We start from the raw sequence: 72,089 nt of genomic DNA on the forward strand, positions 1-72,089 counted from the left end.
AAGCTCCCACCAGCAGCACTTAAACCCAGCCATCCACACACTGTAGAAAATACAGTGGGAGAGTGTTTTATCACCCGTGACTCAGCTTGGAGTGGACCCATATCTCCTGCAGTGCCCCTGAAGCAGGGGGCTCACTCATGCAAGACCAGGCTGAGGGAAAAGCAAGCACAGTCCTCATGTGCTCAAAGCACAGTCCTCATGTGTTCTAACTTCCCTTCCATCCATGGTGTTTCAGCGCAGTGCCTCCACTCCCTCCCCATGGTGCCATGAATATGGATGTGTCTCAGAAATGGCAGGCCCTGCAGGGCTGTGTGGGGCCACAGCAATGGCTCTGGCTGGGTGGGTGGTTAATGAGAACCAGGGTGATGGGGGGGGGGGGGGGGGGGGGGGGTGGCAGAGGGGCTAAACTAGATCTGCCACTTTCTTCCCCTCTGCTGTCAGTTTCCTGAAGGAAATAAAAACTCTGCTTGCAGTGATCAAACAGAGAACCCCGTACAACGTTTATCCTACTAATACATTCAGCTGTGTGGAGTGACATCAAAGGAGGAGGCTGAAGAAATGACAGAATTACTATGGGTCCAATAGCATGCTTGGAGCAGGAGTGGAACCGTCTATTGTCATGTGAATAGAATAGAAGTCCAAGACAGGAATAAAAACATTGCTCACTGTGCTGTTAATTTGGCAATTCAACACCATTAGGCTATCAACACTAGATTCAGGTGTAATTTGTGGAGAACGAAACTAGAACCCATGCTATTTTTCTTTCGCCCCCAGATTCCAATTCCCCAGTAGGTTGTGAGTGACACTGACCGTGTACACATGATGAATCCCATGGCCCAGCTGTACTACAAGAAAGCGAGCTACTCGCCGTACCGCGACCGCATCCCGCTGCAAATCGTGCGGGCGGAAGCGGAGCTGTCAGCGGAGGAGCGGGCGTACCTGACGGCGGTGGAGAAGGGCGACTATGCCGGGGTGAAGCTGGCCCTGCAGGAGGCGGAGATCTACTACAACATCAACGTGAACTGCCTGGACCCGCTGGGGCGCAGCGCGCTGCTCATCGCCATCGAGAACGAGAACCTGGAGGTGATGGAGCTGCTGCTCAACCACGGCGTGCACGTGGGCGACGCGCTGCTCTACGCCATCCGCAAGGAGGTGGTGGGCGCCGTGGAGCTGCTGCTGTCCCATCGCAGGCCCGGTGGAGAGAAACAGGTATGTAGGACCTTAGGTATAGCACAGGCATATTTCAGCTAGTGGGCCTACAAGGTCCTTATTGTAGCTAAATAAGCATGATTTGACAGACAGGTTTGACCGGTTATGTACGTTGTACAGGTTATGCTCTTCCCTGGGCCCATTCAGTAATCTCCCTCCTCCCCAAACCCCTGTTCTCTTCTCCAGGTGCCCAACCTGATGATGGATACTCAGTTCTCAGAGTTTACCCCTGATATCACACCCATCATGCTGGCAGCTCACACCAACAACTATGAGATCATCAAGCTGCTGGTCCAGCGCAAGGTGACCATCCCCCGGCCACACCAGATACGCTGCGACTGCGTGGCCTGTGTCTCCAGCTCCGAGGTGGACAGCCTGCGTCACTCACGCTCCCGCCTCAACGTCTACAAGACCCTGGCCAGCCCGTCCCTCATCGCCCTGTCCAGCGAAGACCCCATCCTGACTGCCTTCCGCCTGGGCTGGGAGCTGAAGGAGCTAAGCAAGGTGGAGAACGAGTTCCGTCAGGATTACCAGGAGCTGTCCCAGCAGGGTTTATAAAGGGCTTATAACAAGTTTATTGCTCTTCCAGGTGGAGAATGAGTTCCGTCAGGAGTACGAGGAGCTGTCCCAGCAGTGTAAGCTGTTTGCCAAGGACCTGCTGGACCAGGCCAGGAGCTCTAGAGAGCTGGAGACCATCCTCAACCACCGCGATGACCTCAGTGAGGAGCTAGACCCACAGGACTGCCGTGACCTGGCCAAGCTCAAACTAGCTATCAAGTACCACCAGAAAGAGGTGAGCTGAGAGGGCCGAGCAGAAGGGGTCTAGTATAGTGAACACGGGTAAACCCCCCCCCCCCCCCCCCCAGCCCCCCCTAGGCAGGTTGGCCCACGGGTCTCCAAAAATGAATAATAATAGCATTTTACAGCTAATAACCTGTCATTCCCCCCACTCCCCAGATAGCATATGAACACGGAGTAAGCCATGGCTAAAGGTTACTTATAGTTTTATCTGCAAAAGGTATTGCACAACTAACTTAATTTGTTTTTATCACTTTACACATTTATTTTGGGATCCCATCCCTGTAAACGTAATTTGCCTCTCCTCGCCGCCTCTTCTCGATTTCCTTTGAGCTTTTTCAAAAGGAGGCGAGAGAGGATGGAGGAGAGAGGACGCAGGATTTGAGCAAACCAATTGAGAAACTCCACTTTATTGACACTAAATGCTGCCTTCAGTTCACCTCTAACCCTCTCAGAAAAATCTCAACACCACTAAGACCAGTTGTGACTCACATCTGAACTGGGAGACAAGGGGTTAATTTGAGTCGTGGCTTGTGACGTTTCTATTGGTTTTGTTTGACCCAGAGACGAAAGAGGAATCGAGGCATCCTAATCCCTAATTTCTTCTAGTTCAATGGAAGTCTTTCCCTCAATTTTCCAGAGCATAGAAAATTCATAGAAAATTGTGAAAATTGAAAATTTGAAAATTGAGGGAAAGACTTCCATTGAACCAGAAGAAATTAGGGATTAGGATGCCTCGCTTCCTCTTTCGTCTCTGGGTCAAACAAAACCAATAGAAACGTCACAAGCCACGACTCAAATTATCCCCTTGTCTCCCAGTCCAGAAGTGAGTAACAACTGGTTAGTGGTGTTGAGATTTTTCTGAGAGGGTTAAAGGTGAACTGAGGGCAGCATTTAGTGTCAATGAAGTGCGAGACACAGGCAGGTCAAAGGCTTGGGTGATCAGGTGGCTTGTGTTCTCTCTCATTGCCACCTAAAAGGGGTTAATTCACAGTCTACTGTCCTACTGAGAATTCTTCCATTCCGTTGCTCCTTTTCGCTCATATAAAATACAGTTGGCATGTTTCTTGCTGTCTTTCTTTATTCTCTCCTTGTTCTCCCTCTGGAGAGGTCTGACGCATGCATGCACACTCTCACAAACACATACTCTGTACGTGTGCTCACGCACAATAGCGCACGCACACGCACACACACACACCTTTCATCTTCGTCTTGATTTGATTTGAATACTGGCATTCGGCTGCTCCTTTGTTGTGATCTGAAAACTCCATATTTTCCTGCACTGTAATTAACTCAAAGTCTTCTTCAGCTCTGCGGAGCTGTTCAGAGAACCTAACCAACCGAACTGGGGAAAAGGCCAGGTAGAATACTCATGGCTCGGTCAGCAAGTACAGACCTTTCATCCTTCATCCTCAGACCACTACAGTCAACAATCAGTTCAGTCAGCCTTCTGACGTTTTATGATTGGCTAAAGTTACCTTGTTCAAAACAGCAATCGTTCCAGAGATAGTAGGTTTGTAGAGATGCATAGAGATTCTGTGCAGAACAGGACAGCACAGTCACGTGGGAGTTGAGGGCCTGGTTGTCAGAGAGCGAACGGTGGACATGGGGCCCGGGGACATGGAGGCGGCGGACACGGGGGAGAGGACAGTAGGTTTAAACTAGTCTAATTCAGCATATGCATCAAATATTCACACATCAGGAAGGAGGGGGGACTACTGTTTGGGCTTTTATAATCAGCTTTTCTGCTGGGACTGATTACCTAATTGCATTCTACAGTAGGTAAAGTAATTAAAAGCCTGTTCTTGGTCCCTCATCCGTATGCATCCACAATCGCACAGGCATTTATGCATAGAACCACCTTTCATTTATTTATTTTCCGGAAAGTAAGAATAGAGCTCAAGTAATTTATTCATACCCTTTACCTTCAGAAATGGCAGGGGGGAAGCGCTCTTCACAAAGAGTTCCTGTGTTATCTTTTCAGTGGTCCCTCAGGATCCCCTCTCCAGGGATTTCAATGTCTATGTCAACCCTTTTTTTTGTTGGTGGTCTGACAGGTGACTCCATGGTAATATTCGATTATTTCATCCCGGGTGACTTTCAAGAATACATCTAGATAGAAAGAGGAACACAGAACAATGGAACAATAGGAGGAGTTAAACAAAACAGAAATCTTATTTTGTTAAAGAAATAGGGATATTTTCATACTTTCGAAGTAAGTTGAGGTTCTTCATTCTTAAATCTGACAGACAGAGGGGTTATAGGTCATATGGGTTATGATGGGTTATGAATGAGTTATATATGAGTTTATAGATGGTTTATGTAGATGGGTAATATTTTAGTTTATAGATGGTTTATAGATGGTTTATAGATGGTTTATAGATGGTTTATAGATGGTTTATAGATGGTTTATAGATGGTTTATAGATGGTTTATAGATGGTTTATAGATGGTTTATAGATGGTTTATAGATGGTTTATAGATGGTTTATAGATGGTTTATAGATGGTTTATAGATGAGTTATAGATGGTTATATGAGTTAATATAGATGGCTTATAAATTAATTTATAGATGTTTAATATGAGTTAATGTAGATGGGTTATAGATGAGTTTATATTTGTGCTATTGATGAGTTAATGTAGATGGGTTATAGATTAGTTTATACATGGGTTATAGATGGGTTATATATGAGTTTATATATGGTGTATAGATGGTTTATAGATTGGCATAGATGGGTTATATATGCATTTATAGATGGTTATAGATGGGTTGTATAAGAATTTATAGATGGTTATAGATGGAGAATATATGAGTTTATAAATGGGTTATATATATGAGTTTATAGATGGTTATATATGAGTTTATAGACGTTATAGGTGAGTTTACGGATGGTTATAGGTGAGTTTCTAGATGGTTATAGGTGAGTTTCTAGATGGTTATAGATGAGTTTCTAGATGGTTATAGATGAGTTTCTAGATGGTTATAGATGAGTTTATAGATGGTTATAGATGAGTTAATGTAGATGGTTATAGATGAGTTAATGTAGATGAGTTATAGATGAGTTTATATACGGTTATAGATGAGTTTATAGACGGTTATAGATGAGGTTATAGACGGTTATAGATGAGTTAATGTAGATGAGTTATAGATGAGTTTATAGATGTTATAGAGGGGTTCTAGATGAGTTTATAGAGGGGTTCTAGATGAGTTTATAGAGGGGTTATAGATGAGTTTATAGACGGTTATAGATGAGTTTATAGATGGTTATAGATGAGTTAATGTAGATGGTTATAGATGAGTTTATAGATGGTTATAGATGAGTTTATAGATGGTTATAGATGAGTTTATAGATGGTTATAGATGAGTTTATAGATGGTTATAGATGAGTTAATGTAGATGGGTTATATGAGTTTATAGATGGGTTTATAGAGGGTGTTTAGATGAGTTTATAGATGGTTATAGATGAGTTTATAGATGGGGTTATAGATGAGTTCATGTAGATGGGTTATATGAGTTTATAGATGTTATAGATGGGTTATTTATGAGTTTATAGAGGGGTTATAGATGAGTTTATAGACGGTTATAGATTAGTTTGTAGATTGTTATAGATGAGTTAATGTAGATGTCTTATGTTTATAGATGTTATAGATGAGTTTATAGAGGGGTTAAAGATGGGTTATAGATGAGTTAATGTAAATGGGTTATGAGTTTATAGATGTTATAGATTAGTTTAAAGATGGGTTATGGATGGGTTATAGATGAGTTTATATATGGGTTACAGATGAGTTAATGTAGATGAGTTATAGATGGGTTATAGATGAGTTAATGTAAATGGGTTATGAGTTTATAGATGTTATAGATGAGTTTAAAGATGGGTTATGGATGGGTTATAGATGAGTTTATAGATGGGTTACAGATGAGTTAATGTAGATGAGTTATAGATGAGTTTATAGATGGGGTTATAGATGAGTCAATGTAGATGGGTTATAGATGAGTATATAGATGGGTTATAGATGGGTTATAGATGAGTTATAGATTAGTTATAGAAGGGTTATAGTCGAGTTATAGATGGGTTATAGATGAGGTATAGATGGGTTATAGATGGTTTATAGATGGGTTATGGATAAGTTTATAGATGGGCTATATATGAGTTTATAGATGGGTTTTATGAGTTATAGATTAGTTATAGATGGGTTATAGATGGGGTTATAGATTAGTTAATGTAGATGGGTTATAGATGAGTTATAGATGAGGTATAGATGGGTTATAGATTAGGTATAGATGGTTATAGATGAGTTTATATATGGGGTTATAGATGAGTTAATGTAGATGGGTCATAGATTAGTTTATAGATGGGTTATGGATGAGTTTATAGATGGGTTATAGATGGGGTTATAGATGAGTTATAGATGGGTTATAGATGAGTTTATAGATGGGGTTATAGATGGGTTATAGATGAGGTATATATGGGTTATAGATTAGTTTATATATGGGGTTATAGATGAGTTAATGTAGATGGGTTGTAGAAGAGTTTATATATGGGTTATGGATGAGTTTATAGATTGGTTATAGATGAGTTTATAGATGGGGTTATAGATGAGTTAATGTAGATGGGTTATAGATGGGTTATAGATGAGTTATAGATTAGTTATAGAAGGGTTATAGTCGAGTTATAGATGGGTTATAGATGAGGTATAGATGGGTTATAGATGGTTTATAGATGGGTTATGGATAAGTTTATAGATGGGCTATATATGAGTTTATAGATGGGTTTTATGAGTTATAGATTAGTTATAGATGGGTTATAGATGGGGTTATAGATTAGTTAATGTAGATGGGTTATAGATGAGGCATAGATGGGTTATAGATGAGTTTATAGATGAGGTATAGATGGGTTATAGATGGGTTATAGATGAGGTATAGATGGGTTATAGATGAGGTATAGATGGGTTATAGATGAGGTATAGATGGGTTATAGATGAGGTATAGATGGGTTATAGATGAGGTATAGATGGGTTATAGATGGGTTATAGATGAGGTATAGATGGGTTATAGATGAGGTATAGATGGGTTATAGATGAGGTATAGATGGGTTATAGATGAGTTTATATATGGGGTTATAGATGAGTTAATGTAGATGGGTATTAGATTAGTTTATAGATGGGTTATGGATGAGTTTATAGATGAGTTATAGTTGAGTTTATAGATGGGGTTATAGATGAGTTATAGATGGGTTATAGATGAGGTATATATGGGTTATAGATTAGTTTATATATGGGGTTATAGATGAGTTATTGTAGATGGGTTGTAGAAGAGTTTATAGATGGGTTATAGATGAGTTTATAGATGGGTTATAGATGAGTTTATAGATGGGTTATAGATGAGTTTATAGATGGGTTATAGATGAGTTAATGTAGATGGGTTATAGATGAGTTTATAGATGAGTTATAGATGAGGTATAGATGGGTTATAGATGAGTTTATAGATGGGGTTATAGATGAGTCAATGTAGATGGGTTATAGATGAGTTATAGATGGGTTATAGATGAGGTATAGATGGGTTATAGATGAGTTTATAGATGGGGTTATAGATGGGGTTATAGATGAGTTAATGTAGATGGGTTATAGATGAGTTTATAGATGAGGTATAGATGGGTTATAGATGAGGTATAGATGGGTTATAGATGAGGTATAGATGGGTTATAGATGAGGTATAGATGGGTTATAGATGAGGTATAGATGGGTTATAGATGAGGTATAGATGGGTTATAGATGAGTTTATATATGGGGTTATAGATGAGTTTATATATGGGGTATTAGATGAGTTTATAGATGGGTTATGGATGAGTTTATAGATGAGTTATAGATGAGTTTATAGATGGGTTATAGATGAGTTTATAGATGAGTTATAGATTAGTTATAGATGGGTTATAGATGGGTTATAGATGGGTTATAGATGGGTTATAGATGAGGTATAGATGGGTTATAGATGAGTTTATAGATGAGTTTATAGATGGGGTTATAGATGAGTTTATAGATGAGTTATAGATAGGTTATAGATGAGTTTATAGATGAGTTAATGTAGATAAGTTATAGATGAGTTATAGATGAGTTATAGATGGGGTTATAGATGAGTTAATGTAGATGGGTTATAGATGAGTTATAGATGGGTTATAGATGAGTTATAGATGGGTTATAGATAAGGTATAGATGGGTTATAGATGGGTTATAGATGAGTTTATAGATGGGGTTATAGATGAGTTTATAGATGAGTTTATAGATGAGGTATAGATGGTTATAGATGAGTTTATAGATGGGGTTATAGATGAGTCAATGTAGATGGGTTATAGATGAGTTATAGATGGGTTATAGATGAGGTATAGATGGGTTATAGATGAGTTTATAGATGGGGTTATAGATGAGTTAATGTAGATGGGTTATAGATGAGTTTATAGATGAGGTATAGATGGGTTATAGATGAGGTATAGATGGGTTATAGATGACTTTATATATGGGGTTATAGATGAGTTAATGTAGATGGGTTATAGATTAGTTTATAGATGGGTTATGGATGAGTTTATAGATGAGTTATAGTTGAGTTTATAGATGGGGTTATAAATGAGGTATATATGGGCTATAGATTAGTTTATAGATGGGTTATAGATGAGTTTATAGATGAGTTATAGATGAGTTATAGATGGGTTATAGATGGGTTATAGATGAGGTATAGATGGGTTATAGATGAGTTTATAGATGGGTTATGGATGATTTTATAGATGAGTTATAGATAGGTTATAGATGAGTTTATAGATGAGTTAATGTAGATAAGTTATAGATGAGTTATAGATGAGTTATAGATGGGGTTATAGATGAGTTAATGTAGATGGGTTATAGATGAGTTATAGATGGGTTATAGATGAGTTATAGATGGGTTATAGATAAGGTATAGATGGGTTATAGATGGGTTATAGATGAGTTTATAGATGGGGTTATAGATGAGTTTATAGATGAGTTTATAGATGAGGTATAGATGGTTATAGATGAGTTTATAGATGGGGTTATAGATGAGTCAATGTAGATGGGTTATAGATGAGTTATAGATGGGTTATAGATGAGGTATAGATGGGTTATAGATGAGTTTATAGATGGGGTTATAGATGAGTTAATGTAGATGGGTTATAGATTAGTTTATAGATGGGTTATAGATGAGTTTATAGATGAGGTATAGATGGGTTATAGATGAGGTATAGATGGGTTATAGATGACTTTATATATGGGGTTATAGATGAGTTAATGTAGATGGGTTATAGATTAGTTTATAGATGGGTTATGGATGAGTTTATAGATGAGTTATAGTTGAGATTATAGATGGGGTTATAAATGAGGTATATATGGGCTATAGATTAGTTTATATATGGGGTTATAGATGAGTTAATGTAGATGAGTTTATAGATGCGTTTATAGATGAGTTATAGATGGGTTATAGATGAGGTATAAATAGGTTATAGATGAGTTTATAGATGAGTTAATGTAGATAAGTTATAGATGGGTTATAGATGAGTTTATATATGGGGTTATAGATGAGTTATAGATGGGTTATAGATGGGTTATAGATGGGTTATAGATGGGTTATAGATGAGTTATAGATGAGTTATATATGCGTTATAGATGAGTTATAGATGGTTATAGATTCGTTTTTAAATGGGTTACAGATGAGTTTATATATGGGGTTATAGATGAGTTAATGTAGATGGGTTATAGATGAGTTTATATGTGGGGTTATAGATGAGTTAATGTAGATGGGTTATAGATGAGTTTATAGATTGGTTATAGATGAGTCAATGTAGATGGGTTATAGATGAGTTATAGATGGGTTATAGATTAGTTTATAGATGGGTTATAGGTGAGGTATAGATGGGTTATAGATGAGGTATAGATCGGTTATAGATGAGTTTATATATGGGGTTATAGATGAGTTTATATATGGGTTTATAGATGAGTTAATGTAGATGGGTTATATGAGTTTATAGATGGTTATAGATGAGTTTATAGATGAGTTTCCAAGATGGCATAGCAGTCAGACATCCTTTGTCCTCGTCTTGTCGTGTCCCCTGTATATATATATTTACATATTTTCTTCGCATATCTTTTTATATATTTTTTTTTTCTTCAAAACACTCTCCTGCAACTCGCCTCACCAATTAAAAAAAAAAAAGTATTATTCACCGCAAATCTGAAATCCACAACAGAAGCTAAACAGAAGTTAGCCAGTAGTTAGCTAGTTCACTGGCTAACATTAGTATTTAGCTAACCACGGTTGGCAGTCATCAGCTATCCTTTAGCTCGAAAAGCTATCGGCAGTTTTGTACAATGCAACTCAGACCAGAGCATACCGGACCTATTTTCTCTCCATATCCCCGGATTTCTACCGCAAGCTCTGGACATTTACACCTGGATCTTGCAGCTAGCTAGCTGCTATCCGAGTGACTTGGCTAACGTCGGTCCCGGAGCAAACATCAATTATTCCGGAGCTAGCCAGCTGAAGAGTTCGATCAGCCACTCCTGGGCTACAATCACCTATCCGGACCCGTTTTACTGCCGATGCGGAGCCCCACCGGGCCTTCACGACTGGACTACCGACGTTATCTGCCCGAGGGAGTTATCCAACTTGCCCCTCCATCGCGACGTAACCTGAACGCCCATCTGCGGCCCGCTAATCGTTAGCTGTCTTATCGGCTACTATCTGAATAGGTCTATCGGACAATTTTCTTGGGCCACTATAACTATATCTATTTTGTCAATTGGCAAACCTTTCAGTTCCACCACCCACACATGCGATGACATCACCTGGTTTCAATGATGTTTCTAGAGACAATATCTCTCTCATCATCACTCAATGCCTAGGTTTACCTCCACTGTATTCACATCCTACCATACCTTTGTCTGTACATTATACCTTGAAGCAATTTTATCGCCCCCAGGAACCTGCTCCTTTTACTTTCTGTTCCGGACATCCTAGAAGACCAATTCTCATATATTTTAGCCGTACCCTTATCCTACTCCTCTTCTGTTCCTCTGGTGATGTAGAGGTGAATCCAGGCCCTGCAGTGCCTAGCTCCACTCCTATTCCCCAGGAGCTCTCTTTTGATGAATTCTGTAACCGTAATAGCCTTGGTTTCATGCACTTCTCTAGGGTAGGGGGCAGCATTCGGAATTTTGGATGAAAAGCGTGCCCAAATTAAACTGCCTGCTACTCAGGCCCAGAAGATAGGATATGCATATCATTGGTAGATTTGGATAGACAACACTCTAAAGTTTCCAGAACTATTACAACAGTGTCTGTGAGTATAACAGAACTGATTTGGCAGGCAAAAACCTGAGAAAAATCCATCCAGGAAGAAGGATTTATTTTTGTTTTGTAGTTTTCTATTCAATGCCATTACAGTATCCATTGACTAAGGACTCAAATTGCAGTTCTTATGCCTTCCACTAGATGTCAACAGTCTTTAGAAATTGTTTCAGGCTTGTATTCTGAAAAATTAGGGAGTAAGAGCAGTCTGAATGAGTGGACCCTGCAGTGTCACAGAGCTTTTTCATGCGCACGACCGAGAGAGTGCCTTTCTTGTTTACCTTTTATATTGACGACGTTATTGTCTGGTTGAAATATTATCGATTATTTAGGCTAAAAACAACCTGAGGATTGAATATAAACATCGTTTGACATGTTTCTATGAACTTTACGGATACAATTTGGATTTTTTGTCTGCCTGTTGTGACTGCGTTTGAGCCTGTGGATTACTGAAGAAAACGCGCAAACAAAGTGGAGGTTTTTGGATATAAAGAGAGACTTTATCGAACAAAACAAACATTTATTGAGTAAATGAATGTCTTCTGAGTGCAACCATATGAAGATCATCAAAGGTAAGTGATTCATTTTATCTCTATTTCTGACTTGTGTAACTCTTCTACTTGGCTGGTTACTGTTTGTAATGATTTGTCTGCTGGGCGATGTTCTCAAATAATCGTAAGGTGTGCTTTCGCCATAAAGCCTTTTTGAAATCTGACACCGTGGTTGCATTCACGAGAAGTTCATCTTTAACTTCTCTGCGCTACGGATCCCTTTTACGGGATCACTTTCCTAAACCACCGCTAGAATTGCAGGGCGCCAAATGCAAAAATATTACTAAAAATATTTATAATCATGCAATCACAAGTGAAATATACCAAAACACAGCTTAGCTTGTTGTTAATCCACCTATTGTGTCAGATTTTGAAAATATGTTTTACAGCGAAAGAAATCCAAGCTTTTGTGAGTGTAGCTTCCAATGCTACAACAGCTAGCCCCAAATTAGCATGGTCACGAAAGTCAGAAAAGCAATAAAATTAATCGCTTACCTTAGATCATCTTCGGATGTTTGCACTCACGAGACTCCCAGTTACACAATAAATGTTCTTTTTGTTCGATAAATATTACTTTTATCACAAAAAAAACGCCATTTGGGTTGCGCATTATGCTGAGAAACGCTCCAGCAGGTATATCGCTCTGGTCACCCCCAAAGCCAATTCCCCCTTTGGCCGCCTCTCCATCCAGTTCTCTGCTGCCAATGACTGGAACTAACTACAAAAATCTCTGAAACTGGAAACTTTTCTCCCTCACTAGCTTTAAGCACCAGCTGTCAGAGCAGCTCACAGATTACTGCACCTGTACATAGCCCATCTATAATTTAGCCCAAACAACTACCACTTCCCCTACTGTATTTATTTATTTTGCTCCTTTGCACCACATTATTTCTACTTTGCACATTCTTCCACTGCAAATCTACCATTCCAGTGTTTTACTTGCTATATTGTATTTACTTCGCCACCATGGCCTTTTTTTGCCTTTACCTCCCTTATCTCACCTCATTTGCTCACATTGTATATAGACTTATTTTTCTACTGTATTATTGACTGTATGTTTGTTTTACTCCATGTGTAACTCTGTGTTGTTGTATGTGTCGAACTGCTTTGCTTTATCTTGGCCAGGTCACAATTGTAAATGAGGACTTGTTCTCAACTTGCCTACCTGGGTAAATAAAGGTGAAATAAAAAATAAATAAATATGAGTTTATAGATGGGTTATGGATAAGTTTATAGATGGGCTATATATGAGTTTATAGATGGGCTATATATGAGTTTATAGATGGGCTATATATGAGTTTATAGATGGGTTATAGATGAGTTATAGATGAGTTATAGATGAGTTATAGATGGGTTATAGATGAGTCAATGTAGATGGGTTTATAGATGAGTTATAGATGAGTTATAGATGAGGTATAGATGAGGTATAGATGAGGTATAGATGGGTTATAGATGGGTTATAGATGGGTTATAGATGAGTTTATAGATGAGTTTATAGATGGGTTATAGATGGGTTATAGATGAGTTTATAGATGAGTTTATAGATGAGGTATAGATGGGTTATAGATGGGTTATAGATGAGTTATAGATGAGTTATAGATGAGTTATAGATGAGTTAATATAGATGTGTTATTTGAGTTTATAGATGGTTATGGATAAGTTTATAGATGGGCTATATATGAGTTTATAGATGGGTTATAGATGCGTTATAGATGAGTCAATGTAGATGGGTTATAGATTAGTTTATATATGGGGTTATAGATGAGTTAATGTATATGGGTTATAGATGAGTTTATAGATGGGTTATGGATGACTTTATAGATGAGTTATAGATGGGTTATAGATGAGTTTATAGATGAGTCAATGTAGATGGGTTATAGATGAGTTATAGTTGGGTTATAGATGAGTTTATAGATGGGGTTATAGATGAGTTAATGTAGATGGGTTATATGAGTTTATAGATGGGTTTATAGAGGGGGTTTATATGAGTTTATAGATGAGTTATAGATGAGGTATAGATGAGGTATAGATGAGGTATAGATGAGGTATAGATGAGGTATAGATGAGTTTATAGATGAGTTTATAGATGGGTTATAGATGAGTTTATAGATGGGTTATAGATGGGTTATAGATGGGTTATAGATGAGTTTATAGATGAGGTATAGCTGAGGTATAGCTGAGGTATAGCTGAGGTATAGATGAGGTATAGATGAGGTATAGATGAGTTATAGATGAGTTATAGATGAGTTAATATAGATGTGTTATTTGAGTTTATAGATGGTTATGGATAAGTTTATAGATGGGCTATATATGAGTTTATAGATGGGTTATAGATGCGTTATAGATGAGTCAATGTAGATGGGTTATAGATTAGTTTATATATGGGGTTATAGATGAGTTAATGTATATGGGTTATAGATGAGTTTATAGATGGGTTATGGATGAGTTTATAGATGAGTTATAGATGGGTTATAGATGAGTTTATAGATGAGTCAATGTAGATGGGTTATAGATGAGTTATAGTTGGGTTATAGATGAGTTTATAGATGGGGTTATAGATGAGTTAATGTAGATGAGTTAATGTAGATGGGTTATATGAGTTTATAGATGGGTTTATAGAGGGGGTTTATATGAGTTTATAGATGGTTATAGATGAGTTTATAGATGTTATAGATGGGTTATTTGAGTTTATAGAGGGGTTATAGATGAGTTTATAGACGGTTATAGATTCGTTTGTAGATGGTTATAGATGAGTTAATGTACAAGGCTTTATATGAGTTAATGTAGATGGTTATATATGAGTTAATGTAGATGGTTATATATGAGTTAATGTAGATGGGTTATAGATGAGTTTATAGATGGGCTATATATACGTTTATTGATGGTTATAGATGAGTTAATGTAGATGTCTTATGTTTATAGATGTTATATATGAGTTAAGGTAGATGGGTTATAGATGAGTTTATAGAGGGGTTATAGATGGGTTATAGATGAGTTATAGATGGGTTATAGATGAGGTATAGATGAGTTTATAGATGGAGTTATAGATTAGTTAATGTTATAGATGTTATAGTTATTGTTATAAATTAGTTTATACATGGGTTATGGATGAGTTTATAGATGGGTTATGGATGAGTTTATAGATGGGTTATAGATGAGTCAATGTAGATGGGTTATAGATGAGTTAATGTAGATGGGTTATAGATGAGTTAATGTAGATGGGTTATAGATTAGTTTATAGATGGGTTATAGATTCACCTTGTCCTGATGAATTTGTGATACAGTAAACTATCCGAAACAAGCCTGTTTCCAGTACTACTGAATGAGCAAGCCAATTCTGCTTATAACATATCAGATATCAGAAATTCGAACTACAGCAAGTAGTTCTGCACACGGCTGTATTCCATGTGCAACTGGCAGGGCTGTTTGTTTGGGTATTGTTCAGTTGTTTTCCATGTGCAGCTTGCAGGAATGTTTGTTTGGGTATTTTGGGGGATATAAGCTGCAGTGCCAACCTCATGGGTCATCAGTGGGAGGATAGCGCCGGGGACTAACACTGGGAAGTTAGTTTTACTGCACGGAAGCTGGCAAGAGCCAGGAACTTTATGATCTGTAGCACACATCAACTTTATATCCGAAGCACTGGAAGAATCCTATTTGAGATGTGTACAATATCCATTGTGGTATTCTTACCCCAGGCACTTCTATTCTATTTGTTGATCTAATAATTTGACCGGTGTTGGCTGGAGTTGAACTGTTATCTATTGCCAATGAAGGAGAGTTGTGACATAGGTTGAGTATCACCCTGTATAGCACATGCCAAGGGTGATACTGCCGTTTCGATTTGCCTTACCGATGTTCTTCCCTCCATCTCTGATACTCTCTTCCTCTCCAGTTTGTGTCCCAGCCAAACTGTCAGCAGCTCCTGGCCACCCTGTGGTACGACGGTTTCCCCGGGTGGCGCAGACGCCACTGGGCGGTCAAGCTGGTCACCTGCTTCACCATCGGCCTGCTCTTCCCCATCTTCTCCCTGGTCTACCTGCTGGCGCCCAAGAGCGCCCTGGGCCTCTTCATCAAGAAGCCCTTCATCAAGTTCATCTGCCACACAGCCTCCTACCTGACTTTTCTTTTCCTCCTCCTCCTGGCCTCCCAGCACATCGTGAGAACAGACCTGCATGTCCAGGGCCCGCCACCCACCGTGGTGGAGTGGATGATCCTTCCCTGGGTGCTGGGTGAGCAGGGGGTGGGGTGGCAGGCAGTGATGGGGGAGGTTTAGGGCTAGAGAGATATCCTTAACGGTCAGTGTCGTACATTTTTACATGATCACACTCAGGCCTTATCATTATAATCCATCTCTAACAGGATCTAACTGGTAACTGGGTGGATATTGAGAAATACAATGCTGTATTTGCTGCCATTAATCTGTTTCTGATTTGGACTAGTTGTGCTGATAGAAAAAAATATATTGACAGGTGACATTAATTGTAGTGTGCAATGCCATGTGTCTTATTGACTTGACACCTGTTTGCCCTTCAGGCTTCATCTGGGCTGAGATAAAGGAGATGTGGGACGGAGGCTTCACTGAGTACGTCCATGACTGGTGGAACCTGATGGACTTTGCCATGAACTCTCTCTACTTGGCCACTATCTCACTCAAAATAGTTGCTTACTTCAAGGTAAGTCACACGTTTATCTTTTCAAGATGAGTTGATGATATTTTGAGGGCTAAGAAATTCCTGTCTATATCTTTTTGCCCGCTTTACACATTGCAATATGATAACCATGACCTTCTGGCAGGTAGCTAACAGCCTCTCTCCGTTTCAACAACAGTACAACAGCTCTCGGCCGCGGGAGGAGTGGGAGATGTGGCACCCGACGCTGATCGCCGAGGGCCTGTTTGCTATCGCCAACATCTTCAGCTCCCTGCGCCTCATCTCCCTGTTCACAGCCAACTCCCACCTGGGGCCTCTGCAGATCTCCCTGGGACGCATGCTGCTGGACATCCTCAAGTTCCTCTTCATCTACTGCCTGGTGCTGCTGGCCTTCGCCAACGGGCTCAACCAGCTGTACTTCTACTACGAGACCAAGGCCTCGGACGAGCCCAACAACTGCAAGGGCATCCGCTGCGAGAAGCAGAACAACGCCTTCTCTACGTGAGTCACCTGAGGGCCCCTTGTCCTAGAAAGAGTGTGTCATGACAAAAGGAGGGGTTTGGATAGACAGAGAAAGAAGAGTGTGTGGAGAGATGAATGAAACGAGTGCTTTCTGAGACAAGGAGGGGAGTGAAGAGGTAGAGGGCAGGGTAAAGGAAGGAGCTTGAAAGATATTGGGAGGGGAGCAGAGACGGAACATGAAGAGATACGAATTGTTCGGGAAGTGGGGGGCAGGTTTGGAATAGGTGTCAGGTTCCACACAGGGTCTGATACTCCAATGCCTATTGTCATTGAAAAGCACTTTTTCACGTGTTCCCCGAGGTTTCACACAGAAACCTGCAGTATGCACATAATCCTCTCCCTGTCCCGTAATGAATAAAAGATACTGCAGTGTACTAAATCTCATCTGCTTCCTCCAGCCCCTGAGTCATTTTGGAGATTGAGCAGTTTGCATCTCTCGCCTCCATCTGTTTTCTAGGTTGTAATATTACATTGAGTAACTGTAATGCAAAACGTCTTTTTAGGATTCAAAGGCTATGCTGTTTGGCTTTTAAAAAAAAAGAAGAAAATCTGTATAAAAAAATCTTGTTCTTTCCCAGGCTGTTTGAGACGTTGCAGTCCCTGTTCTGGTCGATATTCGGCCTGCTCAACCTATACGTGACCAACGTGAAGGCACGCCATGAGTTCACAGAGTTTGTGGGAGCCACCATGTTCGGTACCTACAACGTTATCTCCCTGGTGGTGCTGCTCAACATGCTCATCGCCATGATGAACAACTCCTATCAGCTCATCGCTGTGAGTCACGTCGCGTCGTTTCTCTCTGTCCAGCTCTCTCTCAGCTGTCTGCTAGCTCCTTTATCAGGGGAAGTCACATGGCCCTTCCCATCTTTTTCGTGGAGCTCTTGCTGGTGCTTAATGATCAAGCGGCGCTTGCAGTTGATCTCAAGAAGTTATGCAAAGTGTCTCTCAATCTCAGCAGGAATAAGAACCAGAATGAGTCATTGCGATAAAATATTGTAGATCATGAAAGGCAGGTCACACATCTTAGAGTTTGTAGTTATGGGGCTGCAGGCATCACACAGAAACGTATTTATATCCGTTTATTTTCCTCCAACTAACCTTTCTGCGAGAGCTTATGTAACCCAATGGTAGAGGGCCTCCCGCCCATGTATCACTCTCCCTGGGAGCTGTGTGAAAATGCACAGCTCCCAGGGACAAAACACACACACACACACCACACCCACACAGATCCTACAATCCACCAACCAAACCCCATCCCTCCCATCAGAGAACAGCGCATTGCCTAAGGCACATCTAGGGAAAGGGAAGACAGGATGTAACTACATGTTAAGGAAACAATTTATTTCAAGCAGATCAAATGTTATGTTAGCCCTGCTATTAAGTGGGTTTTTCATCACACTCAGTGATAGTAAATGTGATCGCATAGGATGTAAGAGAGATTTATTTCTGATGGTGCAGCCCTCCTTTAATATCTAAATCCCCTTGTACAGGACCATGCGGACATTGAATGGAAGTTTGCCCGCACCAAGCTGTGGATGAGTTATTTTGACGAGGGAGGAACTCTCCCTCCGCCCTTCAACATCGTCCCCAGCCCCAAGTCAGTGTGGTACCTGTGTGTGTGGACGCACAATCGCCTGTGTGGACGGGACCATCCCAGTCCCGACGACCCGAGGAAACACGAGAACTTAAAGGAGTTCACGGTACCACATTTACAAACCTGTACAGTCAATATAGTATACAGTGTACACACACTCACTCAATTCTCACCTGGCAGTTTCCTTTTTGCTGTGTCATATCAGTGAAAGACATGAGATTGCTTTACTACAATCATCGCCTTGCTCCTCCATTTCTATATAATAACACAATCCCATACGTTTTATGGGATCCTTGCCTGTAAATGTTATGGAGAGCTTGAGAATATTGTTAGGGCTATCAGTTTCCCCCAGCTGTGAAGTTACTGACAGGGGACTGTATATCCTGGTGGTCCAGCATCCAGCTGCAGTGGGCAGGCACATGTTGCCAAGCAACCCTTTCTCAGGCTCCAAATACACTGGATGTCTCCCAGTCAGCTGAACTTCTCTCCTCTACCAGCAGCAATCCTGTTCTACTGTTGAACTGTTCTACTCCACACTACCGCTTACACAGAGGCATTCGCGTTACCTTCACCTACTCACCAAACACAACAGACACATGTTTTGGGATATAACGTTGGATAATAATGGATATGCACCCTTTTGAATCAGAAGTTTTGTTTGAAGAGGAGAAAATATAGTGGAACAAAGTCTGAAATTATCGTTCCATGGGTGCGATATTTTTGCCTCTAACTTTCTCACTCATCATTATTCGAGATTCGTTCATGACTATCCGTGATCATGGTAGCATCCACATTAATGTAGAAGTGTTTAGAAACATATTCTATTGTTATTTACAATAAAAGTGACTGCAGAATGACACAATACATTATTTAACATTCATTTCAATTGGTCACAAAATAATCTCAAACACAACCAAAACAAACAGCAAACGCATCCAACATGTTTATAGAGTCATAAACTTGATGTAGTCATTGCGCGCTAGGAATATGGGACCAAATACTACACTTTTGACTACTTTAATACACATAAGTGAATTTGTCCAAATACTTTTGATTCCCTAAAATGAGGGGGACTATATACAAAAAGTGCAGCAATGTCTAAACGGTTCACCCATTATGGATGAAGATATCCTCAAATTAAAGCTAACAGTCTGCACTTCAACCCCAGAGTTATTGTATAATTTCAAATCCAAAGTGCTGGAGAACAGATCCAAAACAAAAACGTTACTGTCCAAATACTTCTGGACCTTAAATTCCTTAGCTCTTTAACCCCTGTTTAGAACATGTGCATTGCGTCACTCTCACAGTACAAATGTAACACGCATCAGCATAGACACCACTAGAGTGATACCAATACATTTGTTCGGTTAATATAAACGCTGCGCACGAACAAAAGTAGTTTCATTCGTCTGCTTTTTCATTTTGTTCTAGGAGCGGCATGCTGACAACCTGATTCAGAACCAGCATTATCAGGTAAAAAGCTGCTATCATTAAAAACTATGGACAAGAGCGTATGCATGTCCAAACGCACGCACGCACAAACACAACCTCTTGACGCCTCATTGTTGAGCTGCATGAAGGACATTTGTACTGCACACTATGTATTAGAATCTATTATTACGCTGTTGACATTTTAGCAAAGTGGGGAACAGGTGTCAGTTACTGGATGTGTCGTCGTTATGGTGGTGGTGAGCTTGGCGGTAGGTTTCATTTTGATCCCAGGCATGTCCCAGTTGGCACACGCTAGTTGAATTAATGTTGTTTTAATATCATTTCTCAACCTATTGTGATGTCGAATCTACATGGGAAAACACATTTGGATTTGAAAAAAAGTCATCAACCGGTACTGTTTTCATCTCATTTAAACATTGAAATTAGGATCAAACTTCAACACAATAACTTAGCGTGACTAACAGGTTGTGACATCAATCAAATTTCAACATAATCACAGAACTATGCACAGTATATGTTTAAATTAAAAATCCACATAGAAATGTTTCAAATCTTTTTCGTCCCATATTCAATATACAGTATATTGGGTGGTTGAAATTGTTGTATTTTATATTTCATTAGATCTTGTTTCAATGTTGATAGTAAATGGTATGTTTGAATCAACGTCATTGTTTCAATGGCACGCCTTCAACCTAAATAAAGAGGTATCTTGAAATAAAATACGAAGCCACAGTCCAACGATTCCTGCCTGAACAGTGACTCCTGCTGGTTTATGAGGGGTAATGCACATCAGCGAGAACAAGTCTACCATCCAGACACCTACCTCTAACGTTTAGAAACAAACTGTGTTTGTTTCAGCTGAGCTATTACGTCAACACATTTAACCACTGATCAGCTTCCATACTCATTTGCGTAGACTAAATAACAGAATAGTTGAAAGTAAATACTTTTTTTTTTTTTTTTTCATTTCAACATGTATGTTATACTATATATGGTGTTCAAACATGGTTAAAATGGATCTTTGGAAGTTTAGAAGTATCATTAGGCTTATAAAAAGGATGCCAAATGCATTATATTAATAATACACTTTTACCTTTGGATATTGTCTTTTATATGAAGGATGATTGGTTGATTTCAAATTTCTAAGTTAATAATTAATATGTTGGATTCACGTCTCCATCTCAGCCAAACATCTAAGTTGAAGAATAGGACTAAATCAAATCAAACTTTATTTGAAGTGCATTTAAAGTTTGATTCGACTTAGATTGTTGGTTGAGATGGAGACATGAATCCAACATATCAATAACTAATTTGTAGACAAACTGGATATTTAATTGTGAACGCAACCAAAATATCAACATTTGAAGGAGAGGTATCTTCTTTTTGGATAGTATATACAGTAGATATTATGAATAACACATATAAAAGACAATATCCAAAGGTAAAAGTTTATTATTAATATCCTGCATTTAGCGTAACATTTAAAAGGCTAATGTTCACTACTTCTAAACTTCCAAAGATCCAATCAGCAATGGATGAATGATAATATTCCTAGCTTCACGTTGAAATGATGGTGTCCTTTGGGCAAATCAGATGTCAAAGTAGCCTACATAAACCCAACCTCACTCTGAATTTACTTTCACATACAGCATGTTGTTGAAACAATGACGTCGATTCGAACGTACGTTGATTTTTACTATCAACATTGTAATACGGTCAAAATAAATATGTCTAATCAAATATGAAATTCAACATCATTTCAACCACCCAACAATATATATTATTGAATGTTTTTTAAATATATATACTTTTTTATTTAACCTTTATTTAACTTGGCAATGATGATTGGATGAAAAAGATTTGAAAAGTTTCTATGCGGAATTTAACCCAATTTCAACGTTTTACACAGTTCTGATGATTATGTTGAAATAAGATTGATGTAACAACTTGTTAGTCAGGTTAAGTCATCGTATTTAAGATGAAGATTCCACGTTACAATAGGTTGACAGATGATGTTGATTCAACCAGTGTGTGCCCAGTGGGATGTTCATTTGTTTATTAGTCCGTGCTCATCACAGTAATTGCAATTAGCTCAACCTTTGGCGACCCTCCTCTCCCCCCTCCCCTTCATTTCCCCCAGTTAAGGCCTTGTGCTGCTGGGGTTCCTCAGCTGACTTGTAAAACCGAATGCATTGACTGGAGCCTGCGCTGTCTAATCAAACTGCTGTATCAAAGAATACAGCTGCTGCTCCAAATGAAGGAGTTTGGGGAATAGGGCAGAACCTATCAGAGAAAGGGATGCACTGAGGCAACTCTTAGTGCATGTGGTGAGGTGAGTGGTATGCCTACATACATTACATGATCCAAAGTATGTGGACACCTGCTCGTCAAACATCTTATTCCAAAATCATGGGCATTATTGTGGAGTTGGTCCCCCATTTGCTGCTATAACAGCCTCCACTCTTCCAGGAAGGCTTTCCACTAGATGTTGGAGCATTGCTGCAGGGACTAGCTTCCATTCAGCCACAAGAGTATTAGTGAGGTCGGGCATCGATGTCGGGTGATTAGGCCTGGCTCGCAGTCGGCGTTCCAATTCATCCTAAATGTGTTTTATGGGCTTGAGGTCAGGGCTCTATGCAGCCCAGTCAAGTTGTTCCACACCAATCTCAACAAACCATTTCTGTATGGACCTTGCTTTGTGCACAGAGGCATTGTCATGCTGAAACAGGAAAGGGCCTTCCCCAATCTGATGACACAAAGTTGGAAGCACAGAATCGTATACAATGTCATTGTATCCTGTATCGTTAAGATTTCCCTTCACTGGAACTAAGGGGCCTAGCCCGAACCATGAACAATAGTGCCAAGACCATTATTCCTCCTCCACCAAACTTTACAGTTGGCACTATGCATTGGGGCAGGTAGCATTCTCCTGGCATCTGCCAAACCCAGATGATGAAGCATGATTCATCCCTCCAGAGAATGCGTTTCCACTGAGTCCAATGGCGGCAAGCTTTACACCATTCCGGCCGATGCTTGGCATTGCACATGGTGATCTTAGGCTTGTGTGCGGCTGCTTGGCCATGGAAAACCATTTCATGAAGCTCCCGGCGAACAGTTATTGTGCTGATGTTGCTTCCAGAGACAGTTTGGAAATTGGTAGTAAGTGTTGCAACCGAGGACATGCACGTAAAAAATTGTTTCCACACTCGGCGGTCCCGTTCTGTGAGCTTGTGTGGCCTACCACTTCGCAGCTGAGCCATTGTTGCTCCTAGACGTTTCCACTTCACAATAACAGCACTTACAGTTGACCGGGACAGCTCTCGCAGGGCAGAAATTTGACGAACTGACTTGTTGGAAAGCTGGCATCCTGTGACGGTGCCACGTTGAAAGTCACTGAGCTCTTCAGTAAGACCATTCTACTGCCTGTTTGTCTATGGAGATTGCACTGGCTGTGTTCTCGAATTTATACACCTGTCAGCAACGGGTGTGGCCGAAGTAGCCGAACCCACTAATCTGAAGGGGTGTCCACATACTTTTGTATAGTGTATCTCTTACCCTTCCAGTGCACACTATTAGATGCAATCTACAAACACCTCCACAACTATCCTCTTCCACAATTCATTAAATTGTTTTTACACCAAATTATTGTTCTGTAAAAGAAAAAGTCTGGTTTGATTTCAACCATTGTGTCCTAAACATGCAAATGAATGCAAAGTTATGTACATCCAGATTTTCAACTCAAGCTAATACAAATGTCATGAATATGCCTAAACAGTTTTTCCTTATTAAATACAACATGCAAATGTGTGCATGCAAGGAAGGAAGAGCCTTTTTCCCCAAATCTCAGATCATTTCCTATTTAGGGAGGTACAAGTCTACAAAAATAGCTTACCAAGAAAAATATGCTTGTTTCTAGAATGTGCCCATGACTTCACCACTCATTTCATACTGTAGGAGTGTATCTAATGTGATTGCTTCTCTGCTGTGTGTCTTTGTGTATAGGAGGTGATCAGGAACCTGGTGAAGAGGTATGTAGCAGCCATGATCCGCAGTGCTAAAACAGACGAGGGTCTGACAGAGGAGAATTTTAAGGTAGGCATCTCAGAAGTTGGGTACTTAAGCTTTCATCCCCAAAATGTGCCTGTATATATATATATCATAGTCGTTGAGCAATATCTAACTGTCCCTCATTGTGGATCTGTCCTTCGCCTTTATCCCCCTCTTAACTGATCCATAGGAGCTCAAGCAGGACATCTCCAGTTTCCGCTACGAGGTGTTGGACCTGTTGGGGGACAGGAAACCTCCGCGGAGGACCTACTCATCCAGCAGTGAGGCTACCCAGCAGGACGAGGCCAACGAGGAAGAAGGGGCTGGACAGGCCCAGGGTCAGTCCAGGGACCAAGGGGCCAAGGGGGTATCCTTCAGCACGTCAATCGCTGAAAGGAAGAGCAAGGACTCTGGGTTCAGCGTCTCCGCCCTCTTTAAGTCCATGTCAGGGGCAGACGGGGCAGTGGACAACAAACCAAAGAGCAACGGGCTCAGATTCTCCTCCTCCCCCCCGTCCTCTGCTGCGTTAACCCACAGTAGTGGCCGGCTGCAACGCTTCTCCAAGTCCAAGAGAGACTCCATCAGGCGGCTGGGCCTGCTCTTCTCCCGCATGAACGGACACGTCCCAGAGCCCAGGTCCCCTCCTCCCAGGATGCACCAGCCCACCTACAGCATCTCAGACGGTCTGCTTCGGCAGCCCACAACCTGGCCGGACATCCAGACCCACCCCAATCCCCCGGTTACACGCAGCCTGTTCCACCTGGACCAGCTGGGGGTGAACCTGAACGAGCTACCACATGCCCCTCCCCAGGCCCTGCCATTGGGGTCACCCCAGCAGGCTAACGGAAGTGACAGTCTGCTCCTGCGACCGGCGGACCACTCCTTACCGCCGCCAGGCCACTCCGTGCCACCCCTGCACTGTGCATCCAGCATCACGGCCTCCAGCTCTCGGGCTGTCCTCCTGGGCTCTAGTGAGGACATGTTTGAGGGCTGGATAGGACCTTGTGACGAGCTGGACTCCTCTGAGTGGGGGGCTGAGCAGGACGACTCCATCACAACACAGCTTTAGAGATCCCCCCCGGAATAATGACAGAATACTACTGTATGTTTAGGTCACTCTGCTGAAAGGACAGAAAGATTAAGTATACAAAACCCAAGTATACAAAACCCAGGACTCATTTTCACAAAGATATCATAGCAAAGTAGGAAGATTCTAAACATATAATGAAAAAAAAAGCTTTATCTATTGCAATATAACTACATGTTTGCATACTGCCACTTACCTGTGATCCTTAGATCATTGGGTCTGTAAGCTCACCATCCTCTTAACTTGTTTTCATACAGTTCAGACCCAGTTATTTCTATTTTCCTCATCAAAATATCACTGAGATTAAAGGGGTTCATATACACAGCTGAGGTATCACCATTGTCCAAACTTCTACTCTCTTACAAATATGTTTAATCTCGTTGCAAGTTTGTCTTTTACCAGACTGTTTTGCAGTGTTGTTCCATATGCACGTTTTCCTCATGTGCCAAATTTCCCCTACATTGTGTTCTGTTTGGTATGTGGTATAACCTAAACATGAATGGTTATTATCATGGTAGACAAGGTCGTGTGACATACATTTATTTCAGGCTTGCAGGTTGAATCTTTACAAGTTGTTTTTGGACAATTAACTAATAATACTGTTCTGTTTTTCTATGAAAGTTGTATTTTTCTATATTTTCTTGGAAATAAGACACTACCCGTTTTTGGCTATTGAGACAGGTAATGCACGAAATTCGCAGAGTAACATTTATAAAAATGTTATGTTTACTCTTAATCTAATTTATTTTTTCAAGATGGCTGTGAATTATAATACTCAAGATCAATTTAGAAGAGAACCTACGAAAACAATGTTTAATTGCTGTCAAAAACAAGCTTGTATACAAATACATTTATTTGATCATGAGAATTATCTACTAAAATACAATACATTTGACTGATTCTTAGAACTACGATTCCAAGAGTGGGCCATGTAATATGATGGCCTCTAACTGTGGTCACAAAACACCACTGAAATGTCCAAAAATAGCGATACTCTGGGCAATTGTGACAGCGCAATGCATTCGCTAGTTGCAGTATTCATGGTTTACCTTAATGTGCCGTCTCACTCAAAAATTAACACTTTTACGATTCTCGTCATCTGAGGAAGTAGTAGTTGATAAAAGTGTGGTATTTTGGCGTGGACGTTGGTCGGGGAAGCCAGCCCGCGGTCATGGATCCGGAAATGTGTCCCACTGCATGAGGCAAATGGGGGTCACACCAGATACTAACTGGTTTTCGGATCCACGGCCCTACTTTTTTTAAAGGACTCTATCTGTGACCAACAGATGCATATCTGTATTCCCAGTTATGTGGAATCCATAGATTAGGGTCTAATGAATTTCTTTCAACTGACTGATTTCCTTATATGAACTAACTCAGTAAAATATTTGAAATTGTTGAATTTTGCGTTTATATTTTTGTTCTGACCAGCAAAATAAAGTCAAGAACAGCTTGGCACGGTTGTTAATTTTCTTTCTGGGACTGGAAAAAAAAATGCCTGGAGCGTAAAATAACGTCATTAACCTGTTCCCATGCTTTTAAATACTATGAGGATGGTTGATTAGCAAGGGAGTTCAGGTGGGTAACAGCGCTAAATCCATATACGGCTCTAGTTCCATGCTAATAGGCCGCATTACAATATAGGTGTCTAGGCCCATACAGAGTTCCAGCTCCAATATTAAGTTCCTATTCCAAGGCTGCATTCCAATGCAGAAAGACAATGCCTATACAGTATAATGACGTTCCTGCTGTTGATTAGATTAGTCCTTTGAAGCTTCAAGAGTGACTGCCATTACAAAGTGTAAATAGGATAAAGTCAGTCTCGTCCCAAAATTGAGATTTGCGAGATAGGAAAAGATTGTATGTAACGGAATTAAGTGTACCATAAGTTTTCCTTGGGTTGATTTCAAGCCTGCCCACAGCACCAAAGTAATCATCAATTCGGAGCGCAGCTGCACAAGACCCAATCGTAATGCCCATGGTCAATTTGATTTGACATTGGATATCCCTATAGGGCTAGTTAAGGACAATCAGTAAATTACACAAAGTACACAGGACACTATTTTAAAATGTCAATCGCTCCACAGTTCAATGACTTAAGCCTCAAACCAGCTAAACATTGTAGAAATACATAAATAGTCCCATTTACATTGTGTAATGTCCCTAACTAGCACCAGAGATAGGCTATCCAATGTCAAACCAAATCTGCCAGGGTTGCACACCAGCCAAGTGAAGCTAATTGGCGAAATAAATTGGCTAGCCTGGGCAACTTCAAGACCTGGTTAGACTTAAATTATCTAGAAGGATACAGTAGGTGACACTATACTGCAGGGGTGTCAAACTCAACCCATGGAAGGCCGAGTGTCTGCAGGTTTTTAGTTTTTCCCCTTTCAATTAAGAGCTAGACAACCAAGTGAGGGAAGTTAAATACTACTTCCTGAACATTATTCGATCAAATGCAAGGGTGGAGTGGTCTGAGTCAGAAGGGGCAAACTGAAACCTAGCTGTTATTGGCAGAGGTTTGGAACTCGTATCTATTAACTAATTTACCGCCTGGTGATGTCACCAGGCAGGCCAAAACTCCATCCCACCAAAATAGGCTGAAATTTCATGCAGTCTTTTCCTACAGCTCTTACACTAAAAGTACTTTATAATGGTCACAGTATTCCAACCTCTGTGTTATATTTTCACACTTAGGAAAATCACTGACTGCGCTGGGCCGAAAATGACAAAGCTGAAAAACAAGGCACTCAGTTCAGCCCTGCTAGCTCTCCTCCCGAAACTGAGTTATAAACTACACATATTTTAACACTGCCCGAATACCAGTGAGCGCTTTCCATGGTGCTGATCATGACGAAGGGTAGCAACAACATCAGCCTTGTGCTGGCCAGGGTTCTGGAACCTCAGATACCACCATCATACCAAATTACTTCTCTAAAGCAGGGCTCTCCAACCCTAATCTAGCACACACAATTCTAATAACCAGCTCCTAGATAAGATGAATCAGGTTAGTTACAACGGGATGGAGCAAAAACCTACACGAGTGTAGCTCTCTAGGAACAAATTGGAGAGCCCTGCTCTAAAAAGGTACAGTTCAAATGACAAATTGTTACAACTTCTGGGAAACATAACTTTTTTTAATTAAGCAAAAAAAATAAAACACATTAATATTAACATAAACATCCCTGAACACTGAGGATGGAACTGCGGCTGTGTCTGAAATTGCACCCCATTCCCAACGTAGTGCACTACTTTTGACCAGCCCTATGGATGCCATTTCAGACACAGCCACTGACTAGCAAAGTGCAACAGAGGAACAGTGGAATAAACTTGACACAAATTAACATTTACAGGCATAGGGTGAATGTGAGTGGGTGAATAGTAGAGGGACCCTGCCTCCCTCCCCAGTGCTTGGTTACATGCTGGGAGGGATAAAGTGCCCTGGGTGTGTGGGTGCACTGACATAGTTGACTGGGTGATTGGAGGAGGGGCAGTAGGATGCGAGCACACGGGGTTGGGCAGGGCCTGAGTTCCAGGGTGTAAGGTAGTGGTAGGTGGCAGAAAGCATTGGAACATAAGGCTCGTAGGTGTGGAGGGGGGGTTGGCTGCACTGGTCCTGAACCAAGGGGTAGAACACTATGCCTGGGGCTCCTGCTGAGGGAGGGTCCATGACCAAGGGTGTGCCTGGTAGGGAGGAAAAGGTTGGGGGTGAGGACAAACGTGAGATTAAGAAAAACATTTTTTTATGGATCACAGAGTCACGTTTGATACTTGAAGTCGTAACATCCTCGTGACAGAATCTGACACTGAAGTCAGATCTTATTCAATGCAGATGTGCCATTTCATAATGCAGAGGTTTGAGGCAGAGGAGTGGCGCTGACCGTTTGCAGGAATGTCTCCCTGGCCATCAGGCCCAGTTCTCCCAGGCTCTGGGTAGGACTGGGGGACTGTGTGATCAGAGGGAGGGGAGGCAGCAGGCTGCTGATACACCTGCTGCATCTGCACCACGGAGTGCCAGAAGCTCTGCTGGTACCACTGTTTCAACACAGATAGAAATATAGGCACACATTGTTTTCATTCAAAAGACATGTCTTGTCTCATGACCAGTTACTGTTCACCCATACTACACTGAAAAATATAAAAACGCAACAAACTGTTGGTACCATGTTTCATGACCTGAAATAAAAGATCCCAGAAATTTTTCATACGCACAAAAAGCTTATTTAGCTTAAATTTGTTTCCATGCCGGTTAGTGATCATTTATCCTTTGCCAAGATATGCCACACCTATCAGGTGGATTATCAGGAAGCTGATTAAAACGCATGCTCATTACACAGGTGCACCTTGTGCTGGGGACAAAAGGCCACTAAAATGTGCAGTTTTGTCACAACACAATTCCACAGATGTCTCAAGTTGAGGGAGTGTGCAATTGGCATGCTGACTGCAGGAATGTTCACCAGAACTGTTGCCAGAGAATTTAAAGTTAATTTCTCTACCATAAGCCGCCGCTATCATTTTAGAGTATTTGACAGTACATCCAACCCGCCTCACAATAGCAGACCACGTGTATGGTGTAGAGTGGGCGAGCGGTTTTCTGATGTCAACATTGTGAAAAAAGTGCCCCATAGTGGCGGTGTGGTTATGGTATGGGCAGGCATAAGCTACGGACAACAAACCCAATTGCATTTTATCGATGGCAATTTCAATGCACAGAAATACCATGACGAGATCCTGAGGCCCATTTTATGTAAGGTATGTGTGACCAACATACACATGTCAGTATTCCCAGTCATGTGAAAATCATAGATTAGGGCATAATGAGTTTAATTCAATTGACCAATTTCCTCAAATGAACTGTAACTCAGTAAAATCAATGAAATTGTTGCATGTTGAGTTTATATTTTTGTTCAGTAAATGATACAGGGCTCTCCAACCCTGTTCCTGGAGAGCTACCCTCCTGTAGGTTCACTCCAACCCGTTGTAACCAACCTGATACAGTTTACTAACCAGATAATTATTAGAATCAGGTGTGCTAGATTAGGGTTGGAGAACCCTGCTATATATTAGGCCGTCATTGTGAATAAGAATTTGTTAACTGACTTGCCTAGTTAAATAAATATTCATTTGATCCCCTTTACTTACTTGGACTCCTAAATTAAAGTAATATTGGATGACCTTGCAATCTATAAAAAAAAAAAAAAGATTTAGTTACAATTACTGTCACATTTTCAAATTCAACCATTAGAAGTTTACAACTTGAACACAAAAGCCATGGGGCAGCGTTTCTCTGACCTCGTGGAAGGTCATTGCCGTTGGGGTCATAGGAGTATGGTGGAGGGGGTGAGGCGCTGACTGCTTCCCCCATCTCATTCACAAACCAGGGAGAGGAAGGAGGAAACTGCATGGATAAAACTAAAAACAAGAGAAATAGACATCCGTTAGACAACTCATAACCAACTCATTATGTCCAACCATAACTTATATAGAGCGGGTACCTGGTCTGCCCATAGTGTGTGGGGGCATGGGAGCCCCCTCTGGATGGCTTGAGGGTGGAGCCATTGGTGCTGGGGGGATCTGAGAGCTGCTAGCAGAAGAGGAGTTGGAGGTGAAGATAGCTGCTGGGGCTGTGCTTACAGCCTGTGAAGAGGTGATAACTGCGGACTTCACCACCACCTGAGGAAACAAAACATTCAAATAACCCTCAGACAACAACTCATGCTTAAATTCAATGTCATGCTTAAAATTAAAATAATAGTTTTACCTAATCTAAAGAGGTACATTCTACAGTTTATAAAAATGTTTAAAGCAGCTGCGTATAAATGAAACACCTGTTCTCCCGCCAAAATGTGACAACAGTTCTGTAAAGCGGATGGTGAGGGATCCAGTACCTGCTGTGAGTAGCTGTAGGTCGCTACGCCCTCTTGTGGTGAGCTGGCACGAGATCCTCCCTCTTCAATGGTCTAGAAAGGTAGGCAGACAACAAAAATAAAATATTTAAAGACAGGAACGCAGTCAAAACAGATCAGCCCCAATAAGCACGTTAATTGGAAATTATACAATACATATAATCATCCCACATGTGAAATGAACTTTTATTACCCTTAGTTTTGACCCCCACAAAAAAGTGAAGGGCAATTTGAGAAGATATAGATATATAAAGGGCAATGTTTGAGAGGGCATATTGAGCACAATGGATATTTTGAGTACCAGGTTGGCAGTGGACTCTGCCGCAGCATACATAGACGGGCTCTGGAACCCTGGGTCTGCAAGATGAAGAGACTTCAAAAGATAATTGTGCACTTTTATCCACATTGTACGAGGGGTCTCCATATTGTGAGCCTTTACTGCTGCCAAATGACATCAGTTGGGAAATGGAATAGCCTAATCTGTCTCTACATAACCAGTTAAAATAATGCATCTACAGAACATAATGAAAATGGTGAACAAGGACTGTCCTACCAGTTCTTCCTAAGGGCTCTCCAAAATCTCCACAGCAGGTGAAGTCACTCACCTTGAGCAGTATAGATGTATTCCTCTGAATATTCACCTGAGACAGATACACATCGATTTTCTCCATTTACATTCAAATCCTGGCTTAAGTTGAACAAATACATTTGATCAAGACAGCGTCACTGGACAGGCCTACCTTGGTCGCCACCATTGCTCCTCTCGTCAGCGTCCTCCTCTGATGAGGTCATGGCCTGTTTGCCAGACGTGGGGATGGGGCTCAGCCCCCGCTGCATCCAGTAGGTAGGGGGTGCTGGAACCATGGGGTTTGCTACCGCCTGACCCTAAAGAGAAGGTTACAAAGCAGACAGCAGGTTGACTGTGGAATACTCATGCTCCCAACTATCAAAGTCCGAACCCTGAGGGCTAATGTGCTAATTCGTTACCGGCAAGGGAGGGAAAGGGGTCTCATCTCCCTCAATCTCGTAGAAGGTGATTGTTCCTTCCATGTCCTGTTCCTCCTCGCCAGCCTCTGGGACATAGCTGAACTGGCACTCTTTGTTGACAGCATGCATCTGGCGCCTGCTTCGACTGCAAGAGCTCAAGTGAATACACATACATTTATAACCACAACACTCAGTCACTGCTCAACATTGCTTAGGAGATGATTAAAAGAAGTCTATTACCGTGACCTGAATGAGTAGTTGTCGAAGCTCTGGTAGCAGCGTTTTCCTGGGTGAGGGTAGTATGCCGCCTCTGGCCCAATAAGGTGATGCCTGTTCAAGAAACGGGCTGAACTTTTGAACAGAACCCAGATTGGCAACATCATTCAGTAGATACCAAAAGAATATAAATCTATGGTAAGGAACTGTGAATGGAATTTATATGTTTAAATGAATGATTAGAATATTCCACCCTGAAACCATATAATTGTATGAAATTGATTAGAATCATAAAATTATTATTAATGATGTGTAGTCTTAGTCAGTAACATTATAATAAATGATGTGTAGTTTTAGTCAGAATTAGGGTAAAACAATATATCTCTACAATACGTCTTTATAGTATCTTAAACACAGACTGTCTGAGCAAAATTCGGTGCCGACCTTGGCTAGGGGCCACAGAGATTTGGGAGAGGGCAGGGAGTACTTCTCACGGCGCCTCCCTAATCTTGGGGGAGGACAGGGAGTGCTTCTCACGGTCTCCCTACTGTTTGTGTGGAAGTATGTGCGCCGCTATAAAATGGATGTCTTTGTATTGTGGACTTGAGAACGTTCTCGTGAATAAACATTAGACTATTGTAGGCTGGGCCTCCGTCTGTTTTCATTTCAACCAGTATCTTACAAATTCTGGGTCGCAGACTGAGTAGTTAATTGAGGTTTAGTTTATGAACATTGAGAACATAATTCTCTTAACTTCTTTGGGATAGGGGCAGCATTTTCACTTTTGGATGAATAGCGTGCCCAGAGTGAACTGCCTCCTACTCAGTCCCAGATGCTAATATATGCATATTATTATTCAATAGAAAACTCTGAAGTTTCTAAAACTGTTTGAATGATGTCTGTGAGTGTAACAGAACTCATAAAACAGGCAAAAACATGAGAAAAAAATTAAACAGGAAGTGGGAAATCTGAGGTTTGTAGTTTTTGAACTCAGCCCCTATCAAATTCACAGTGGGATATGGGTTATGTTGCACTTCCTAAGGCGTCCACTAGATGTCAACCGTCTTTAGAACGTTGTTTCAGGCTTCTCATGTGAAGGGGGGCCGGATGGGAGCTGTTTGACTAAGGGGTCTGCCAGCAGCCTCGTTCTCAGTCAAGCGCATTTCATATGCGAGGTAGCTCTCGTTCCATTGCTTTTCTACAGACAATGGAATTCTCCGGTTGGAACATTATTGAACATTTATGATAAAAACATCCTAAAGATTGATTATATACTTAGTTTGACAAGTTTCTTTGACCTGTAATATAACTTTTTGAACGTTTCGTCCGACTGGACCTGAACGCGCTTTTGGATTTGTTTACCAAACGTTATTACATTATCCAACATAAAAAACATTTGTGGAACTGCGATTCCTGGGAGTGCATTCTGATGAAGATCATCAAAGGTAAGTGAATATTTATAATGCTATTATGACTAATGTTGACAGCGCAACATGGCGGATATTTATTTTGGCTGGTTTGGGCTGTGCGCCGTTCTCAGATTATGCTTTTTCCGTAAAGTTTTTTTGAAATCTGACACAGCGGTTGCATTAAGGAGAAGTGTATCTAAAGTTCCATGCATAACACTTGAATTGTCATCAACATTTATAATGAGTATCTGTGAATTCATGTGGCTCTCTGCAAAATCATAGCATGTTTTTGAAGATAACACACCAATGTAAAATGAGATTTTTGGATATAAATATGCACTTTATCAAACAAAACATACATGTATTGTGTAACATGAAGTCCTATGAGTGTCATCTGATGAAGATCATCAAAGGTTAGTGATTAATTTTATCTCTATTTGTGCTTTTTGTGACTCCTCTCTTTGGCGGGAAAAAATGGCTGGGTTTTTCTGTGACTTGGTGGTGACCTAACATAATCGTTTGTGGAGCTTTCGCTGTAAAGCATTTTTTAAATCAGACACTGGGGCTGGATTAACGAGAATTTTCTCTTTAAAATGGTGCCTAATACTTGTATGTTTGAGAAATTTGATTTATGAGATTTCTGTAGATTTTTATTTGGCGCCCTGCAATTTCATTGGCTAGCGGAACCCCAGTCCTAGACAGGTTAACAGGAACATGGCTTTATTTCCCAAAAAGCATAAATAGAATAAAAATCAGTAACGGTGCACCACAGGAACTTTCAATTGTGTATAACAGCAGCCGTGTGAAAGAGTTCTCAAACCTGCAGTTTGACTATTTAAGTAGCAAGCACACAGACCTGGGTGGGCCATATCCTCGCGGGGGCCTGGGTGGAGGATGTGGGTGATAATGTTCATAGGGCAGGGTCCCTGGTGGTGGTGTGGGGGCATACATGCCAGGGGCGCGCCCAGGGGGTATGCCGCCAGGGCCTGGCCGGAAGCGGGGAGGCTGGGATCGATTGTAAGAGACCATCAGCATCTCCTTCCCTCTGGGCTTCTTAAAGAAACGCCGCCGGCCTCTCACCTCGGAGTCTGGGGGAGGGGAGAAGCGGTAACAGACAAAGTTGTACAAGTCATCTTTAATGGTCTGAAGCCAATACATGTCACTGCTATTAGAAGCTTACTAGCTAAGACCATCTAAAAAGGTTAAAGGGTATACAGACCCATCTCTCCAGGATACTGCTCAGGCCTGCTGTATGACGGTCCCTTGCGGCTTGGGGTGATGTTCCAGGCAGGGACAGGGTTCACAGGCTTCAAGTTAGTCATAGACACAAGATGTCTGAAAGTGGTGGGGTAGAGAGAGAAGTCTCAAATCTAATATTGAAAACAGCACTGTGTAGAAAGTAATTCACCATATATACACACTATACTGTATGACTGACAATAGGATGATGCAAGGCCAGGGGCAATCATTCATGTACCAGAATACTAAAATAAGCACACATTGATGGGTGCTGTGCAGTAGTGCCTGTTCTTAAGTCAATTCAATTGGGGTGTTTTAAAAGAGACATGTATCTCACTTTTCTCCAAGCTCTTCGATGAACACTGTCACAGCGCTGGGGTGAGTGCCCACCTCCTGAATGAAGGCATTGTAATACTTCCCTTTGGGGTCGAGACGAACCTGCATAGGAGACATGGGCTAACCTTACGGTCATGGAGTATGTTCGGAGTACGGTTTGTAAGAAATACACTCACTAAGAATCTTAAAATGAGTGGATAAATTGGATTACCTGACACTTGTCTCCCAAGAAGTACTGTCTTCCAGCAAACACCATGTAATCAGTCTTCTGCATTTCTGTTTCAGAGACAAGACATTATATGCCATTCCAGAATGCCCAATTATACGTGAAGAAAAAAAAATCTGTGTGGTATGAGCATATCAACCCCATGTGAATATTCAGCACAGATAAGTTCTGCACTGCGTGGATATTGAAACATGTTCTTTATTACTAAAGTTTCACGGTCACCTTAACAGTTCCACTGTACCACAAGAAATCCAACTCAAGTTTTCCCAAAAGAAGGGGCAACATGGCATACCTTTGCGACTGTCATGCCATACATCAAACTCTACATTTCTGTACATCTCAGAATCCAGTGCTTTGAGGACCTTGTACGGGAGAGAGAGTTTTGTTGGTCCATCTGGAGTCTTGGGAAGAGAAAGAGAGATAGAATCTATTCTTGGAGCACATACAATCTCAGTAATGTTATAAACTACAACACCTCAGGTGGTAACCAGACCACTTTCTAAAACATAGAAAACATTGTCACCTTTGCTTCCTCTGCTCCAGGTCTGGCTTTGTCCTCTGTGCGATTGTACCCATTGAGCTCCCAATCGTCCCTACAAGATTAAACAATTATACTTGACAAATAATGCAAGAAAAAAAATTAATCACAATGACTATTCCAATATATAGATGCAGGGGCAATTTATGCATACTGTAGGTAACTGGAAGACCATAAGGCAGGTTTAGTCAGGAGGACATTCTGTAATTCAAAAGGATTGTGCAGAACAAGACTTCACCTCTGAGTCTGACCCCTGTCCTCAGGGGTGTCATAGCTTGCATCCTCACTGCACACCGATAGGCTGTTCCTATAGCGACGACCTCCTCCACGGAACCCCTCCAAAGCTCCCTGCAACTCCACCTCCTCAACACCAAGAACTTGCATGTACAGCAGTTCATACAACAGAGCTGGATTCAATTGAAAAAAAATAAAAAATAAAAGTACATTTCCTTTAGACCACACATGGAACTATTGCCCATTACAATATTGACTAACTACAATCAATGAGTAGCTAGTTATAAGACTTAAAAAGAGTGAAGACATCCACTGGTTCCTCAGAATTCTGATGGACTGTGAGAATACTGACCCTGACACAGCGCTGCGTCGATCGGGTAGTTCCTGGGGTACACAATGTCGTAGTGGCCATTGTTGGAGCAACACAGCAGAATCTGCAAATCAGTCAAGAAGAGCAGAGTCCAGGAGTGTAATGCATTTTATCCCCATCACTCCTTTAACCATTCAATGGGGAAAATGATAGACACATCAAATTGTCTACATAGAGATGGAAGTAAGAAAGATAGAAGCTGGTAAACTGAAAATGTAGAAATATTGGGACTTTTTGAAATGGCGGTAGTCTTCTCAAAGGATAAAATGAGAGCAGCACCCTCTAGTGGACAAACCAAAGTCTCACACGTCATCTCACCTTTCCACACACCTGGTTTAATTAGCAATGCGATTCAGTTTTTCCTGGTAATTACTTCACTAGTCAGGCATTTGAGATGCTTCAGGGCCTGGGTTCAAGTGGGCTGTGCTGAACCACACACACACTTACCTTCTCCACGTACTCTTTCTCAGTTATCTCAGTTGGTGGCTTCCCAGGGTACCTGTATATGAGGAAGCACCGCCTTCAACACAGTAAAGATGTGAGAACACACTCATTTCAGGTTCCATTAAAAGCAAAAAATGCAATTCACATAAATCTCATTTTACAATGTCCTGTCAGCCAACAAAGGTAGTACAACGTGGGGGTGTATAACTCTGAACACATTGTGGAGCACGTACCTGTACAACAACGACAATGCCTTTATCTCAACTTGTCCAGCGGTTTCCTTTAGAAAAATATATTTAAGGGTATGACCCTTTTCATACAGTCCATGGTCTGAATCTGACCCATGTTTTGTGCAATGAACTTGTATAACCATGTAGTTTTAAACATACCGTGGGGTCCTCCAGACGTTCCAGATACTTCTCAAATGACCCTTCAACAAACTGAGAGAAAGCATGTCATTTAGCAGACGCCCTTATCCAGCGCGACGTAAGAGTATAGTGAGTGCATACATTTTCGTACTGGTGTCCCGTGGGAATCGAACCCACAACCCTGGCTTTGAAAGTACCATGCTCTACCAACTAAGCCACACCCGACCTACTGATAAAACATGTCAGGATAAAGAATGTAATTATAGACTGATTTTTAACTAGACTTGCTCTGTACTGTGATTACATTGTGCTTGCAACTTACAGGTTCAAAATCGCATCGGTTTGCCCTCATGAAGGTGACACAATCTTTCCTTATCTTTTGTTGGAAATACTGTGAGTAATAAAGCTTGAGAAAAGGAAAGAAATACCGGTACATTATTACCACATGTTTTGTATTCGGCCACTTCGCGCCCTGTGAAGCATAATTGAGTGCATTCCATATTTCAACTCTGGCCACTTCATCAGTATCAATAATTTAGCGGTCAACCAAATGGACCCATGAGTTCCCAAACGACACATTCAAAAAAAGGACTAAATCCTATTTTCCCACCATTAATTCAGTCGACGTTATTGAGAACTGTAATATTTTCTCTTTATTTTCAAAACGTTGGACGTGAAATGCAATGCAATACAAATAAAAGTGTACAGTAATGTTTGCGAAATTGGCTTTAGCCTACCTGCTCAGAGACAGCTCGAAATAGACAGGACGCGTCTCGTGCCATCATTTTCCGGTAGAGACCGATGCTGGCTAGATACTCGTCCATGTTTACAAAATACTTCTTCAAAGCTTTCTGCATATTTAAAGAAATTGCAAATAAAAAACGATAAATATGCAAAGCTTCATAACTTCATGCGTAGACGATAAAGAACACGAAGGTCGAAAGTTTCCTTTCGAATCGCAATAAGGAAACAGCTGCTACAAATGAGCACTGATTGCCGAGTTCATTTCGCCGTCACTCGGCGAAACCGTTGAAAAATGTATTGAACATTCTTGTATTTGATTGGTTACACTAAACTCTTGTTTTTTTTTATATACTTTATCCTCGAAATAGTACCCTACATTCAATTATGATCGCCCATTGTGTCTATACTTGTAGTCTCCCATGAGTAAAAAAGGCTACTCCACAGTAGGAAGCGAATTATAAACCTGATATAGAGGGAAAAATTGTAAACGATGGCCTAAATCAAACAGACAGCCTGATAAATATGCTATTTCTACATGTTGTCAAACTGGCAACATGTGGCTGCGGTATGACATAGTAAAGCAAAGTTTTCTTGATTTAATCACTAGTCAAGGTAAATTTGAAGAACAACAGTTTACAGTCTGAAAACAATAGGCTGTCACATTAGACAGTCTTGCCTCAAATGTATTTCCCTTCCTTCTCCCCTTCTCACCCCCCTCTCTAATTCCTATGTTATCCCCCACCTTGGATTGGAACCTACAGTACCCATCTGGAGTGGAGACAGATTATAGGCTACTTCAATACTGTGAGTTAAAATGTTGTTGCCTACTGTCAATAATACAGTGCATTCGGAAAGTATTCAGACCCCTTGACTTTTTCCACATTTTGGTATGTTAAAATTGATTAAATAGTTTTTTCCCTCATCAATCTACACACAATACCCCATAATGACAAAGCAAAAACAGGTGTTATCACACTTACATAAGTATTCAGACCCTTTACGCAGTACTTTGTTGAAGCACCTTTGGCAGCGATTACAGCCTTGAGTCTTCTTGGGTATCTCATACCTGTATTTGGGGAGTTTCTCCCATTCTTCTCTGCAGATCCTTTCAAGCTCTGTCAGGTTGGATGGGGAGTGTCGCTGCACAGCTATTTTCAGGTCTCTCCAGGGACGTTCGATCGGGTTCAAGTCCGGGCTCTGGCTGGGCCACTCAAGGACATTCAGAGACTTGTCCCAAAGCCACTTCTGCGTGTCTTTGGCTGTGTGCTTAAAGGTCGTTGTCCTGTTGGAAGGTGATATCAGGAAGTGGTTTGGGACCACTGTCTCTGGGAGACTAGAATCGTTGAAGACGCATGTGGTGCATAGATGCACATGGAGTGGTGTGGGTGTGAATAACTAGATCTAGTTATATAAGGAAAATAATGGATAACCCAATCAGTTCTTTGTGAGCTGAGTTTTTCCATGTATTACGTTATCTAGGATTCCGTCCACCACACCCCATCGGTCTACAGGTAGTGAGCACTGACAGGAAAAGCCATTGAAAAGTTTCAAAGGGTAACAGCTGAGATGGATAAGGTCTGAGATGCCCCCGGACACTGAGACTTTCTTAAGAGCATGATATGTGTACCTCTCGGGCTGCTGCGCTGTGATCGTTGCTGCAGTGTGAAGGTGAAAACCTAATGATGTATAATGTTATAAAGGGATTCTCTATGGAGATATGAAAGAAGAGAGTATTATTCCCGAATATGCTGTTAAATAGAACATTAGAGTGAATATTCAAACCCCTGTATGAATAGAACACTGGTGTAGATGAGGAATTTGTGATGTAACACAAGTGTATAATGGGTTACGAGAGATAAAGTAACATAATATTGAGTATAATGTGTTATTATGATGATCTGATGAAGTAAGAATAGAAAAATAAAAATAATACCACGTGAGTGGTGACAAAGTATTCTGAGAAATGTTCAGAGTGGTCCCTTTATGGATAATTTGAGGTATGATAAGGTTAAAGCATTGTACGGGACTTTACTTACCCCTAACCAATAAAACTGTAAATAGAACCAATGAATGTTGAACATGGTTTTCTGTTAACTAAACTTAAGGCTACAATTTATTGTATTCCTGATGCAGTTTTTATTGATATGCCAAACGATGAGATATTAAACCAATGAGTAACCAGGCAAATTGAACTACTCCCCCAGGAGGAGTGGGGGTCTGACACTGCCTCCCAGTTAATTTTGTCTCAGGCGCCAGAAATATTATGGATAGAACATTCCAATGACAGTGGACTGATAGGCAGTGCTAGCCCAGTTATAATAACTGTTTATCTCTCCCCTTCTGAATTGACCAATGAATTTTATAAATTTGGCACATTACATATGAATCTTATTTTTTTTTTTTACATTTAATAAGTATGAAGCAGAAAGTGAATATCCTACAGAAATTTGAAATAAATATATCGAGTAACGTTGTTAAGGTAGGCTAAAATTAAAACAATGCCTTCCAATATGGAGCAAGTTATCACGTTTGTTTTGCTTTGTTTAAAACCTTGCAATAGGGATAAAGCAGAACATTGTTTGAGAGTGATCCGTGTGTATTAGGAGTAGTGATTGAGAAAGTTTTTTTTTCTACTGGAAAGAGTAGAGGGTCTTAGTTGAAGGAAACAGATTATGGAGACTAGTGAAAGTAACAAAGTGAATGGTAATTGACTTTCAGATTGCATTCTAATAATGCAATATTTTAGTAATTTGAAGAAGATTGAGCATTCTACAGTTGAAGTCGGAAGTTTACATACACTTAGGTTGGAGTCATTAAAACTCGTTTTTCAACCACTCCACAAATTTCTTGTAAACAAACTATAGTTTTGGCAAGTCGGTTAGGACATCTACTTTGTGCATGACACAAGTAATTTTTCCAACAATTGTTTACAGACAGATTATTTCACTTATTATTCACTGTATCACAATTCCAGTGGGTCAGAAGTTTACATACACTAAGTTGACTGTGCCTTTGAACAGCTTGGAAAATTCCAGAAAAGTATGGCATGGCTTCAGAAGCTTCTGATAGGCTAATTGACATAATTTGAGTCAATTGGAGGTGTACCTGTAAATGTATTTCAAGGCCTACCTTTAAACTCAGTGCCTCTTTGCTTGACATCATGGGAAAATCTAAAGAAATCAGCCAAGACCTCAGAAAAACAATTGTAGACCTCCACAAGTCTGGATCATCATCGGGAGCAATTTCCAAACACCTGAAGGTACCAAGTTCATCTGTACAAACAATAGTACGCAAGTATTAACACCATGGACCACGCAGCCGTCATACCCCTCAGGAAGGAGACGTGTTCTGTCTCCTAGAGATGAATGTACTTTGGTGCGAAAAGTGCAAATCAATCCCAGAACAACAGCAAAGAACCTTGTGAAGATGCTGGAGGAAACAGGTACAAAAGTATCTATATCCACAGTAAAACAAGTCTTATATCGACATAACCACTCAGCAAGGAAGAAGCCACTGCTCCAAAACCGGCATAAAAAAGCCAGACTACGGTTTGCAACTGTACATGGGGACAAAGATTGTACTTTTTGGAGAAATGTTCTCTGGTCTGATGAAACAAAAATAGAACTGTTTGGCCATAATGACCATTGTTATGTTTAGAGGAAAAAGGGGGAGTCTTGCAAGAACACCATCCCAACCATGAAGCACGGGGGTGGCAGCATCATGTTGTGGGGATCCTTGCTGCAGGAGGGCCTGGTGCACTTCACAAAATAGATGGCATCATGAGGCAGGAAAATTATGTGGATATATTGAAGCAACATCTCAAGATATCAGTCAGGAAGTTAAAGCTTGGTTGCAAATGGGTCTTCAAAATGGACAATGACCCCAAGCATACTTCCAAAGTTGTGGCAAAGGGCTTAAGGACAACAAAGTCAAGGTATTGGTGTGGCCATCACAAAGCCCTGGTCTCAATCCCATAGAACATTTGTGGGCAGAACTGAAAAAGCGTGTGCGAGCAAGGAGGCCTACAAACCTGACTCAGTTAATTACCTCTGTCAGGAGGAATGGGCCAAAATTCACCCAACTTATTGTGGGAAACTTGTGGAAGGCTACCCGAAACATTTGACCCAAGTGAAACAATTTAAAGGCAATCCTACCAAATACTAATTGAGTGTATATAAACTTCTGTGTCACGACTTCTGCCGAAGTCGTTGCCTCTCCTTGTTCGGGCGGTGCTCGGCGGTCGACGTCACCGGTCTTCTAGCCATCATTGATCCATTTTTCATTTTCCATTGGTTTTGTCTTGTCTTCCCACACACCTGGTTTCAATCCCATTCATTACCTGTTGTGTATTTAACCCTCTGTTTCCCCTCATGTCTTTGTCAGAGATTGTTTTATGTCAGTGTTGTTTATGGTTGTATAGGTGCGCGACGGGTCCTCATACCCATGTTTATTTTATGTATGTACATATTAGTGTTTGGAGCATGTTAAGTGGACATATATTAAAAGACTCCATTTACACTCCGTTTGACTCTCCTGCGCCTGACTTCCCTGCCACCTATACACACGACTCTGACATTCTGACCAACTGGGAATGTGATGAAAGAAATAAAAGGTGAAATAAATCATTCTCTCTAGTATTATTCTGACATTTCACATTCTTAAAATAAAGTGGTGATCCTAACTGACCTAAGACAGGGAAATTTTACAAGGATTAAATGTCAGAAATTGTGAAAAACTGAGTTTAAATGTATTTGGCTAAGGTGTATGTAAACTTCTGACTTCAACTGTATGTAAATAAGGTATTTATGTTCTGTCATTATGGGTTATTGTGCGTAGATTGATGAGGAAAATGTTTTATTTAATCAATTTTGGAATAAGGCTGTAACATAACAAAATGTGGAAAAAGTGAAGGGTTCTGAGTACTTTACGAATGCACTGTATGTATAAAATATTAGTAGATCATTGTAGCCTACCAGTGTGTAGGCCTTAGATTGCGTGTTTAACTCAGGGTTAAAGCCACAATCCTGAGTTTGTGTGTCAACCCAATGGCAGCCCCACCACTTCATTTGGTAACCTAAAGCCGAGGGATGGGGCTGGGTATCACTTAGCCTAAACATCAGACTGTTACCATGGTTATTCCATGGACTTTCAGTCTGACCAAAGTCGCCCTAAAAAAGATGGCTAAAATGATATTTACACTTACTTCAGCGGTTGCACATGCTGTCGGTCCTTTTGGCGGTAGGAGGTGGAGATAGGGTGTCTTCAGCAAGTATTCACACCCCTTGACTTTTTCCACATTTTGTTGTGTTACAGCCTGGATTTAAAATGTATTAAATTGAGATTTTGTGTCACTGATCTACACACAATACCCATAATGTCAAAGTGGAATTAATTAAAAATGAAAAGTCAATAAGTATTCAACCGCTTTATTATGGCAAGCCTAAATCTGTTAAAGAGTAAAAATGTAGTTCCATGGACTCTGTGCGCAATAACATTGTTTAAAATTATTTTTTAAATTACTACCTCATCTCTGTACCCCACACATACAATTATCTGTATAGTCCCTCAGTCCAGCAGTGAATGTCAAGTACAGATTCAACCACAAAGACCAGGGAGGTTTTACGATGGTTCGCAAAGAAGGGCACCCATTGGTAGATGGGTAAAAAAATGAAGCAGACATTGAATATCCCTTTGAGCATGGTGCAGTTATAAATTACATTTTGGATGGTGTATCAATACACACAGTCACTACAAAGATACAGGCATTGAAGGAAACCGCTCAGGGATTTCACTATGCAGTCACCACCATGCTTGAAAATATAAAGAGTGGTACTCAGTTATGTGTTGTGTTGGATTTGCCCCAAACATAACTCTTTCTAGTCAGGACAAAAAGTTAATTTCTTTGCCACATTTGTTGCAAAGAACAAATGTGTCAAATTCACCATTGGCCTCATGCATAATGTTATTGGTATGCTTGTCATCAGCAAGGACTAGGGAGTATTTTTTTAGGATAAAAATGAACTAAAAGCACAGGCACAATCATAGAGGAAAACCAGGTTCAGTCTTCTTTACAGCAGACACTGGGAGACAAATTTCCAACCTGGACAAAAGGAACACCTATGTGAGAATGCTGTTCATTGACTACAGCTCAGCGTTCAACACCATAGTACCCTCAAAGCTCATCACCAAGCTAAGGAACCTGGGACTAAACACCTCCCTCTGCAACTGGATCCTGGACTTCCTGACAGGCCGCCCCCAGGTGGTGAGGGTAGGTAGCAACACATCTGCCTTGCTGATCCTCAACACTGGAGCTCCCCAGGGGTGCGTGCTCAATCCCCTCCTGTACTCCCTGTTCACCCACGACTGCATGGCCAGGCACGACTCCAACACCATCATTAAGTTTGCTGACGACACAACAGTGGTAGGCCTGATCACCGACAACGACGAGACAGCCTATAGGGAGGAGGTCAGAGACCTGGCCGGGTGGTGCCAGAATAACAACCTATCCCTCAACGTAACCAAGAGTAAGGAGATGATTGTGGACTACAGGAAAAGGAGCACCGAGCATGTCCCCATTCTCATCGACGGGGCTGTAGTGGAGCAGGTTGAGAGCTTCAAATTCCTTGGTGTCCACATCAACAACAAACTAGATTGGTCCAAACACACCAAGACAGTCGTGAAGAGGGCACGACAAAGCCTATTCCCCCTCAGGAAACTAAAAAGATTTGGAATGGGTCCTGAGATCCTCAAAAGGTTCTACAGCTGCAACTTCGAGAGCATCCTGACCCGTTGCATCATTGCCTGGTATGGCAATTGCTCGGCCTCCGACCGCAAGGCACTTCAGAGGGTAGTGCGTACGGCCCAGTACATCATGGCTGCCTGCCATCCAGGACCTCTACACCAGGCGGTGTCAGAGGAAGGCCCTAAAAATTGTCAAAGACCCAAGCCACCCCAGTCATAGACTGTTCTCTCTACTACCGCATGGCAAGCGGTACCGGAGTGCCAAGTCTAGGACAAAAAGGCTTCTCAACAGTTTTTACCCCCAAGCCATAAGACTCCTGAACAGGTAACCAAGTGGTTACCCGGACTATTTGTATTGTGTGTCCCCCCAACCCCTCTTTTACGCTGCTGCTACTCTCTGTTTATCTTATATGCATAGTCACTTTAACTATACATTCATGTACATACTACCTAATTGGCCCGACCAACCAGTGCTCCCGCACATTGGCTAACCGGGCTATCTGCATTGTGTCCCACCACCCGCCAACCCCTCTTTTTACGCTTCTGCTACTCTCTGTTCATCATATACAGTATGCATAGTCACTTTAACGATACCTACATGTACATACTACCTCAATAAGCCTGACTAACAGGTGTCTGTATATAGCTTTGCTACTCTTTTTTCAAATGTCTTTTTACTGTTGTTTTATTTCTTTACTTACCTACACACACACACACACACACACACACATACCTTTTTCTTCCACACCATTGGTTAGAGCCTGTAAGTAAGCATTTCACTGTAAGGTCTACACCTGTTGCATTCGGCGTACGTGACAAATAAACTTTGATTTGATTTGAAATTCACCTTTCAGCAGGACAATAATCTAAAACACAAGGCCAAATATACACTGGAGTTGCATACTAAAATGACATTGAATGTTCCTGAGTGGCCTAGTTACAGTTTTGACTTAAATTGGCTCGAAAATCTATGGCAAGACTTGAAAATGGCTTTCTATTTGACAGAGCTTGAAGAATTTTAAAAACAATAATGTGAAAATATTATACAATTCAGGTGTGCAAAGCTCTTAGAGACTTACCCAGAAAGACTCACGGCTGTAATCGCCACCAAAGGTGTTTCTAACATGTATTATCTCAGGGGAGTGAATACTTATCTAATCAAGATGTATTAGTGTTTCATTTTCCATAAAGTCTTTTATAAATGTTAGATTTTTTCCCCCACTTTTACATTCCAGAGTATTTTGTGTAGATTGTTGACCAAAAATTACAATTAAATCCATTTTAATACCACTTTGTAACACAATTTCTTGGGGAAAAACTCAAGGGGTGTGAATACTTTCTGAAGGCACTGTAGGGTATTTACAGGAAAGTGTTGTTTCCCCGAATATTTGCGGCTCCGGTAGGTTCTGTCTCCTGTATTTTCAATGTCTTGATGCATTGCATGTGATTCACAATATGTTAACAATAGCTGAATGTAACCAAACGTAGTCGACCGAAGCACGTTTCCTAGCAATCAGCTGGAAGTGTTTGCTGTTCGGTCTGTGGTTCGGTTGGGTTCGGCCATATTGTGCCAGTGTTTGTCACATGCGAAATGAATCAGTTTTGAAAATAAAAACGGAAATACAAACCGATATACAAACCAGCATACTGAATGTAGTGTTGATAACACTTCCCTGTGGATATTTTGTATCAGATTACCTCCGACATAGGGACAAAATCAGCGGACAACAGGTAAAGTAAGTTGAAATTAAGTTTGTTCGACATGTAATTTGGGATGGGAATGTTCTGGAATGCTGAGCCTACATGTTAGAAACTAATGTGTAATTATTTCACTCTCAGATTCTAAAAGAGGCTAGGTGTCACTCAAATTCATGGACAAATCCCTGGACAATCAAATTACTGAAATTCTTCACAGTGCTCTGGGTGCAAGGACGGACAGTACAGGTATTTTGAAGCTATACATTGATTGTTTACAAAGACTGAAATGACAATAAAAACAAGCAATTGAGTAATACAACCTCATATTTTGGATTATTATAAGTATAAAACAAGTGTACTATGGTTACTAAACTCAGATTGTATGCCTTTTTTGTTTTCATGAATTTCCTTCACCTTAAGATGGGAGATCATTGAACATTGAAAAGAATGCAGTGTCTCTACAACACCGTCTGGAGACGATTAAGGCAAATTAAGGCCTACAAATTTAGCCAACAAACATTAACATGCATCTAAAAGGGACTTACTAAAAGTTTTTGGAATTAGCTTATAACATAGGCTTTTGTTTTGTAAGGGGGTACCTTTGGGGACGGAAGCTGCATTAGATAAGAACAGAGAACGAATACAGGCAAAGAGAATGAGAGAGTAAGACGATCTGCAGAATATTTAGGTTGGTGCCTGTAGTTAAAAGCAGAGCCATTAATTAAACTTGTTTGTGTACCATATATCAAGTACTAATTTGTGTGCTTCATCATACTTAGCAATATTAAAAGGGAGCTGAGAAGGCTCATTAAAGATCAAACATTTTTATTTTAAAGGTTCTTACAAAATATAGTTTGTAATTATTGTGTTTATTATGGGACCTACATTGCAGACCAATTTACTGTGCTGCATGAATTTGTTTTACATGAGTTAAAGGGCTCAAAGTATGGCTTATTAACAACTACTAGCTAATTAAAGGCAACAAGCTGATGAGAATGAAAGGCAAAATATTGTGTTTTGTACAGTCCTTTGAACTGCAACTTCTGAATACCTCACAAACTTTATGTGGCCTCCATGCACATAAATTCAGTTTAAAACTGTTCAGGCCTTTATCCTGTTTTGCTCAAGTGATTTTTTAAAACATGGCTCCCTTTTATCACAACCAAAATACTTTGGATATACATCATGTTTGAACTTTCATAAAAATAATCACTTTTTAAACAATGTTATAATGTCTGCCGTGTCCAGTCTGTGACAGTTTTGTTTTTGCTGGGTCATTGGGTCCATCCAAAGCAAAGTGGATTGCTGTGTGGAGATTGTGTTGCCAGTAAATATAGTTTGATGTTAATTTAACAGAACTTTAGAATCACTGTCAATATGTTTTATTTTGATTTGAAGTACCGCTTTTTGTAAGTTTGTGTTAAATAATATTTTATTAGAAAGAGACCGTGAAGATTAGAATAATAAAACGTGGTAGTTGCTTGAAATTTCCACACGGTGGCGGGACAGCTCAAGACAACCTCGAAGTGCGTCTCGTGAGGGTTCAGCATCCTTTTCGCGGGCTCGTCCGTTTTTTCTAAGGGAACGCCATACGGTTTAAAAAACTGACATTTTGAGAAAGGTGCAACATTTTGCAGTCGTAAATGTAACCCAGAAATCAATTGTTACTCAAATCCAGTGAAAACCTAATCTAAATGTACAACGTAAGTATGTTTTGCATTTGTGTGTACAGCCCTAATAATAGACAATGTAGGCCTATTGCCAGAGAACTGATTTGTTTGGCCTACTGTTGTACAAATCGTTGAGGAAATTAATGTATAGCCTACATTTTAGAAAAACGACATTATTAGTGCTATACTTTATATTCAAATGTAGCAGTCATTGGTGACTATTTGCCCCCCCAAAATTGTGAGGACACTAATGACACAAATCTTGTAGCCTAGCCTACTGGTCAAAGGAGTATGTGTTCCAAGAAGTTCGCTTAATGGTAGTTTTCTGTACTTCTACGACGTATTTCTTTCATAAACGTGGTCTCTTATTAAGCATTAGGTTAGGCATTGGGCTATGCATACATCCGTCTCCCCTCATCTCTCGATTCCCAAAACAGGCCTTGTTGAGAGTGAATTGCCTAATCTTTTTTTTTCTGTGCCATGATAATGAACATCTGGCAACAAGGTGCTCAAATTGAAAGAGAAAAGAAAATGAGGAAGAAAAAAAAGCTCAATAAAACTTATGCCCCTTATTTTTTATGACTTTAATATTGAGCCGTTCTATTTGAATATAGCCTATAGCGCTTCATATTCATCAAATAAAAACAAATGGATCTCATGATGAAGTACAGTTAAACTGTGGTATAGACCGGTGCGTTTCCTTTTATCAAATAATTATTTTGCTTAATTAAAACTCATGCTTTGATGTCGAGGTAAAAGGTTTAATCAGTCTGCTTATGAGGTTAAATGGTTTGTTTGTGAATTCAATTGTAGGAGTATCAAGATGGTTTGGTTCCCTTATGCACATAGTATGCATACTTGGTAAATATAATAAAGAGCAAAATAATTGTTGGAAAATATTTTACCATCTGAAAGAGGTTGATTAAGAACCATTCACAAATTAAAGCTTTTTCCAGCCCTTTATCTGGTACTGCAATGAGAGGTGCTTGTGACTGTATTTATTAAAACTACTTAATCGTAGACTATGTTAATGGGGCCGGCTGTTCTCTATTGAAGACGTTTCAAATCAAAGCTTTTCAGATGCAACTGTGTTTCTGATATACTTTAGGTGAGCAGCAGCCTTCCAGTGCATTTCCACGTTACACGATCATTCGGATAGCCACGCTAGCTTCACCCTCATGTGAGTGCTAGCAAGCAGGCTAGGTAGTGCTAGGTATCAACAGCCAATCCAGTAGGGGATGGAAGCTATAGTGAGCTTCCATTGGTCAATAGCGTCGCAAATAGGGGATTTGAATAAAGTTCCGCTTTCCCCAACTTTGGTCTCGCCCTGTTCCGCTCCCTCGTCCATGCTCTCATCGCCCAATGGTCTCTCCATCCACTTCACTTTCATCCATTGGAAATGAATGGGGCTCCGTTGTTTCATCGCCCTCATTGAGTTGTGTGGAAATGCACTGTTCGTTTTGGAGAAGATGGGAGGGGTACGGCCCAGTACATCACCGGGGCCAAGCTTCCTGCCAACCAGGACCTCTATACCAGGCGGTGTCAGAGGAAGGTCCTAAAAAGTGTCAAAGACTCCAGCCACCCTAGACATAGACTGTTCTCTCTGTTACCGCATGGCAAGCGGTACCGGAGCGCCAAGTCTAGGTCCAAGAGGCTTCTAAACAGCTACCCCCAAGCCATAAGACTCCTGAACATCTAATCAAATGGCTACCCAGACTATTTGCATTGCCCCCCTCCCCCCTTTCTGTTAATATCTCTGTTATTATCTATGCATAGTCAATTTAATAACTCTACCTACATGTATGTATTTACTCAATTACCTTGACTAACCGGTGCCCCCGCACATTGACTCTGCACATTGACTCTGTACGCTCTTGCTGTTGTTATTTTACTGCTGCTCTTTAATTATTTGTAACTTTTTTTTTTTTTTTTTTAGGTATTTTTCTTAAAACTGCATTGTTGGTTAAGGGCTTGTAAGTAAGCATTTCACTGTAAGGTGACACCCGTTGTATTCAGCGCATGTGACAAATACGATTTGATTTGATTTGATCTGCTACCTGTGCCCTTTGAAAAGTAGCTCACTTTGACAACAAAATAAAATCCAAATTGAGGTTGCAATATTCCCAAAATTATATCCTGAACTGTAGCCTATATAAAAACTTAGCGTAGAATCTTCCATAAAATATGTCTACATTATGCGGTTGTTTCTTTTTCCTGTGGCAAACTTACAGATTACATTAATCTTACTGTATTTGTGAACTCAAGTCAATTGTAGCATATTAGTTGGATAACTGAATTATTCTTTCGGCAGCTCCAACACTTTTCCCCAGATTCCCACATTGGTATGCAGCTTCACCATCCCCTCGGCGAGGGAAGTGTGATTAAATTGCACGGGGCCGCGGTGTGATGCTGTGTATTTGCCTAAAAGCCGTACCCGACACAAGCATCATGGTACTTTCTCGTGTTCCCCTACCCCCTTATCTAATGGATAGTGAAACACTCCAAGACTCAATTCTTTTAATGAAAATACTGCATTAATTTTATTTTGTGGCGTTTCATTGTAATTCAAGAGATGTTTTTAATCTTCAGATTGCCTCCGTACAACAAGCCATCTAAAAAATGTTTGGCAACCTCCCATCTTTTTCTCTCAGTCAACTGCTCCCTTTATTGAATAGGCCTACAGTAAAGTACACTGTTTAAAATAGGAAGGAGAGTATTTGAAGATACATCATTAAGTTGTCTTTAGTCGCAATATAGTTTTTCTAGTTTATCTTTAATTATGGTATACATTTTAGGCTGGTAGGCCTACACTCCAACCTTGTTAAACATTATGATACACCGCCTGTAAAAGGGAGAAAAAAAATTGAGCACACTTGATTTGAAGGAATGAACTTGGCTATATAGGCAGTGCATCTCCCACAGTGAAAAAGAAACACCTCAAAATCACTGCATCCTTGGGGGCCCGTGTCTGATCATTGATCACTGACAATGAAAATATTTTGACTTATACTGTAGGCAGAGCATGGACGTTCAGTAGTGCTCCTATTCTCAGTCCAGAGGTCTCGTATTCCTATAGAAACTCAGAGTGAATTTTACAGGTGATATGTGAGGTTGTTACACAAATCATTCTATTGGATATGATAGGCCTAATTGAACCACAGTGAGGTATGCTGGTTGACTTGAGCCTAAAGGGTGCTGTGGAGAGAGCGTAGCCTGACCGGCAATCCAACGCTCTCTCTGCTCAGAATCACTCGAGACAGCGGTCTTTCAAGCACTCTGCGTTTATTTCCCCTTTTGACATCAGACACACTAGAACCACTCCATGCTCTCCAATGGAGGGGAATTAATAATTTAGAGAACAAACATCTCTTTGCCAAAGTGAAACCCTTTATTTCCTCCTCAGAAGCAAATAAAATGACAGTGAGGGGTTGTATTGTATTTGAAATAGTTTTCATTGCATAAAAGAAAAGGGGAATATTGCTGAAAGAAAAAAAAGTGTGGCATAAAAAGAACACTCGGTTTTTGATGGGCAGTTTTAATCAGCATGAAATATTCACATTCGGTGAAGTACGGCAGGAAGTTTTTTTTAAACTTTTTCAAACAGGTTTTCCCACGCATGCATAGTTCTGGGGGTGGCACCGAGTGTGCCGGTTTGTTGGTTTTAGATGGTGTCACAGGCAGTGAAGAGAATAAATTGTACCTATATTAAAAATACATTCTTGACAAAACAAAAGGATGTTTTTAGCTAGCTTTTTTTGAATTATTCACATCCACAAGCACACACACACACACACACACACACACACACACACACACACACACACACACACACACACACACACACACACACACACACACACACACACACACACACACACACACACACACAATCCCAGGCACAGTTCACCGAGCTGACATTCTCACAGCTATGCCCTCCCTCTCTCTGTCTTCTCACACACATACCCACTGAGTGTTCTGTATTAATATCACACTCAATGTAATCATTCTTTTTACAATAATAGCTCTAACTTGCAGTACCCATGTTAGTCCATTTCGGGAAATGTTGTTCGCTTGGCATTTTCTCACAGACTGTACAAATAACTTATTTAAGGCAAATTCATCATTGCCAACACAATTTAGCAGCCTTTCAATGTGCACTGGTGACATGTGTTCATATTGCTTTTATCCGGTCCCCAACTCTTTGCTGAACAGACACGTTCCCTCTCTGGCTAGTGAATTTTTAAACAGACGCCAGTTGCGTTCTCCTTTACAAAGGTGTGGTTTAACAGAATTGTATGTGGGCATTTACACAGCCACAGAATGATTCTTAGACTTTTCACTTTAAATGTATGTCGAACAACAACAATCAATGATTGCAAAGTTATACAAAGACTACTTTTAACAATTTCCACAGAAAATGTTACTAAGATCAATTTACTTGAAGAACAGTGCAGAATGATGGTTCGTGCTGTTGCTGCCGTCATTCTGTTACCAAACGTTGCATCCGCACTGTTCTTCAAGTAAATGTGTTTTTGTAAAATGTTCAGTGGAAATTGTTCAAAGTTGGCCTTGTGCATGGAGTTGTATGGTGTGTTTGACTTCGCAATCATTGGTTTTCGTTTGACATATACATTTTAAAGTGACAAATGTGAGTCTCAACATCATTCTGTTTCCGTGGAATTGCCCATGTACAAAAGGAATGAGCTGAAGCACAAAGGCCAGTTTGATTTTAGAGAAAGAAGTGTGACATAAACAGACATAGAGATGCGAGCTTCAATAGTACCGTAAAAAGATACATTCACATTTGTTCTGAGATGAAAAGAAAACAACGACTTCATCATGTGTTTTACATTACATTCATTTTCATTTCAAATACACGCTGCACTTGCCCTACATAAAATAACCATTGCACTATCCAAGCAGACGGTGTTGACAATGTTGAAAGACATTATTACACAGAAAATACATGTAATATACTGTACATATAATGAAAACACAAATGTACTTGTTCTATATCCACTCAAGAGGAAGATCAGCATGGTGAGGATGTCAGCATTTCCAGAGCTAAGCCAGAGCCTGTGGAGTAGGCTGTGGAGAGCAGGGCATCGTGGGTAATTAGCAGAGATAACAAAGGAGCAGGTCAGTGAGACATGGTGTAATATATTGTTGGGTCTGGGACAGGCATGTGCCCCACAGTCCTATCCCATTATTAATGGATGACCTTTGCAGATATTTAGTGGTCGCAGAGCAAAATTAACATCTCCATTTGTTGGTGTCATTTGGTTGATAAAGTTGGAATATTCATTTTTTCATGAGAGCCTTTATCGAAAGGAAAGAAAAGTAGAACTAAATGTGTTGTTTTACTTCCTGGATTTGCCACTTGTGCTGGCACTGTCCTATAGGACAATAGTGTAGCCTACAGGTGAAGGCAATGGCAAAATAAACTCCAGTTCGTTGGCCCTGCCTAGCGACTCCTCTGTTATTGTTGTTGTTGATGTTGTTGTGTTGTTTATGGAGAGTAAATTATTCTGGCTGTATAAACAAATTGTTCATAGCTACGGATTGTCTCCGAAACTGGCCAGACACCATTTGCTCACATCCACTTCAAAAGGCTGAAAAAAAAGCTCCCTCCACGTGGTTTACTACAGAGTCTTGTTAAGGGAATGTGTACAGTAAAATGGCACTTCAAAGGGGCACCACTGCTGACTGTCTTGAAAGCGCCAGGATTGTTTTGAGTTTTACTGCCCTGTTGTAGGTTATTAATCCTCAGCGCACCTCACTAAATCTTAATTAGTCTGATGATTAAAAAAAAGAAGAAAAAGCTAAACAAGATCACAAGGGGCACTCTCGTCAAGAAACCTGCCAAATGATTCCCTGTTAAACGCTCATGCAGTGTAGTTTAGCACTCCATTCCTTTACTTACTGGCTACACTTGGACTTCTGTGGTACAGCTCTACTATAGAGGCTGCTGAGGGGAGGACGGCTCATAATAATGGCTGGAATGGAGTCAATGGAATCAAATCCCAAAAATCTAATCAAATGTATTTATATAGCCCTTCTTACATCAGCTGATATATCAAAGTGCTGTACAGAAACCCAGCCTAAAACCCCAAACAGCAAGCAATGCAGGTGTAGAAGCACGGTGGCTAGGACAAACTCCCTAGAAAGGCCAAAACCTAGGAAGAAACCTAGAGAGGAACCAGGCTATGAGGGGTGGCCAGTCCTCTTCTGGCTGTGCCAGGTGGAGATTATAACAGAACATGGCCAAGATGTTCAAATGTTCATAAATGACCAGCATGGTCAAATAATAGTAATCACAGTGAACAGGTCACTGTTCCATAGCCGCAGGCAGAACAGTTGAAACTGGAGCAGCAGCACGGCCAGGTGGACTGGGGACAACAAGGAGTCATCATGCCAGGTAGTCCTGAGGCATGATCCTAGGGCTCAGGTCCTCCAAGAGAATGGTATCAAACACATGGAAACCAGGTGTTTTATGAGTTCGATACCATTCCATTGATTCCATTCTAGCCATTACTATGAGCCCGTCCTCCCCAATTAAGGTGCCACCAACCTCCTGTGATGAAAATAGACTCACCTTGATTCCCACTCTCCAACGGACAGAATATGTCAAATCCCTGATTTTTGACTTATGACCATGTATAACGCTAAAACTGTAACTTCTGAGAGACTTGTTTGTACTCCTGGCATGCCCTTTTAAATCCACTTCCTTCTTCTGTTATCTAGAAGAAGGAAGTCATCTGAATAAACTAAGGACAATATTTTGTCATGGGTTTGGCACCGTGCTAAAAATGGAAGGAGACAGAGGCACTTATTGGAGGCACAGCGTCTGCTCCTCGTTTTGTCATCAAACACTTGTTTTGGAAAGCCCCACCCCATCCACTCCCATACTCCAGTCAAACGGATGGTGTGGACGTAGTCAAAGCAGAAACTGAGCATCCAAGAACAATAGCCTGGAATATGTACACCTCCTCAAATGGCCCTGAAGATAACATGTCATGGGTGCCCTGCAATGTTTTCTTTAGCACCGGTCACAAAGATGACGGCTGAGTTGTAATATCGTCCAAGAATCAGAAATAGAGATGGATGTGCCATTCAACCATCATCATCCTTCCATAGTCATGGCCCATATGAGAAAGGTGAGAGGATGATGCGGATATTAGTAGCAGTGCCTTTACCTTGGACAGAACACAAACTGTCCCCTGCTACTTTGCTGCTGGTTCTCTCAAGGGACAGCTGTCACATGTCGTTCTCTCAGACATCACGTTGTTTACTGAAGATTTTCCCCCCCTTCAAATAGCCTTCTCTCCAAATATATTTATATATATTTGGAATTGGCTGCACATGAAATCATCTCGTGTGCCTCCGGAGAGGAAGTGTTCTTGGGCCAAATCAGTGCGCGCAGCATCGTCCTCCTCCCCCGTCTCTGTAACGTGTATTTTTATACATCTCGTGAGAAAGCTGCTTGAGAGCTCTTAATGCATTTTCCATGATTAGTCTGAGGGCAGGAAAGTCTTTGGAAACAGTCCTGCGTTGGAGTCGATTGGGAAGGTGGAGTGGAGTTCATGGAAATGTAATGGTGGGCTAATGCGTTGTCTGTGTCATTAACAAGCCAAACACATGGCTCCAGAACTATTATCAAGGAACCATATTGTTTCTTATCATTTTGTTGTTTCGTAAAACCCCAAATGTGGATGAACTGGGGTGAGAAAGTAAGAGAAAGCATCACCTTCCGGTCTGATAGACCTTACGGCAGATCAACAGTGCAAAGCAGAGTATGGGAAATGATTTGGGACCATCTTTGTCCGTTTCTAAAGTCCCTTGGCGTTAAACAAGTAATATTTGAACTGTACAGCTCGTCACAGGCATTAGTTCGGGGACCTGGAGGGGTCCTCAGCCAAGTTGTGGTGGGGGCGACGGCCGGGCGGGGCAGACGCTGTCCACCGCTCCTCAGGGACAGATGGCAGATAGGCGTTAATGCGCTGCTGAAACACTGCCTGACAGCCCTGGCATATGTCACCCGCTAATTATGGGGGTTCCAACCCCCACATGCTGTTTACTCATCACTCATTGACTTCTGTATGTTCTGTGGACATGCCATCGCATGTTTTCATCTCCGAGATCACAGGACAGAGCAATGAGATCAGAACCTTGCTCACACCCCTGCCCTCCTTTCATTTGACTCTGAGGGGACGGAGGAAGAGGGAGAGAGAGGGAGGTTGTGGTTAGGTGGTCCACATTGGGTTGTCTCCTCTGTATTGTACTCATTGTAGTTGATGGCCGCTCTCTCTTGGTCCTGCAAACTGAGTCTCAATGAGCGATGAGTAAGGAGGAGGCGAGGGAGAGTTCCAATAGCAGGGATGATGAGCGGACATGGGCCTCTGGGGCCATTCTAGTTGGGGCCTGTTCCACTGGGCAAGCAGCCTCCTCAGGAGCTGATCAATAATAGATGAAGTCTGCCAGACACACAGCATCAGCAGATGGGGGGGAAAGCACAATGCTGGGTTGTTGGGGAGACATATGTGCAGACGCCAACCCCCATTCCACATCCAGAGTGGGACCCACCGTCAAGCTGCTTCCCCATGTAGCTCCCTCACTAAGTAGGGACAGACTGCAATTCCACCACTGATCAAATAGGAGCCAATGTATTCCAATGCATGATCCAAGTAGTCCTATTTCATCACCATCCCTCAATAACTTCAAGCGAAGACTGGGGGTCAGCCTGATGAACCAAACTACTCAGTAATCTCCTCCATATGGACTAACTCTCACACACGCATTTAAACCAAACAAATATATATTTTTTTGTGATTACTGATCAATTCATGTATACATTTATAATTAGTAGGTTTTGTTATCTGTTTTAACAAACGTTTTTTAATTTGTGCACTTATGTATTGTATATTGTTTTTTTTGTGGTGTAGTTTTCATATAAGCCCTTCGGCTTCCAACCACACCTGCACACTTTTTTTTATTTTTATATATATTTTCTTTTCTTCGGTGCAATAAATTGAACTTAAACAAAAACTGTGTTTTAATTGATCTTGCACAGCCTCCATAAAGGTATGGACACTAATCAGTAGTGATACAGTAATAATTGAAGGCTGCGATGTGGATAGGTGATGAGTTTATTACATGACATGAAGAGGAAGGCAATACTGCAAGGCTATGTGGGCTTTGCTTGTGAAAGTTTCAGCTATCTCCTTATTGTCCGCTGTTTAATCTCTCGAACCAACCAGTTCGTCTCCACAGTGAATGCAAACCAAGACCATCCATCAATTGTCAGGACTGAATCAGTTCTGGAAAAACGTGTGGACTGGGCAGGATTAGTGTCCTCTTTGGCACCATATTTCGAATGATGCTACGTCTCATGTTCCATAGTTGATCGGGATTTCGTCTGATGATGCGATCATGCAAATCAGTTTCGATTTGTAATATATCTTTGGGTTTTCGTGCATGCCGGAGGGCGAAAGTCACTGTCTCCCGCTGAACTGACTGACAGACAGACTGACAGAAAGACAGACAGCTCTCTCCTCGTAATGATCATACTTCCTGCCAAAAAAGCCTCGCCTGGAAGAAAAAGTTGCAGGATGTCTGGAAAGACGTTTAGATAAAGCAGGAAAGGTCCACAGAGACAAAAGATAGACAAAATGTGGTGAACCGGTTAACATAATTTTCAATACACACACTTACAGTAGCTATGTACCTGAACCGTATAGCATGGTGGTCAATGTTGAATCCTCATCAGTTACCCACTCTGAGGTATACAATATGCTGATGATATCAAGAAAACAAGTGTAGTCCATAACCAAGGCGTTTAGGTGTGATAGCTAAATAGTTGGCCATCTGAAGAAGAGTCCCTCACTGGCTAAATCTCAAGGGTCTAGCACTGCCTTTCTCCCAGTAAAAACACTCCAGGCAGGATATCCAGCCAGGCCTTAGAGGAGCGAACAGAGCGGAGAGAGGAAAGCCCTCTCTTCTCCAGAGCTGCTGACCAGAGCGTTATCGCCTGCAGACATCTCCGCCGGGCCAGCAGGCTTGTTCAAACCATTCCCATCTACTGAGTGGCAGAGCAGGAATAAACACGTGTTAATATGGTGGGAAGGCTGGTTGGAGAGTGTTGGTGCTGTTTGGTTTTGTGGTGATGATGTCATTTATCACAGGGTGACAGCCGCATACAACGCACTGGGAACCAGGGGCCGTTCCAGCCCGCTGTCCCGCCATATCAGCTCTTTGTGAGAATGTATAACAGAGAAGTGCAGGCCAAGTCGTTCTTCACGCTCCCAGATCGCTCCAGTGTACAGAGACCTACACACACGTACACACACCTGCACACACACACACACTATAGAAAAACAAATAAAATGCACAACATAAACTTGCGAAGAGAAATATTTTACTTGGACACTTCACACACGCACGCACGTACGCACGTGCGCGCACACACACACTGACTAAAACAAGAGGGCAACATCATACATACTGTAGATGTACTGTCATAGGCCCATGTCTGGAGTGTAATCTCTTTTTTTTGCAAGCAAAGGTAAAAAAAAAACGAGAAAGGTCAAACTCTTCTCCCCTGTCCCTTTTCCAACTCGGTGTGTAAAGGTGTGTGTGCGTGTGTGTTCTCTGGGAAATAGTAGGTCTACAGTGTGTGATTCATGCTTCTGAGAGCAGCGAGATGCGACTTGACATTTTCCTGCTGTGGTGTAGCCCAATTCTGGCTCCATGCTTCATTACATGGCGTTCCCCATACGAGGGCCGACCCAGTAAAAATAGCCTGGACTGGTTCAAGTGAGAGAAAAAAAAAGTGAACATTAGCACACTTCAGGTGCCCTTTGCCATTCTCGACCTCACCTCTCATAACTGAAACTTGAATTCAGTCATTCTCAACACACAACATGTACAGGCAAAGACACACACAGAGGAATGACCTAAACGTCATTATTTTACAAATCCCCATCCGGCCATTTTGACAGTCTCTAATGTGGAAGAGACATTTCTATCAACAGCGTTATTATAATGCAGTCACCCTCCCGTTTGTAGTTGAGATCTAATCTGTAAATCATTAACGTGGGGATGTTTGTCTGCTCCAAATGGATAAACAAACTACAGTAAACAGTTCCTCCATTACCTCATCTACTCACTTCTTGGGGGGGGGGGGGGGGGGGGGGGGGGGGGTTAACTAGAGAGGAAACATTTCTAGACTGCTTTCTCTTCAAAACCCACACACCTATTATTCACTATTCCGTCTAGTAATGAAATTTACTGGCTGTTTTTTAATGGTGCCTGAAGGTAATCATTAGTTCCAAAGACACCCTGTAGACAGGCCCTTCAGTGGGCTGCTTTTCAAAGCTTTATCTGCTTGTGTTTATTTAAAGTTAAATGGCCTCAATTTAGTGCTAAAAGTTTTTCAATGGCATGACAAAAACAACGGGTGGTTTGGTATTGTTTTACCTTTATGTCTATAGTTTGTGTGTGTGTGTGTGTGTGTGTGTGTGTGTGTGTGTGTGTGTGTGTGTGTGTGTGTGTGTGTGTGTGTGTGTGTGTGTGTGTGTGTGTGTGTGTGTGTGTGTGTGTGTGTGTGTGTGTGTCCGTTGGTTTGTGTGTGTGAGCAGAAAATATAAGGAACACATGACATTGTGGGTGTGGGAAAACAATCCGCCCCAATCCGCCCGCTGCAAATATCGCACCACAAACCAGCCACAGACACTTGTGCTGAATTGTTGTACAGTCTCTGAATGGTGAAGTCTCATGGGACTTATTTCTCCCCAGCAATGACTGAAGACCATCTGATCTCTCCTCCGTCCCCCAGGCCCACACCAGACCAGCAGGGAGACAGCTGAGACAGCTGTGGTGTGGCGCTGGCTGGTTGGAGGATATAACATGTGCCAATGCATCCAATTAAACCATTTCCCTTTGCCAAAGTCCATCTCTCTCATTCCACTATGAACCATTATCTCATGGTGGAGACTGGGTAGGCATGGCACCAACGGGAGGAGAATTAGTGAGGCAAAACATGTTCTTGATCATTATTTACGCATGCTTTATCTTGTTTTGAGGACGGATTGACAAGTTATATAATTACATTGAGATTCCAATGCTGCCTCTGCAGTAATTCCAGTCTAATTTCAGAACTTGTCAATAAGGCTGGGATTTTTGTCGACAAAAAAGTAGATATGACCCACTGGGCACAAACTGGTTGAGTTAACGTTGTTTCAATGTACACTGAACAAAAATATAAACACAACATGTAAAGTGTTTCATGAGCTGAAATAAAAGATCCCTGAAATTTTCCATACTCACCAAAAGCTTATTTCTCTCAAATTTTGTGCACAAATTTGTTTACATCCCAGTTAGTGAGCATTTCTACTTTGCTAAGATAATCCATCTACCTGACATGTGTGGCATATCAAGAAGCTGATTAAACAGCATGATCGTTACACAGATGCACCTTGTGTTGGGGACCACAAAAGGCCACTCTAAAATGTGCAGTTTTGTCACACAACACAATGCCATAGATGTCTCAAGTTTTAAGGGATTGTGTAATTGGCATGCTGACTGCAGGAATGTCCACCAGAGCTGTTGCCAGATAATTTTATGTTCCTTTCTCTACCATAAGCCACCTCCAACATTGTTTTAGAGAATTTGGCAGTTTGTCCAATCAGCCTCACTATCGCAAACCACGTGTAACCACACCAGCCCAGGACCTCCACATCTGGCCACTTCACCTGCGGGTTCGGCTGAGACCAGCCACCCGGACAGCTGAAGAAACTGTAGGTTTACACAACCAAAGAATTTCAGTCAGAAATCATCTCAGGGAAGCTCATCTGCGTGCTCGTCGTCCTCACCAGGGTCTTGACCTGACTGCAGTTTGGCTTCGTAACTGAGTTCAGTGGGCAAATGCTCACCTTCGATGGCCACTGGCATGCTGGAGAAGTGTGCCCTTCACGGATGAATCCCGGTTTCAACTGTACCGGGCAGATGGCAGACAGCGTGTATGGCGTCGTGTGGGCGAGCGTTTTGCTGATGTCAACCTTGTGAACAGAGTGTCCCATGGTGGCGGTGAGGTTATGGTATGGGCAGGCATAAGCTACGGACAACGAACACAATTGCATTTTATCTATGGCAATTTGAATGCACAGAGATACAGTGACGAGATCCTGAGGCCCATTGTCGTGCCATTGATCCCGCAATCATCTCATGTTTCAGCATGATAGTGCACGGCCCCATGTCTCAAGGGTCTGTACACAATTCCTGGAAGCTGAACATGTCCCACTTCTTCTAAGGCCTGCATACTCACCAGACGTGCCACCCATTGAACATGTTTGGGATGCTCTGGATTGTCGTATACGACAACGTGTTCCAGTTCCCACCAATATCCAGAAACTTTGCACAGTTATTGAAGAGAAGTGGGAAAACATTAGATTCACTGTTGCTATCGAAGTCATTCCAAAGGGTAGGTTTAAGAGAGCAAATTAAATGTAACCATACTTTATAAGTCCTATATGATCAATGATACTATTTGGCCTAAGGTTGAAGTCGGAAGTTTACATACACTTAGGTTGGAGTCATTAAAACTCATTTTTCAACCAATCCACAAATTTCTTGTTAACAAACTATAGTTTTGGCAAGTCAGTTACTTTCCGCATGACACAAGTAATTTCTCCAAAAATTGTTTACAGACAGATTATTTCACTTATAATTCACTGTATCACAATTCTAGTGGGTCAGAAGTTTACATACATTTAGTTGACTGTGCCTTTAAACAGTTTGGAAAATTCCAGAAAATGATGTCATGGCTTCATTAGAAGCTTCTTCATTAGAAGCTTCTGATAGGCTAATTGACATAATTTGAGTCAATTGGAGGTGTACCTGTGGATGTATTTCAAGGCCTACCTTCAAACTCAGTGCGTCTTTGCTTGACCTCATGGGAAAATCAAAAGAAATCAGCCAAGACCTCCACAAATTGTAGACCTCCACAAGTCTGGTTCATCCTTGGGAGCAATTTCCAAACGCCTGAAGGTACCACATTCATCTGTACAAACAATAGTACGCAAGTTTAAACACCATGGGACCACGCAGCCGTCATACCGCTAAGGAAGGAGACGCATTCTGTCTCCTAGAGATGAACGTACTTTGGTGCGAAAAGTGCAAATCAATCCCAGAACAACAGCAAAGGACCTTGTGAAGATGCTGGAGGAAACAGGTACAAAAGTATCTATATCCACAGTAAAACAAGTCCTATATTGACATAACCTGAAAGACCGCTCAGCAAGGAAGAAGCCACTGCTCCAAAACCTCCATAAAAAAGCCAAACTACGGTTTGCAACTGCACATGGGGACAAAGATCGTACTTTTTGGAGAAATGTCCTTTGGTCTGATGAAACAGACCAGCTTTCGGGTGAAAGCCTGTGCTTTGGTACATATTACATATTAGAACTGTTTGGTCATAATGACCATCGTTATATTTGGAGGGAAAAGGGGGATGCTTGCAAGCCGAAGAACACCATCCCAACTGTGAAGCACGGGGGTGGCAGCATCATGTTGTAGGGATGCTTTGCTGCAGGAGGGACTGGTGCACTTCACAAAATAGATGGCATCATGAGGAGGAAAATTATGTGGATATATTGAGGCAACATCTCAAGACATCAGTCAGGAAGTTAAAGCTTGGGTCTTCCAAATGGGTCTTCCAAATGGACAATGACCTCAAGCATACTTCCAAAGTTGTGGCAAAATGGCTTAAGGACAACAAAGTCAATGTATTGGAGTGGCCATCACAAACTCCTGACCACAATCCTATAGAAAATTTGTGGCAGAACTGAAAAAGCGTGTGCGAGCAAGGAGGCCTACAAATCTGACTCAGTTACACCAGCTCTGTCAGGAGGAATGGGCCAAAATTCACCCAACTTCTTTTGTGGGAAGCTTGTGGAAGGCTACCCGAAACATTTGACCCAAGTTAAACAATTTAAAGGCAATGCTACCAAACACTAAATGAGTGTATGTAAACCTCTGACCCACTGGGAATGTGATGAAAGAAATAAAAGCTGAAATAAATCATTCTCTCTGCTATTATTCTGACATTTCACATTCTTAAAATAAAGTGGTGATCCAAACTGATCTAAGACAGGGAATTTTTACTAGGATTAAATGTCAGGAATTGTGAAAAACTGAGTTTAAATGTATTTGGCTAAGGTGTATGTAAACTTCCGACTTCAACTGTATATGTAGTATTTGTGAAGTCATCAACAATTCAAAGCAGGGTTCAACTTAAAATAGACAATACATATAGGGCTATAGGGTTTCAAGCTTTAGTTACGTCTCCATCTCAACCAACAAAATCCAAGTTATAGAATGAATCAAATCAAACTTCACTTAAACTCGTATCACTGAAGATACACGTTCAAATTTGAGGGGCGTTTCCGATTGAGCCGACATACGCAGAGTTCACCGTGAATGTAGTCTCCGCAACTGCGGGAACATTGCCTTTAACTGTCAATCGCGCTATAAAGTGGATTTTCTGCGCTACGGATTGAATAGAGCCCTAAGTCAGTGGCACAAAATATATATCTTCTTCAAATGTTGATATTTGGTTGAATTGACAACCAAACACAATTCAACATCACTTTTGCAATACAGTGCATAGCCTAATAGCATCTCGATAAGTTAACAGTTTATATGTTGGATTCACGTCTCTAACTAAACCAACAACAGGACTAAGCCAGTGTCTCAGGTGAAACTATCCAAGCATTAGATCTTCTTCAAATGTGGATATTTGGTTGCGTTATCAACCAAACATAATTCAATATGACTTTTGTAATACAGTTAAGGCTATCTTACAAACTTATGTTACACATTTTAAAGTTGAATAAATACTGTAAACACTTCCATGGCCACATTTTGAGTGTACTGTAACTATGTATGTCTTCTTATGTAATCACAGAAAGTGTTGATGTTCAAGATAGCATGCAAAGGTCTGTGGAGATCTTCACAATTGCCAGAATCATGAACAGCATTGATCACTTGCACTTTTGTACTTTTAATGTAATCTCAACCACAATCCAGGCCATTTGGTTAGGCTATTAGATGAAGCAAACCGATAACACATTAAGCTGTTGTATAAAATGCAAAATATCTGACATTGTGTTCCCATTTGAACTTTATTGTGCTTTTAAATGGTTTTAAAGCGCAGTAATAACACATTGGGAATTCCAAAAACTTCTGGCTGTCTTTTTGAGTGTGTAAATAAAGGTTGAAATCTCATTGATCAAAATCTCAAACAAAAAATATTACCCAAATGTCCATGTTGAAATGACTGGGTGTACCAAGTGGGGAGTGCTTGTCAATTCCCATATCGTCAGTCGCCGCTGCTGACAACTTTGGCGCATACCTCAGCTAATTTCAATGCATTTGATTATTGATTTCTCCTGTATTGATTTGAAGCTGTCAGGTGGGAACAGACTTTGTATTTCTCCCAGCTTGTGTTTCCGTCACAGCATCATCACCATCTCTTCACACGCGGGCCGGTGACCCCGAGGAAGACATCTGAGAGATGGGGAACATGCGAAAACAGCTTTGGTTTACTTGTCAATACTGGAGTAGAGCGCTAACCTGAGGAGAGCCTTGTGCAGGTAGAAACCAGGCTGTGTTCCAACACCGTGTATTGATGACAGGCAATCGTTCAGGGCTACAGTGGCAAGATCTGTCCAAACAATTCCTCTGCAGAGAGGTTAAGTGACATCGATCCAGGATTCCGCTCATATTTCATCCCAGAGACCAATATTCTTAATTGACATGGATCTGCTGTTATGGATTACGCTCGAAGAAAAAGGGTGAGAGTGGAAGAAAAAAATACATGCACCTGCCCCACAAGTCAAGGTCACAACTCCTTGTTTGATTCCCCTCTCCTTGTTAGTGTTAATCAAATCCTATGTTTTATAATGAAAATAATGCAAATTTTCCATTTTAATTCCACTGATCAAATAGCCCTCTACAGCAATTGTCTTTTCATTAAAGAAATCACTGATCATTAATTAAGCATTTTGACTACTTTACATAAAGCTTTAAGTGAGGAAGGGCAATCAGAAGCAGATCAAACGACCTGTCTCTAATTGAAGTGCAAAGCACCCCCTCTTCCCTCCTCCTCATCCTTCCAGTAAGGCTCTCTGACGGAAAGTCGAGAGGACTCCTCCAGGGCTCCTTCGCTCCTCACACCATGGGACTATAGCTGGCCGCTCTCCATCGCTCTCTCTTTGCTTCGTCCTCCCAAAAGGTTCTCACTCAACGAGCTAGAAGAAATACGCTTTAGTGCGGCACTCACTCACACAGGGAGAATCGTTTCTTTGGAGGTGTGCGTGTTGTTTCTACCGCAGACAGACCCCAGCAAGCAGTGAAACAGAGGACACAGAAAACTTCAACAAAACACCTCTGAATCTAGAACTTTATTACTAAAAAACAAACAGAAAAACAAAAAACAAATCTACCACGATGTCCAGAAGTATGTTTTATTGTTTTTGTGTTATGTGCAAGGCTGTGATGTGATACTATTATCATTAAAACAAGGTCAACAATTTTAGATAGCTGCCTGGTTGTGATCATGGTAATAATGAAATTCCCAAAATTCTTTAAAAATATATTTAAATTGGCAGCTTTTTTAAACCAGCAAGTGTAACTTTTTACCAGTGTCGTATCTACATGCATGCTTGCATCGGATGTGCATTGGGGTATTTCATTTTACTTTCGTTTTTTTTTTCTCACTAAAAATGTATCCACTTCATTACGACGTCAGAATAGCAAACGCTAAAGCATTTTTTTTTTTACATGTCTAAAAACGAAGGGGGGATAAACAGAACAGGGGTTACTGTAATACTGTATTTATAACAGCAATAGAACCTTTGCACTGAACACAGCAACAGAGAAACCTTTACAGGAGGAAGGGCTCTATAGGATAGAACTCAATATCTCTTTCTTTGTATCCAGACTGAGCTTTGAGTAAAACACACTTAAAATAAACACTGGAACAATGCAGTTCAGGGAGCGGACACATTTCTAAGTCAACAGACAGTAGTGACATTTTTCAACAATACCCCCCCCCCCCCTCCCCCATCCACCCCGGACAAAAAGAGGGGAAAAGCGTAGAAATTCAGAAACCATTTGAGTCCCTTTAACTTGATGATGAACAGGGGATAGAAGAAGAGAAGCACATTTTTGTCTTGAATTTGACATTTCATATCCTCCTTCAGACTTTTGAGCTTTAGGAAGATATGATCCTATATATGCGCTGCAAGACTTGTGCTATTGGGGCATCGGAGGAATCAACAACTAATAACGAGAATAATAATAATAGCGAGAATAATTAATAACAATAATAATAACGAGAGGAAAATCGGCTTGGAGAGAAATAGGATAGAGAAGGAGGATAGGCTTCTGTATGTGCTTCACAGGGAGTAGAGAGAAATCCAAGACAGTTTTATTTTCAATGGTCCTTACTTTTTTCTCTCAAAGAGGGTAGAACAAAAGTAGTCAAAACAAGTAAAATAGAGGGATTTTTTTTTACAAGTAGCTGAAGTGGGATGATGGGGCAGCAATAAGCAGCACTCCAGTGTTGCCTCTCACCCCACCACACCCTCTCTGCAGTCCTGTACATGAGTTTCAGGGGATGGTTTTGGGGATCCATTCCTCCCTCCAGTCATCCCTCTTCTCCACTCGTCCTCTCCCAGCCAAGGGCTCTGTCTCTGGGGAAGCCTGCAGCGACAGCCCTGGGCCAGGTCTAGAGAAGCTGGAGGTCTCTCTCAGTACATTATTGGAGGCTTGGTGTAGGGTCTGTTCTCTGTTTCGGAAACAAAGAAACACCAGTTAATCAAGTGCTCCATCCACCCATCTTTACTCAGTGTCATACCGCCGTTTTATCGCTAATCTCAAGCTATGCTACACCTTTTGCCATGAGGCGGAGAGAAAATGTTGCTGTTTTAAAGCTAATATCGTGCAATTCTACACATTTTGACATAACCCAAAACACAACCAAAACAATCTGCAAATGGAACCAACAAGTTTGTATAGTCACAAGCTTGATGTAGTCAATAACTAAACTTTTGACTACTTTAATACACTATAAACGTATTAAAATGGGGGGTGGGGGATAGATACAGTACATAAAGTGCTTTCATTTCTAAACAGTAAAACGGATATGTATAAAAACACACTCAAATAAAAGCTGACATTCTGTAGTGTTATCTCATATGAAACATTTCATATCAAATCCAAAATGCCGGAGTATAAACCCAAATGTACAACTTTTAACTTCACTGTTCAAATAAATACAGAGGGGAGTGTAAATAAAGATGTTTCTCGAGGAAAGTTGTTTACTCTCCAGAGTGTGTATATATTTCAAATCATGTGAAACTGAGTTTGTGATTTCTCAACTTTTCCACATGCACGAGAACAAAAGTTCAAGAGCGACCAATGGATTTAGTATCTCCTTTAATCAAATGTGCATCAGGAATAATATGGGTGATTAATCATTTAGTGTTAGTTGTCAACAGGAGGGGACAGCTGAAAGAAAAACAGCTGGATAACAAAGTGACTGCAGTCAGCAGCTGCATGTTAATCTCTACATGGTAGTAAGCCACCGTCAGCTCCTCTCACTGGAGACAGAGAGAGAGAGACAGAACGGGCAATCATTGTGCTGTGCTAAGGAGAGTGGTTCTGCATGTTTGAAATGGGTTCTGGAAAAATAGAAAATATGACGGAACATCATCAAGACGGGGGGGAAAAAAGCAACGTTCGGTGGTGTTGGAGGACGAGGCCCAGAAAGAGAGAAAAGGATGGTGATGTACTGTCAAGACGAGAAGAGAAGAGAAACCCTTCCTGGTTCTCTAATTATATTCCAATGTCAATATGTACGGTCAAGATGTGACATTCGTTCTATCTGCTATGTTTAACCCTTCCCAGGGCAGTGTGAATAGAATAGATGTGTGGTTTGTGTATGTTGCAACACCTCTGGGAGCCCTCCTCGGCAGCTCAATCCATATTTAACACGGCTCTGGCCCTCTGGCCCCATTCTTTTCTGCATAGACTGCAAACTGGCTAATTACAACAGATCTGGGACTGCCATAAAGCTTCACCTGGATAGTTCCTGCTTGCTCTTTTTTCATTGGGTTGCCAATTAGTGAGTTGCAAACTTTGGAAATGAACGGTACCTAAGGGTCTCATTTGCTGTATGTACAGCACGTGTTTGGAACTAAAGCAGGTTATGAGATTTCGAGTTATTTGGGGGTAGATTATTCATGTAGCTGAAGATGCTGAGCCGTTTGTTTAAGGAACAAGTGGTTGTGATAGGAGCCAGAGTGAAGCCAGGAGTGTGTTGGTGTAATAACACCTTGAGTGTTGAGGTCCTCATCTATCCTTTCTGGGTCCTTGCCTTTGATTACTTTCTCCTGCCCCCCCTCCTCACCCCCCTCTCTCTAACTCTCCCCCTCTTCTCTTAATCGGCTTGCAAAATGATGTCACCTCCTTTTGTATTCAGCAGTTTCTGTTACCTCCACTCATCTTGATTAATAAAACAGACGCAGGTCGGCGTAATAGGCCGTAACACACAGAGGAACCTGAGAAAGTGTAAAAAGCTTTTAGGCCCAGAAGTGGGATCTCAGCAAGGACAATCAAACCTAATGAAATCAGTTGTCAGTGCTAAGCTTGCAAAACTGTGAAGTCCAACTTGGGAGTGAAGCGAGGTGTAATTAGATTTCTCCCAGTGTAATGGATAAATGCGGTGGGCTGTGGGGGTGGAGGGGCCGGACAACACACTCCTGACTGGAGCTCGTAAGCCCCTGTGGGAGAGAGTCAGTCGGTTCCCTGTCCCCAAACAGCCAGGAGCTCCAGGAGAGGCCCCATGTGCCCAGCCACAGCATCCCCACAGACAAACACCTCTGCTGGGCATGGCGGTAGTGGGGCGATGGACAGCCTGGTGGACTGGGACTGGACGAACACACCACATCAGCATGGGATTCCAAGCTGGCACAGTTGAAACAGAGCTTATTTTAATAGCACTGTAACTCAGATTGATTGCTACATAGTGAACGCAATCATTGATAGGTAGGAGGGGGATAAGATCTAACGATGCTTTCATAATGGTAGCTCAGATCTAATCAGCCAGTCGTGATGAGGCTTGAATGTAATATTACTGAGATAATTATCCTTTAAAACTTTGGCCAAAGGAAAGACCTTCAACGCAAACAGAAGAAGCATAGGAATAGGATAGATGTGCCCGACCCGTTTTAAGCAGTAACACAGGAGTTCATGGTTTTTGGGAAAAGGTCCTCAAATGTAATTGAAAACTCCTGTTGCTGCCTGTTGCTGTGGACGGTGCCCGACCGCTCCAGAGCATGACCGAAGGTAGGGAATGATTATAGTGTGACAGTGTCACCCACGCCTCTCTCTCTCTTCCTGTGCCCTGCGGAGGGCAGTGGAGCGCGAGGGAAGGTGCTCCGTCTGTCCCTCACATGGCCGTCGGCAGTTCTCCCTGCTGCCCTAAAGGTCAGGAACGCCATGACCCCATAATCCCCTTCTCCACACTGTCATTAGTAACGGACAAATACGTGGATTTACAAGGCTGAATGTCAGATAATTATGTGTTTTGCGATAGGAAAACACTACAGTAAGTGGGATTAGCAATGACATCCTAAAGTGCTTGCTACACATAGCCAGCCTTGAAACATGTCTGCTAGCCAGTACGTCTGCGTCCTTGACGTTATGGTTAGGACTTGAGGTTTTAGCTCTGAGAGGGGTTCCATACTTCGGTAATCCTGACCAAGACCGCAGATTTAAACTCACCTACAGACGACCCCCTCACACTGATAATGAACCCTGTCCTTAGAAAAGCAACCCCCCCCTGAGCGGAGTAGCCTATTGATACGAGGAGAGGAGGGCCTTAACATTCCGCTGCGTGGCGATGCTGTCAGAAGCAAGAAAAATGGAGAGCCCTTTATTTGCAGACTGTGAAATTGGCTCTGAGAAAAACAATCTCCACCTTCTCATCTCCACTGAAACACTTTGCAGCACACTCACCGGATGTTCCGTAAACATATGTATTTATTCACCTATCGCAGCCCACATTTCAATAAGACGTACGGCAGAGTGTCTTTAATTCGCCTTCAGACATGTTGATAATAGGTTCCATTTATCAAACAGAACTTCAGCTGCGTTTTAGGGGGATCGGATGGGAGGGCGGAGGAGGAGAGGCAGGGGGTTCTACAAACAAAACTCGGAGAGAATGGAAGCGTGAAACGCATATGCAACAACATCAGTTTGTAATCTTATTCCGAGGGGTGGGAGTCTTCAAAGAGGCCCAGGCGGAGAGCGGAGTGCTGACGGAGAGAGAGAGAGAGAGAGTCTCTCTGGTTTGTGTTTGCTGTTGTGTCACAAGGTACTGTGAAGAGGCACTAAGGCCCACGTGTGGAGCATGTGGAGGCCACAACGTCCCCCAACCTCATCAATCCCCTAACGTTGACCTCCACATGTGAGCGTACTTTCCGACATTAACAAGTTCATCTGAACGGTACTTTGTGGCGCACATATTGTGGTTTTATGACTATATTAGGAAATAGAGAGATATACCAAGCCCCTGTTCCTTCACCATGCTACCTCGCCCCCTAGCTCTGGTTATATCCATGTATGAATATCTTCCATCCGGGGTTCTAACGTGATGCTCCCAGAGGAGTGCACCGCCAACTGCACCGAGTCACCTTTTACTTGTAAAAATGTCCATTCTTTCATGCTTACCGTACCTATGTTTGTCTTGTGTAACTGCTTTTCTATGAGTGCTGGAAATCGCGCGTTTTTTTTAATATGATATGTGACGTCTGTCAAATTGCGCCCCGCAATCCACTGTTTTAAAATGGAGTATGAAGTAGGAGATGTCAAACGTGCACTACCACTCGGTCACTTTATAAATATGCATTCTTTAATGCTTACCTGTGCTTGTCCTGATTGCGTCCCCTGCCAAAATCCCCAAAAATTGTCCGTGAAATGACAGGCTGCTCCTTCTCCATTCACAAACAACGTTGCGTAAAATGCTACTTTTATTATTTTTTTAAACGAAGGATATCAGTACCCAAAGGAAAGCTCTCAGTTACACAGGACAAACATAGGTACAAGGTAAGCATTAAAGAATGGACATTTTTACAAGTGTCGACTGATAGTGACTTGATGTAGTTGGCGGTACACACTTCTGGGAGCATCACAACTTAACTCCTTCGATGACATTATACACTGAGTGTACAAAACATTAGGAACACCTTCCTAACATTGAGTTGCACCCCACGTTTGCCCTCAGAACAGCCTCAATTCGTCGGGGCATGGACTCTACAAGGTGTCGAAAGTGTTCCACATGGATACTGGCCCATGTTGACTCCAATGCTTCCCTCAGTTGTGTCAAATTGGCTGGATGTCCTTTGGGTGGTTGACCATCCTTAATACACACAGGAAACTATTCAGTGTGAAAGACCCAGCAGCGTTGCAGTTCTTGACACACTCAAACCGGTGCGCGGGGCACTTACTACCATAACCTGTTCAAAGGCACTTAAATATTGTGTCTTGCCCACTCACCATCTGAACGGCACACATACACAATCCATGTCTCAAGGCTTAAAAATCTGTATTTATTTAACCTGCCTCCTCCCCTTCATCTACA

At 41.5% G+C, this 72,089-nt stretch overlaps 3 protein-coding genes across 4 annotated transcripts in view; 1 reads left to right on the forward strand and 2 right to left on the reverse strand.

Annotated features, from left to right (window-relative positions):
• Nucleotides 1–822: 822 nt before the first annotated feature.
• LOC120056649 (short transient receptor potential channel 5-like) lies at nucleotides 823–25,241 on the forward strand. The gene is made up of 11 exons (XM_039004855.1): nucleotides 823–1,209; nucleotides 1,396–1,713; nucleotides 1,799–2,002; nucleotides 15,801–16,137; nucleotides 16,442–16,581; nucleotides 16,736–17,058; nucleotides 17,658–17,853; nucleotides 18,570–18,779; nucleotides 20,105–20,146; nucleotides 24,128–24,217; nucleotides 24,363–25,241. The coding sequence occupies exons 1-11, from the start codon at nucleotides 823–825 to the stop codon at nucleotides 25,239–25,241; spliced, it is 3,126 nt and encodes a 1,041-aa protein (XP_038860783.1).
• Nucleotides 25,242–28,674: 3,433 nt separating this feature from the next.
• Nucleotides 28,675–38,389, reverse strand: alg13 (ALG13 UDP-N-acetylglucosaminyltransferase subunit). The gene is made up of 25 exons (XM_039006176.1): nucleotides 38,270–38,389; nucleotides 37,855–37,938; nucleotides 37,554–37,604; nucleotides 37,398–37,444; nucleotides 37,168–37,240; nucleotides 36,703–36,784; nucleotides 36,355–36,523; nucleotides 36,102–36,171; nucleotides 35,871–35,979; nucleotides 35,564–35,628; nucleotides 35,354–35,454; nucleotides 34,997–35,112; nucleotides 34,822–34,865; nucleotides 34,634–34,731; nucleotides 32,393–32,503; nucleotides 32,153–32,297; nucleotides 31,906–32,050; nucleotides 31,771–31,806; nucleotides 31,467–31,522; nucleotides 31,148–31,219; nucleotides 30,803–30,932; nucleotides 30,552–30,671; nucleotides 30,402–30,442; nucleotides 29,141–29,294; nucleotides 28,675–28,943 (listed from the first exon to the last, which is right to left on the reverse strand). The coding sequence occupies exons 1-25, from the start codon at nucleotides 38,387–38,389 to the stop codon at nucleotides 28,675–28,677; spliced, it is 2,508 nt and encodes an 835-aa protein (XP_038862104.1).
• Nucleotides 38,390–66,518: 28,129 nt separating this feature from the next.
• The window catches only part of LOC120057336 (dachshund homolog 2-like), a 128,580-nt gene continuing 123,009 nt past the window's right edge, over nucleotides 66,519–72,089 (reverse strand). For both annotated transcript variants that reach the window (XM_039005915.1, XM_039005914.1), the window contains exon 12: nucleotides 66,519–67,232. In XM_039005915.1, the coding sequence (XP_038861843.1) occupies nucleotides 67,195–67,232 (38 nt within the window). In that variant the 3' untranslated portion in view covers nucleotides 66,519–67,194. The remainder of the gene's footprint in view (nucleotides 67,233–72,089) is intronic.

This window comes from Salvelinus namaycush, chromosome 12 (assembly GCF_016432855.1).
Source record: "Salvelinus namaycush isolate Seneca chromosome 12, SaNama_1.0, whole genome shotgun sequence".
NCBI lineage: Eukaryota > Metazoa > Chordata > Actinopteri > Salmoniformes > Salmonidae > Salvelinus > Salvelinus namaycush.

What these genes read in the sequence shown, in the direction of transcription:
- LOC120056649 (XM_039004855.1), top strand. Translation starts at nt 823, where the DNA reads ATGAATCCCATGGCCCAGCTGTACTACAAGAAAGCGAGCTACTCGCCG. An exon ending in AGCTGAAGGAGCTAAGCAAG is followed by an intron (nt 1,714 to 1,798) that starts GTGGAGAACGAG and finishes TTGCTCTTCCAG; the next exon opens with GTGGAGAATGAGTTCCGTCA. An exon ending in CAGAACAACGCCTTCTCTAC is followed by an intron (nt 17,059 to 17,657) that starts GTGAGTCACCTG and finishes GTTCTTTCCCAG; the next exon opens with GCTGTTTGAGACGTTGCAGT.
- alg13 (XM_039006176.1), bottom strand. Translation starts at nt 38,389, where the DNA reads ATGCAGAAAGCTTTGAAGAAGTATTTTGTAAACATGGACGAGTATCTA. An exon ending in TCTTGGGAGACAAGTGTCAG is followed by an intron (nt 35,455 to 35,563) that starts GTAATCCAATTT and finishes TCTCCTATGCAG; the next exon opens with GTTCGTCTCGACCCCAAAGG. An exon ending in ATCGAAGAGCTTGGAGAAAA is followed by an intron (nt 35,113 to 35,353) that starts GTGAGATACATG and finishes CACCACTTTCAG; the next exon opens with ACATCTTGTGTCTATGACTA.